The sequence below is a fragment of the Netta rufina genome, assembly GCF_964035555.1.
Source record: "Netta rufina genome assembly, chromosome: 12".
Classification (NCBI taxonomy): domain Eukaryota; kingdom Metazoa; phylum Chordata; class Aves; order Anseriformes; family Anatidae; genus Netta; species Netta rufina.
The window spans coordinates 800,549-872,637 of NC_140135.1; the positions used below are offsets into that span (position 1 = coordinate 800,549).

Consider the following 72,089-nt stretch of genomic DNA (forward strand, 5'->3'; position numbering starts at 1 on the left):
CTGGTGGAGGTTTGGCAGCCCTGAAGTCTTCTCTCTTTCTCTTTCATGCCTGGGAAGGGATAGAGGAATGGCTCTCAGTGTGGTCAATGCTTCGTGAGTATGCCAGTGATGGGGAATCCGGAGCTCTGAAGAGACCAGGGCAGCAGAGCTGATTTATGAACAAGGCCAGGCCTGAACGCAGTAATACCCTGCCTCTGGCAGCCTATGCCAGAGGCTCAGACACCATAACAAACCTCCTGGGCCTCAGGTTTGTCTCCCACCCTGAGATCCCCCAGTGCTGCAGGGGTCTTCAGCCTGCTCCTGCCACACCGGGCCTCCCCTTGCAAGCTCCTCAGCTGGGATGGCAGCCCACAGAGGTGCAGGCTGTGCCTCACAGGCTGGTTTAGGTTACATCTATTGATCACCTAGTTGTGGTTAGGTGAGATCCATACTGTGTCCTGCTGGGATCATAAATGCCGGGGCTTTCTCTCCATACATAGCAATGGCCAGTCCTTCAGGCCATGGTCCGTACCATGAGCATATCTCAATTCATGTACTAAGTGCAATTTCTTTACAAAGTTTACCAGGGATTCAGCAAAAGCATCTATTATTTAATTTATTTTTTGTTTAAGGCTAAGATGAAGAGATTTACTTTTTATCAGGCAGGGAAGTGAAGCATGTTTCTAAAGCAACTGCAAGCAACTCATTGCATCCTCCTACTCGTCTAACATTTCTTCCTACTCCTCTAGCTTTCACTGCCAAGACTGCTTAAGACTTCACTGTGGTTAGCACATCCTGGACTTTGCAGCAGGGAAGCTCAGATGCAGCTGGTACCCTGGAACATTTAGAGCATACACATGAGGGGGCAGACTTCTGGTGCTTTGGCAAATCCAGGTCCAACATCTACCTCTCACAGAGATCTCACGGATCTCAGCATCTCACATCTGTCTTCTTTATGCCTTCTTCAGGCTGACAGTAAAACTCACAGATATAAGCCAGGAAAAATATGAATCAACATTTATTGACGATATGTACAGAACAGGTACAACACTTACAATCTTACAATTGGTCACTTTTAAGAGGGGGAAGGAGTATCAGGAGCAGGCAGTGCACAGTCCCACAGCATGTGATTCACACTGAAACATCGTAGGAGGACTCACCGAGAAGGATACTTCCCATGCTTTAAGGCCTAATTTTGATCTTTTTCCACTTATGGGGGATGAACACATATATTTATGAGAACCAGGCTCAGGTTCCCTGGGCATGATCCAGATTTTTTTTTCTTGCTGTCTCAAAATCTTTCAGAACCACCTTCAGTTTTTGCCCACAAAAAAAAGTAATTTTCTTACAGATTATAGCCCTGATTTCAGAATAATTTTGCCACTGAATATGTATGTCTGTTTTATTATCTATTTTATGATAAGACATACTTCTTGTATATAGCAGGCATCCTGAACATCAACTACAGTAGCTTGAGAAGCACTTAGCTTTACACTTAATTTCCAGTAGCTATCAATATCCTCTTCTAACAATGTCAGAAGCCCATGAGTCTGTGCATTTTCCTTACAGTCTGTTCCTACCAAGGGGACACAGCAGGGGCTGGTGCTCCAGAGAGGACAGGCAGACCCTTGCTGCCCGCAGCATGCAGCACGCTGCACAAGTAGCAGACAGGGTATCCAGCATAAGGCAGCTAGATTGATTTCCCCCTTGCTCATTGTGCTAATTTAAGCAGTGACTTACTGAACTTCTGGTGGTAGAGTCCCAACGCATCAGACAAACAAGACATAAAACAAAACATAAACTAATCATTCTGTGCGTGCATTCATTTTTAGTGTCATAACAAATGTACTCATGAGGAACACATCTATGCTGGCATCACTTTCGCTCACTGCCAGGGACGCACACCCCTGCAGGTACTAGCACGTACCATGCTGGTTAGAGACCTGAAAACTAAAACCAATGTATTTACAGTAACTTGACTGAATACATTATTCTAAATGTTATCAGAACAGGATAGCCCATAACTGAAAGATAAAGCAGTTACTAAACTACGTAATTGACTCAGTTGAATGGCCAGAAGGAAAACAAACTCAGACAAAAGAACAAAATCCAAAAGTAGAACAGAATTTTAAAAGATGGCCTAATTTTATGCTATGGTTCAATACACACCAACGAGTAAAATTAAATTAAAGCACTGCTACCCATACTGTATACACCATTTCACTGAAATTACACATTGATAGCTACATTATCTACACTAAGTGCAGAGAGGCACTGGACATCATGCTACAACAAAATGTCAAAACTGGTATAAATAAGGTTTTACAAATATTAGTGACTCACTTAACTCTATTCTACCTGCAGTTCCTATTAAGATAATACCTGGTAAAACTGATTTAAAATACAAGAAAGAGATTAAAATACAAGGGTACATCAACACACTTCCTACATGTATATCTACCAGAAATTTAGTCTCCAAAACCTCAGCAGAATAACACACACCACAGATTTCTGAATAGGTGAAGAGATGCCCAGTTATCAGTCACACTGGGATAGCAATATTTGCTGTTCAATATTTTCTTCATTTTTAATCATGATCAAGGAACTTGTTGACCATAAGGGAACCTTTCTGTGATGTAAGTGTTATTAATATTTATATTAAGTCATGTTTATTCCTCTCCAAACAGTACTTTGTTCATTAAATAAAATTATTATAGCCATGGCCTTAATGCCAACAGGTATTTGCTTAATGGGAACAGACGACCATAAAAGAGAAGCAACCTTTACTTGTCCTGGTCAAAAAAATAGTCTTTGATCTCTTTAAAATACATAAGAATGCAGGAGGTATTTGTACAGATGCTATCCAATTGCAGTGGTCCCGTGGTGGTTCTGTTGGTCCCCTTTCAAGAAGGCAAAGCTTGGTGGCCAAGTCGTGAAGTCTTTCTGCAGGCTAAACTCAAGTACATTACATTATAGCAAGATGGACTAGGTAACTGACAACCTATCTTTTGCCTACCCAGATCTCCAATTTTCTTTCATCAGCAGTCTGAGTGAGTCAATTACACATGATCAGGTCCTAAGAAAGAACTGCAAGATTTGGCAAAGGTAATACCAGGAAAAATGACAAAAATGAGGGGCAATTGCCCAAGACAGTCAATCTAGAAGATTGTTCAGGTTATTATAACATTGTTCTATAATGAACTGCAGCATTTAAGGACATCTTGAAATTCCTATTTGCTTCTTGCGTTTTGTGCTTTGTTTATAATTCATCACTAAACATAACACAGAAACATTTCATTGATCCTAAATGCTATGAGAAAACTGGTTTTGTTCTAAGGTACAGATCACCTTTAAAGGCCTATCCCCCTATCTTATATGGTCAAATAGAAAATATTATATGAAAATATGAGTGTCTGTAAATTACAGATACTAGGCAATTTAGTTCAGTCTAAACTGTAGTTTCCAGAGAATAAGTACAACCCCCTAAAACCTATATTAATAACTACATCAGGATTGAGCATATCATATTTATATTAATTTATGTGCAGTGTTTTCTCATGCATTCTACAAGCTACAGCTCACACTGGACCATGGGAAATGGGATATATTTAAGAAGGGCACAGGGTATGTTGGATGGAAGTGTAAGCAATTGCTTTTAAGAAGGAAGGACAACCTGTAACACACAAGGACTCACAAGCCCATACAAAACAGCAAAATGGACATGCGATAATCTACAATACTGACAGCAAAACCAATTTGTAAACACAGTTTGCATACAGTCTTTGAAAAACTGTAGAAAAGAAATAGAAAAGAACGATACAAAAATCCGTGCAAACTCTTCTATTTATGTACAAAACACTGTACAGGTACCAGACAACCCAGGTTGTGTGATGCTGCCTATGGCACTTTCCCTTCGCGTAAAAGTGTATGCCACAGAGCATCATTAAAAACAATTGTGGGGATCCTGAATTTTGAAAAATCAAACTAGAAGGATTTGACACTCCAGCATCAATCAGCATTGGCTCTGCAGCAGAACACAGACATAAAAGGGGATCAAAGGTTGGGTGAGAAATCTCACTGGTCTTTATGCCTTCCCAAATCCTGCCTTAGCTTAGTTATTTCCATCCTGGACCAGCAGAGACCCATTCGATGGCTCACTCATATGCTCTAGGTTTTTTTCAAAAAAAAAAAAAAAACTAGCTGCAAAAGCACAACCACCTTATCCATGAGGATTTGTATCAGCTTGGTAGTGGGAAGCCACCAGGCTTCCCCAAAACATGGAAGAAGTCTCTGGGATGGTGGGCAACACAACCCCATGGTTACAATGGCAACACAACCCCATGGTTGCCATGGCAAGACTGTAATGGTCCCTATAGCAATGTGGCCTTGTGTTGCCATAGCAACAATAGCGTGTTAACATGGGGTGGTGACACCATAGTGCCATAGGAAACACAAAGCCATGTTACTATAGGAAGTGTAAGATTGTTGCCATGGCAACCATGGGGTGTTTCCATAAACACCATGGGGGTGAGTTGCAATGGCAACCATTGTGTTGTGTTGCCATGGAAACCATAGGGGTTGTGTTGCCATGGTAACCATGGGTTTGTGTTGCCATGGCAAACATGGGGTTGTGTTGCCATGGCAACCATGAGCTTGTGTTGCCATGGTAACCATGGGGTTGTGTTGCCATGGCAACCATGGGGTTGTGTTGCCGTGGTAACCATGGGGTTGTGTTGCCATGGCAACCATGGGGTGCTGCAATGCGGTGGTGACACCGTACTGCCATAGGCAACACAAGGCCATGTTACTATAGGAAGTGTAATATTGTTGCCATGGCAATGATATGGTTCTGTTGCCATGGTAACCATAGGGTTGTGTTGCCATGGCGACGATAGGGTGTTGCCATGGGATGGTGACACCGTGGTTCAATAGGCAATACAAGGCCACATTGCTACAGGGAACATTATGGTGTTGCCATGGCCGCCATGGGATATTGTTGCCATGATAATCATGGGGTTGTGTTGTCATGGCAACCATTTGCATGTGTTGCCATGAAAACAATGGGGTTATGTTGCCATGGCAACCATGGGGTTGCGTTGCCATGGTAAGGATGGGGTTGTGTTGCCAGGGCAACCAGGGCGTTGGGGTGCCATGGTAACTATGGAGTTGTGTTGCCATGGTGACCATGGGGTTGTGTTGCCATGGCAACCATGGGGTGTTGCCATGGGGTGGTGACACCGTAGTGCCATAGGCAACACAAGGCCATGTTACTGTAGGAAGTGTAAGACTGTTGCCATGGTAACCGTGTGGTTGTGTTGCCATGGAAACATGGGATTTTGTTGCCATGGTAACCATGGGGTTGTGTTGCCATGGCAAACATGGGGTTTTGTTGCCATGGTTACCATGGGTTTGTGTTGCCATGGTAACCATGGTGTTGGTTTGCAATGTTAACCATAATGTTGTGGTTAGCATGGCAACCATGGGGATGGGTTGCCATGGCAACCATGGGGTTCGGTTGGCATGGCTACCATGGGATTGTGTTGCCATGGTAACCATGGGGTTGGGTTGCCATGGGAATTATAAGGTTGTGTTTCCATGGCAACCATGGGGTTTTGTTGCTATGGTAACCATGGGGTTGTGTTGCCATGGTAACCATGGGGTTGTGTTGCCATGGCAACCATGGGGTTGTGTTTTCATGGCAAGCATGGGGTTGTCTTGGCATGGTAACCATGGGATTGTGTTGCCATGGTAACCATGGTGTTGTGGTTGCCATGGCAACCATGGGGTTTTGTTGCCATGGTAAGCATGGGTTTGTGTTGCCATGGCAACCATGGGGTTGTGCTGGCATGGCAACCATGGGGTTGTGTTGCCATGGTAAACATGGGGTTGGTTTGCCATGATAACCATGCGGTTGTGTTGCCATGGTAACCATGGGGTTGGGTTACCATGGCAACCATGGCGTTTTCTTGCCAGGTAAATATGGTGTTGAGTTGCCATGGCAACCGTGGGGCTCTGTTGCCATGGAAACCATGGGGTTGTGTTGCCATGGTAACCATGGGGTTGTGTTGCCATGGTAACAATGGGGTTGGGTTGCAATGGTAACCAGGCGGTTCTGTTCCAATGGCAACCATGGGGTTGTGTTGCCATGGTAACAATGGGGTTGGGTTGCAATGGTAACCAGGCGGTTCTGTTCCAATGGCAACCATGGGGTTGTGTTGCCATGGTAACCATGGCGATGCGTTGCCATGGCAACTATGGGGTTCGGTTGCCATGGTAACCATGGGGTTGTGTTGCCATGGCAACAATTGGGTTCTGTCGCCATGGTAACCATGGTGTTGTGTTGCCATGGTAACCATGGGGCTGGGTTGCCATGGAAACTATGGGGTTCGGTTGCCATGGTAACCATGGGGTTGTGTTTCCATGGTAACAATTGGGTTCTGTTCCCATGGTAACCATGGGGTTGTGTTTCCATGGTAACAATTGGGTTCTGTTCCCATGGTAACCATGGGGTTGTGTTGCCATGGCAACCATGCGTTTTGTTGCCATGGCATCTATAGGGTTTAGTTGCCATGGGAACCATGGTGTTCTGTTGCCATGGTAACCGTGGGGTTGTGTTGCCATGGCAACCATGAGGTTCTGTTGCCATGGTAACCATGTGGTTGTTGTGCCATGGCAACCATGGGGTAGTGTTGCCATGGTAACCATGGTGTTGTGGTTAAAATGGTAAGCATGGTGTTGTGTTTCCATGGCAACCATGGAGTTGTGTTGCCATGGTAACCGTGGCGTTGTGTTGCCATGGTGTCGTGGTTCCGCTCAAGTGGGCAGCCGAGCTCCACCACAGCTGCTCTCTCACTCCCCCTCCTCAAAGAGGAATGGGGAGGAAATATGTGAAAAGGGCTCAAGGATTGAGATAAGGAAGAGAAAATCACGCAATAATTATTGTAACGGGCAAAACAGACTCGGCATAAGGAGATAGTAAGATTTATTGCCTACAACTAATAAGCGAGAGAAGTGAGAAAACAAAGGAAAAAAAAAAAAACAAAAGCACCTTCCCCCCATCCACCCTCTTCCACCTCCTCCCCCGAGCAGCGCAGGGGAACGGGGGAATGGGGGTTATGGTCAGTCTACAGCACTTCTTATCTGCCGCTCCTTCTTGGTCACTCTTGTCCCCTGTGCTGTGGGTCCCACCCACGGGATGCAGTCCTTGATGAACTGATCCGGCGTGGGCTTCCCACAGGCAGCAGCTCTTCCAGAACTGCTCCAGATATGGGTCCGTACCACGGGGTCCATCCCTCAGGAGAAAACTGCTCCAACCTGGCTCCCCTACGGGCAGCAGCTCCTGCCAGATCACCTGCTCCTGCGTGGGCTCCTCTCCACGGGCTACAGGTCCGGCCCGGAATCTGCTCCGGCAGGGGTCTTCCACAGGCGGCAGCCTCCGTCGGTGCAGGGCCACCTGCTCCACCATGGTCTCCTCCACGGGCTGCAGCATGGAACCATGCTCCACCGTGGTACTCCATGGGCTGCAGGGGGACATCCTGCTTCACCATGGTCCTCACCACAGGCCGCAGGGGACTTCTGCTCCGGTGCCTGGAGCACCTCTCCCCCTCCCTCTACACTGACCTTGGCACCTGCAAGGCTGTTTTCTCACTCCCTTGACTCTCCCAGCTGCTGTCTGGCGCAGCGTTTTTTCCCTGTCTTAAATATGCTCTCACAGAGGCGCAAACAACATCGCTTATTGGCTCAGATCTGGAAAACAATGGGGCCCTTCCCAAACATGGGGCAGCTTCTAGATCTTTCTCACAGAAACCACACCTATGGCTCCCTGCTACCAAAACGTTGCCACGTAAACCCACGACACATGGTAAACATGGGGTTGGGTTGCCATGGCAACCATGCGGTTGTGTTGCCATGGTAACCGTGGTTTTTTGTTGCTATGGTAACCATGGGGTTCTTTTGCCATGGCAAGCATGGCGATGTGTTGGAAAGGTAACCATGGGGATGGATAGCCATGGACACCATGGGGTTTTGTTGCCATTGCAACCATGGGGTTGTGTTGCCAAGGTAACCATGGGGTTGCGTTGTCATGGGAATTATAAGGTTATGTTTTCATGGCAACCATGGGGTTGTGTTACCATGGTAACCATGGAGATGGGTTGCCATGGCAACCAAGTGGTTTTGTTGCCAAGGCAACCATGGGTTTGTGTTGCCGTGGCAACCATGGGGTTGTGTTGCCATGGTAAGTATGGGGTTGGGTTGCCATGGAAACTATGGGGTTTAGTTGCCATGGCAACCATGGTGTTGAGTTGCCGTGGTAACCACGCGGTTGGGTTGCAGTGGTAACCATGCAGTTGTGTTGCCATGGTAACTATGTGGTTGTGTTGCCATGGCAACCACGGGGTTTTGTTGCCATGGTAACCATGGGGTTGGGTTGCCAAGGCAACCATGGGGATGTGTTGCCATGGTAACCATGGGGTTGTGTTGCCATCGTAAACACGGGGTTGTGTTGCCATGATAACCATGCGGTTGTGTTGCCATGGTAACCATGGGGTTGTGTTGCCACGGTAACCATGGGGTTGTGTTGCCATGGCAACCATGGGCTTGTTTTGCCATGGTAACCGTGCGGTTGTGTTGCCATGGTAACCACTGGGATGGGTTGCCATGGCAACCACGGTGTTTTGTTGCCATGGCAAACATGAGGTTGTGTTGCCATGGTGACCATGGGGTTGTGTTGCCTTGGTAAGCATTTTGTTGTGTTGCCATGGTAATGTGGGCTTGGGTTGCCATGGCATCCATGGGCTTTTGTTGCCATGGCAAACATGGGGTTGTGTTCTATGGTAACCATTGGGTTGTGTTCCCATGGGAACCATGCGGTTGTGTTGCCATGGTAACCGTGGGATTGTGTTGCCATGGTAACCATGTGGTTTTGTTAACATGGCAACCATGGGGTTGTGTTACCATGGTAACCATGGGGTTGTGTTACCATGGAAAGCATCGGGTTGTGTTGCCGTGGTATCCATGGGGTTGAGTTTCCATGGTAAACATGCGGTTGTGTTGCCATGGTAACCATGGGATTCTGTTGCCATGGTAACCATGTGCTTGTGTTGCCGTGGAAACCAAGGCGTTTTGTTGCCATGGCAACCATGGGGATGTGTTCCATGGTAACAATGCTGTGGTGCTGCCATGGTAACCATGGGGTTGTGTTGCTATGGTAACCATGGGGTTCTTTTGCAATGGCAACCATGTTTTTTTTTTGCCATGGCAACCATGGTTTTTGGTTCCACGGCAACCATGGTTTTGTGTTGCCATGGCAACCATGGGGTTGAGTTGCCATGGTAACCATGCGGTTGTGTGTCCATGGTAACCATGGCATTGTGTTCCCATTGCAACCATGGGGTTCTGTTTCCATGGTAACCATGGGGTTGTGTTTCCATGGCAACCATGTGGTTGTGTGGCCATGGTAACGATGGGGTTGTGTTGCCATGGCAATCATGGTGTTGTGGTTAAAATGGTAAGCATGGTGTTGTGTTTCCATGGCAACAATGGGGTTCTGTTGCTATGGTAACCATTGGGTTGGGTTGCTTTGGTAACCATGCGGTTGTGTTGCCATGGTAACCATGGGGTTCCGTTGCCATGGTATCCATGTGCTTGGATTGCCGTGGAAACCATGGCGTTTTTTTGCCATGGTAACCATGGGGATGTGTTCCATGGTAACAATGCGATGGTGCTGCCTTGGTAACCATGGGGTTGTGTTGTCATGGGAATTATAAGGTTGTGTTTCCATGGCAACCATGGGGTTGTGTTACCACTGTAACCATGGTGTTCTTTTGCAATGGCAACCATGGTTTTTTTTTGCCATGGCAACCATGGTTTTGGGTTCCACGGCAACCATGGTGTTGTGTTTCCATGGCAACCATGGTGTTGTGTTGCCGTGGCAACCATGGGGTTGTGTTGCCATGGCAAACATGTTTTTTTTTTTTACCATGGCAATTATGGGGTTCTGTTCCATTGTAATCATGTTTTTTTTTTTTTACATGGAAACCATGGGGTTGTGTTGCCATAGAAACCATCGCGTTTTGTTGCCATGGCAACCGTGGTGTTGTGTTGCCATGGCAAACATGGAATTGTGTTTCCATGGCAACCATGGGGTTGTGTTGCCACGGTAACCATGGGGTTGTGTTGCCATGGCAACCATGGGGTTGTGTTGCCATGGTAACGATGGGGTTGTGTTGCCTTGGTAAGCATGGTGTTGTGGTTAAAATGGTAAGCATGGTGTTGTGGTTCCATGGCAACCATGGGGTTCTGTTTCCATGGTAACCATGGGGTTTTGTTACCATGGCAACCATGGTTTTGTATTGCCATGGCAACCATGGGATTGTGTTTCCATGGCAACCGTGGGGTTGTGTCTCCGTGGTAACCATGGGGTTGTGTTTCCATGGCAACCATGTGGTTGTGTTGCCATGGTAACGATGAGGTTGTGTTGCCATGGTAATCATGGTGTTGTGGTTAAAATGGTAAGCATGGTGTTGTGTTTCCATGGAAACAATGGGGTTGTTTAGCCATGGCAACCGTGGCGTTGTGTTGCCACGTGAACCATGCGGTTGTGTTGCTATGGTAAACATGCGTTTGTGTTGCCATGGTAAAAATGGGATTCTGTTGCCATGGTAACCATGTGCTTGTGTTGCCGTGGAAACCATGGCGTTTTGTTGCCATGGCAACCGTGGGGATGTGTTCCATGGTAACAATGCTGTGGTGCTGCCATGGTAACCATGGGGTTGTGTTGCTATGGTAACTATGGGGTTCTGTTGCAATGGCAACCATGTTTTTTTTTTGCCATGGCAACCATGGTTTTTGGTTCCACGGCAACCATGGTTTTGTGTTGCCATGGTAACCATGGGGTTGAGTTGCCATGGTAACCATGCGGTTGTGTGTCCATGGTAACCATGGCATTGTGTTCCCATTGCAACCATGGGGTTCTGTTTCCATGGTAACCATGGGGTTGGGTTGCCATGGCAAATATGGCGTTGTGTTGCAATGGTAACGTTTGGGTTGTGTTTCCATGGCAACCATGTGGTTGTGTTGCCATGGTAACCATGGGGTTGTGTTGCCATGGGAATCATGGTGTTGTGGTTAAAATGGTAAGCATGGCATTTTGTTGCCGTAACACCAATGGGGTTGTGTTGCCATGGCAACCATGGGGTTCTGTTGCAAAGGCAACCTTGGGGTTTTTTGCCATGGCAACCGTGATTTTGTGTTCCACGGCAACCATGGTGTTGTGTTTCCATGGCAACCATAGGGTTGAGTCTCCATGGTAACCATGGGGTTGGGTTGCCATGGCAAATATGGCGTTGTGTTGCAATGGTAACGATGGGGTTGTGTTGCTATGGTAAACATGGGGTTGGGTTGCTTTGGTAACCATGCAGTTGTGTAGCCATGGTAATCTTTGGGTTGGGTTGCCATGGCAATCATGGCATTGTGTTACCATCTGAACCATGCGGTTGTGTTGCTATGGTAACCATAGGTTGTGTTCACATGGTAACCATGTGCTTGGGTTGCCATGGCAACCATGGCGTTTTGTTGCCATGGCAACCATGGGGATGTGTTCCATGGTAACAATGCTGTGGTGCCTCCATGGTAACCATGGGGTTGTGTTGCTACGGTAACTATGCGGTTGTGTTGCCATGGTAACCATGGGGTTTTGTTGCCATGGTAACCATGTGATTGGATTGCCATGAAAACCATGGAGTTTTGTTGTCATGGCAACCATGAGTTTGTGTTGCCATGGTAACCATGGCATTGTGTTGCCATGGTAACGATGGGGTTGTGTTGCTATGGTAACCATGGGGTTGGGTTGCCATGGTAACCATGGGGTTGGGTTGCCATGGAAACCATGTGGTTTTGTTTCCATGGCAATCATGGGGTTGTGTTACCACGGTAACCATGGGGTTCTTTTGCAATGGCAACCATGGTTTTTTTTTGCCATGGAAACCATGATTTTGTGTTCCACGGCAACCATGGTGTTGTGTTGCCATGGCAACCATGGGGTTGTGTTGCCATGGGAACCATGGGGCTGTGTTGCCATTGTAACCATGCAGTTGTGTTTCCATGGTAACCATGGCGTTGTGTTACCATTGCAACCATGGGGTTGTGTTGCTATGGTAACTATGGGGTTGGGTTGCCATGGCAAACGTTTTTTTTTTGCCATGGCAACTATGGGGTTGTGTTCCATGGTAAAGATGGGTTTGTTTTCCCATGGCAACCGTAGCGTTGTGTTTCCGTGGCTACAATGGGGTTCTGTTGCCATGGTAAACATGGGGTTGGGTTGCCATGGTAACCATGGGGTTGGGTTGCCATGGCAACCATAGGGTTTTGTTGCCATGGTAACCATGGGGTTTTGTTACCATGGCAACCATGGGGTTCTGTTGCCATAGCAACCATCGCGTTTTGTTGCCACGGCAACCGTGGTGTTGTGTTGCCATGGCAAACATGGAATTGTGTTTCCATGGCAACCATGGGGTTGTGTTGCCATGGTAACCATGGGGTTGTGTTGCCATGGTAACAATGGGGTTTTGTTGCCATGGTAACCATGTGCTTGGATTGCCATGACAACCATGGCGTTTTGTCATGGCAACCATGAGTTTGTGTTGCCATGGTAACCATGGCGTTGTGTTGCCATGGTAACGATGGGGTTGTGTTGCTATGGTAACCATGGGGTTGGGTTGCCATGGCAAACATGGGGTTTTGTTCCCATGGCAACCATGGTGTTGTGTTCCATGGTAACCATGGGTTTGTTTTCCCATGGCAACATTGGGGTTGTGTTTCCATAGCAACCATGTGGTTTTGTTACCATGGCAACCATGGGGTTGGGTTGCCATGGCAATCATGACGTTGTGTTGCCGTGGCAACAATGGGGTTCTGTTGCCATGGTAACCATGGGGTTGGGTTTCCATGGTAACCGTGGGATTGGGTTGCCATGGAAACCATGTGGTTTTGTTACCATGGCAATCATGGGGTTGTGTTACCACGGTAACCATGGGGTTCTGTTGAAATGGCAACCATGGTTTTTTTTTGCCATGGCAACCATGATTTTGTGTTCCACGGCAAGCATGGGGTTGTTTTTCCATGGTAACCATGGTTTTGTGTTGCCATGGTAACCATGGGGTTGTGTTGCCATGGTAACCATGGGGTTGAGTTGCCATGGTAACCATGTGGTTTTGTGCCATTGGTAACCATGGCATTTTGTTGCCATGGCAACCATGGGGTTCTGTTTCCTTGGTAACCATAGGGTTGGGTTGCCATGCCAAATATGGCCTTGTGTTGCCATGGTAACGATGGGGTTGTGTTGCTATGGTAACCCTGGGGTTGGGTTGCCATGGGAAATATGGGTTTTGTTTCCATGGAAACCATGTGGTTGTGTTCCATTGTAACCATGTGGTTTTGTTACCATGGTAACTGTGGAATTGGGTTGCCATGGCAACCATAGGGTTTTGTTGCCATGGTAACCATGGCGTTTTGTTGCCATGGCAACCATGGGGTTGTGTTGCCATGGTAACCATTGGTTTCTGTTGCAATGGCAACCATGGGGTTTCTTTGCCATGGAAACCATGGTTTTGTGTTCCATGGCATCCATGGTGTTGTGTTGCCATGGCAACCATGGGGTTGTGTTTCCCTGGGAACCATGGTGTTGTATTGCCATGGAAACCATAGGGTTGGGTTGCCATGGTAATCATTGGTTTTGGTTACCATGGCAACCATGGTGTTTGGTTGCCATGGTAACCATGCGGTAATGTTTCTATGGTAACCATGCGGTTGTGTTGCCATGGGAACCATGGGGTTCTGTTGCCATGATAACTATGTGCTTGGTTTGCCATGGTAACCATGGCGTTTTGTTGCCATGGCAACTGTGGGATTATTCTGGGTTGTGCCTGCGTGCACAAAAGGAGGGGTGTGGGGTGCCTGCGAGCACAGTGGGAGGGGTCCTGGGTTCCTGGGTGGGACGTTTTAACACTATATAAAATACTGTCACGCAGCAATAAATTGGCTTACGGCACAGAATGCTGGTCGTTATGTCCGTTTGTCCCGGGGCTTTCGGTCGGGTTATCCTACAGCAACCATGGGGTTGTGTTGCCATGGTAACCATGGCGTTGTGTTGGCATGGTAACGATGGGGTTGTGTTGCTATGGTAAAAATGGCGTTGGATTGCCATGGCAAACATGGGGTTTCATTGCCATGGGAACCATGGGGTTGTGTTGCCATAGCAACCATGTGGTTTTGTTACCATGGCAACAATGGGGTTTTGTTGCCATGGTAACAATGGGGTTGTGCTGCCATGGCAACCATTGGGTTCTGTTGCCATGGTAACCTTTGGGTTGTGTTTCCATGGTAACCATGGTGTTCTGTTGCCATGGTAACCATGGGGTTCTGTTGCCATGATAACCATGGGCTTGGGTTGCCATGGTAACCATGCAATTGTGTTGCCATGGCAACCATGGTGTTGTGTTCCATGGTAACCATTGGTTTGTTTTCCCATGGCAACCATGTTTTTTTTTTTCCATAGCAACCATGTGGTTTTGTTACTATGGTAAACATGGGGTTGGGTTGCCCTGGCAACCATGGCGTTGTGTTGCCGTGGCTACAATGGGGTTCTGTTGCCATGGTAACCATGGGGTTGTGTTGCCATGATAACCATGGGGTTGTGTTGCCATAGCAACCATCGCGTTTTGTTGCCATGGCAACCATGGTGTTGTGTTGCTATGGCAAATATGTGGTTGTGTTTCCATGGCAACCATGGGGTTGTGTTGCCATGGTAACCATGGGGTTGTGCTGCCATGGTAACCATGCGGTTGTGTTGCCATGGTAACCATGGGGTTCAGTTTCCATGGTAACCATGCGGTTGTGTTGCCATGGTAACCATGGGGTTGAGTTGCCATGGTAACCATGCAGTTGTGTTGCCATGGTAACGATGGGGTTTTTTTGCCCATGGTAACCATGGTGTTGTGGTTAAAATGGTAAACATTGTGTTGTGTTTCCATGGCAACCATGTGGTTCTGTTTCCATGATAACCATGGGGTTTTGTTACCATGGCAACCATGGGGTTGTGTTACCATGGTAACCACGGGGTTCTGTGGAATGGCAACCATGGTTTTTTTTTGCCATGGCAACCATGATTCTGTTTTCCGCTGCAAGCATGGTGTTGTGTTGCCATGGCAACCCTGGGGTTGTGTTTCCATGGCAACCATGGGGTTGTGTCTCCATGGTAACCATGGGGTTGTGTTGCCATGGCAACCATGCGGTTGTCTTTCCATGGTAACCATGGGGTTGAGTTGCCATGGTAACCATGGGGTTGTGTGTCCATGGTAACCATGGCGTTGTGTTGCCATTTCAACCATGGTGTTCTGTTTCCATTGTAAACATGGGGTTTGGTTACCATGGCAAATATGGCGTTGTGTTGCCATGCTAACGATGGGGTTGTGTTGCTATGGTAACCATGGCGTTGTGTTGCCATTGCAAGCATGGGGTTCTGTTTCCATTGTAACCATGGGGTTCGGTTGCCATGGCAACCATGGCGTTGTGTTACCGTGGCAACAATGGGGTTGTGTTGCCATGGCAACCATGGGGTTGGGTTGCCATGGCAACCGTGGGGTAGTGTTGCCATGGCAACCATGGGGTTCTGTTGCCATGGCAACCGTGGGGTTTTGTTGCCATGGCCACCATGGCGTTTTGTTGCCATGGTAACCATGGGGCTGGGTTGCCATGGAAACTATGGGGTTTAGTTGCCATGGCAACCATGGGGTTGTGTTTCCATGGTAACCATGGTGTTGGGTTTCCTTGGTAACCATGCGGTTGTGTTGCCATGGTAACCTTGGGGTTGTGTTGCCATGGTAACAATGGGGTACTGTTCCCATGGTAACTATCGGGTTGTGTGGCATGGCAACCATGCGTTTTGTTGCCATGGTAACTATTTGATTTAGTTGCCATGGCAACCATGGTGTTCTGTGTCCATGGTAACCATGGGGATGTGTTGCCATGGTAACCATGCGGTTGTGATGCCCTGGTAGCAATGCGGTTCTAATGCCATGGAAACCATGTATTTTTTTGCCACTGTAACCATGGGGTTGTGTTGCCATGTCAACAATGGGGTTCTGTTGCTATGGTAACCATGGGGTATGGTTGCCATGGCAACCATTGGGGTGTGTGGCCATGGTAACCATGGGTTTTGGTTGCTATGGTCACGATGGGGTTCTTTTGCCATGGGAAGCATGGCGATGTGTTAGAAAGGTAACCATGGGGATGGGTAGCCATGGGCACCATGGGGTTTTGTTGCCTTTGCAACCATGGGGTAGTGTTGCCATAGGAACCATGGGGTTGTGATGCCATGGTAACCATGGGGTTGTGTTACCATGGTAACCATGGAGATGGGTTGCCATGGCAACCATGTTGTTTTGTTGGCCTGGTGACCACGAGGTAGTGTTGCCATGGTAACCATGGGGTTGTGGTTAAAATGGTAAGCATGGTGTTGTGTTTCCATGGCAACAATGGGGTTCTGTTGCCATGGTAACCATCCGGTTGTGTTGTCATGGCAACCTTGGCGTTTTGTTGCCATGGCAACCATGGGGTTGTGTTGCCATGGTAACCATGGGGTTCTGTTGCAATGGCAACCATGGGGTTTCTTTGCCATAGCAACCATGGTTTTGTGTTCCATGGCATCCATGGTGTTGTGTTGCCATGGCAACCATGGGGTTGTGTTTCCATGGAAACCATGGGGTTGTGTTGCCATGGAAACCATGGGGTTGGGTTGCCATGGTAACCATGCGGTTCTGTTGCTCTGGTAAGCATGCGGTTGTGTTGCCATGGTAACCATGGGGTTCTGTTTCCATGGAAACCATGGGGTTGAGTTTCTGTGGTAACCATGGCATTGTGTTGGCATGGTAACGATGGGGTTGTGTTGCTATGGTAACAATGGCGTTGGGTTGCCATGGCAAACATGGGGTTTCTTTGCCATGGCAACCATGGGGTTGTGTACCATGCTAAGCACGGGTTTGTTTTCCTATGGCAACCATGGTATTTTGTTGCCATACCAACCATGTGGTTTTGTTACCATGTGAAACATGGTGTTGTGTTGCAATGGTAACAATGGGGTTGTGTTGCCATGGAAACCATGGGGTTGTGCTGCCATAACAACCATGGGGTTCTGTTGCCATGGTAACCATGGGCTTGGGTTGCCATGGTAACCATGCGGTTCTGTTGCCATGGTAACCATGGGGTTGTGTTGCCATGGTAACCATGGGGTTGTGTTTCCATGGAAACCACGCGGTTGTGTTGCCATGGTAACCATGGGGTTGTGTTTCCATGGCAACCATGGCGTTGTGTTGCCATGGTAACCATGGGGTTGGTTTGCCATGGAACCATGGCGTATTTTTGGCAGTTAAATATGGTGCTGAGTTGCCATGGTAACCATGGGGTTGTGTTGCCATGGTAACCATGGCGTTGTGTTGGCATGGTCATGATGGGGTTGTGTTGGTATTGCAACCATGGCGTTGAGTTTCCATGGCAAACATGGGGTTTTGTTGCCATGGCAACCATGGGGTTGTGTTCCATGCTAAGCATGGGTTTGTTTTCCCATGGAATCATGGTGTTGTGTTGCCATGGTAACCATGGGGTTGTGTTTTCATGGCAACCATGGGCTTGGGTTGCTCGGGTAACCATGCGGTTGTGTTGCCATGGCAACCATGGCGTTCTGTTGCCACGGTAACCATGGGGTTGTGTTGCCATGGTAACCATGGGGTTGTGTTGCCATAGCAACCATCGCGTTGCGTTGCCATGGCAAGCATGGTGTCATGTTGCCATGGCAAACACGGGGTTTTGTTTCCATGGCAACCATGGGGTTGTGTTTCCATGGTAACCATGCCGTTGTGTTTCCATGGTAACCATGGCGTTCTTTTTGAAATGGCAACCATGGGGTTGTGTTGCCATGGTAACCATGGGGTTGTGTTTCCATGGCAACCATGGGGTTGTATTGCCATGGTAACCATGGGGTTGTGTTGCCATGGTAACAATGTGGTTGGGTTTCCACGGTAACCATTTGGTTGTGCTGGCATGGTAAGCATGGGGTTGTGTTGCCATGGTAACCATGGCGTTGTGTTCGCATGGTAATGATGGGGTTGGGCTGCCTTGGCAACCATGGGGTTCTTTTGCCATGGCAACCATGCGTTTTGTTGCCATGGTAACCATGCGTATGTTTTGCCATGGTAACCACGGGGTTGTGTTGCAATGGCAACCATGGGGTGCTGTACCGATGGCAACCATGGGGTTGTGTTGCCATGGAAACCAAGGAGTTGTGTTGCCATGGTAAACATGGGGTTGTGTTGCCATGGTAACAAATTGGTTGTGTTGCCATGGCAACCATGTGGTTGTGTTGCCATGGCAACCGTGGGGTTGTGTTGCCATGGTAACCATGGTGTTTTGCTGCCATGGTAACCATGGGGTTTTGTTGCCATGGCAACAATGGTGTTGTTTTGCCATAGCAACTATCGCGTTTTGTTGCCATGCAACCGTGGGGTTGTGTTCCCATGGTATCCGTTGTGTTGTGTTGCCATGGCAAGCATGGGGTTGTATTACCATGGTAACCATGGGCTTGGCTTGCTATGGCAATCATGGGGTTGTGTGGCCATGGCAACCATGGGGTTGTGTTACCATGGTAACCATGGGCTTGGGTTGCCATGGCAATCATGGGGTTCTGTTGCCATGGTAACCATGCGGTTGGGTTGCCATGGCAACCATGGGGTTTTGTTGCCATGGTAACCATGGTGTTGTGTTGCCATGGCAAACATGGGGTTTTGTTGCCATGGCAAAAATGGGGATTGGTTGCCATGGCAACCATGGGGTTTTGTTACCATGGTAACCATGGGGTTGTGTTGCCATTGTAACCATGGGGTTGTATTGCCATGGCAACCATGGTGTTTTGTTTCCATGGTAACCATGTTTTTTTTTTGCCATGGGAACCATGGAGTTGGGTTGCCATGGTGTAGTGGGTTTACGTGGCAAGGTTTTGGTATCAGGGAGCCTTAGGGGTGTTTTCTTTTAGAAAGATCTAGAAGCTGCCCCATGTTTGGGAAGGGCCCCATTGTTTTCCAGATCTGAGCCAACAAGCGATGTTGTTTGCGCCTCTGTGAGAGCATATATAAGACAGGGAAAAAAACGCTGCGTCAGACAGCAGCTGGGAGAGTCAAGGGAGTGAGAAAACAGCCTTGCAGGTGCCAAGGTCAGTGTAGGGGGAGGGGGAGAGGTGCTCCAGGCGCCGGAGCAGAAGTCCCCTGCAGCCTGTGGTGAGGACCATGGTGAAGCAGGATGTCCCCCTGCAGCCCATGGAGTACCATGGTGGAGCAGGGTTCCACGCTGCAGCCCGTGGAGGAGACCACGGTGGAGCAGGTGGCCCTGCACCGACGGAGGCTGCCGCCTGTGGAAGACCCCTGCCGGAGCAGATTCCGGGCCAGACCTGTAGCCCGTGGAGAGGAGCCCATGCAGGAGCAGGTGACCTGGCAGGAGCTGCTGCCTGTAGGGGAGCCAGGTTGGAGCAGTTTTCTCCTGAGGGATGGACCCCATGGTACGGACCCATATCTGGAGCAGTTCTGGAAGAGCTGCTGCCTGTGGGAAGCCCACGTCGGATCAGTTCATCAAGGACTGCATCCCGTGGGTGGGACCCCACAGCACAGGGGACGAGAGTGACCGAGAAGGAGCGGCAGAGAAGAAGTGCTGTAGACTGACCATAACCCCCATTCCCCCGTTCCCCTGTGCCGCTCGGGGGGAGGAGGTGGAAGAGGGTGGATGGGGGGGAAGGTGCTTTTGGTTTCTTTCCTTTGTTTCTCACTGCTCTAGCTTGTTAGTAATGAGCAATAAAGCTTACTATCTCCTTATACCGAGTCTGTTTTGCCCGTTACAATAATTATTGCGTGATTTTCTCGTCCTTATCTCAACCCTTGAGCCCTTTTCACATATTTTCTCCCCATTCCTCTTTGAGGAGGGGGAGTGAAAGAGCGGCTGTGCTGGAGCTCAGCTACCCACTCGAGCGGAACCACGACACATGGTAAGCATGGTGATGGTTTTTCATGGCAACCATGGGGATTTTTTGCCATGGAAAACCATGGGGTAGTGTTGCCATGGTAACCATGGGTTTTTGTTGCCATGGCAACCATGGGGTTGTGTTGCCATGGTAACCATGGTATTGTGTTCCCATGGCAACCATGGGGTGGTGTTGCCATGGTAACCATGGGGTTGGGTTGCCATGGCAACCATGGCATTGTGTTGCAATGGCAACCATGGGGTTTTGTTCCCATGGTAACCATGGGGTTCTGTTGCAATGGCAACCATGGCATTGTGTTGCCATGGCAACTATGGGGTTGTTTTGACATGGCAAACATGGAGTTGTGCCCATCGTGCCCATGGGGTCTGTTGCCATGGCAACCATGTTTGTGTGTTGCCGTGGCAACCCTGCATTTGTGTTGCCATGGCAACCATGTTTTTGTGTTGCCATGGCAATTATTGGGTTGTGTTGCCATGGCAACCGTGGGGTGTTGCCATGGGGTGGTGACACCGTAGCGCCATAGGGAACACAAGGCCATGTTACAATAGGAAGTGTAGGATTGTTGCCATGGCAACCATGGTATTGCATTGCCATGGCAACCATGGGGTTGTGTTTCCCTGGTAACCATGGGGTTGTGTTGCCATGGCAACCATGGGGTGTAGCCATGGGGTGGTGACACCGTAGTGCCATAGGCAACACAAGGCCATGTTACTATAGGAAGTGTAGGATTGTTGCCATGGCAACCATGGGGTAGTGTTGCCATGGTAACCATGGATTTGTGTTGCCATGGCAACCATGGGGTTCTGTTCCCATGGTAACGTTTTGGTTCTGTTGCTATAGCAACCATGATTTTGTGTTGCCATTTTAACCATGGGGTGTTGCCATGGGGTGGTGACACCGTGGTGCTGTAGGCAATACAGGGCCACATTTCTATAGGGACCATTACAGTGTTGCCCTGGTGTCACTTTAAGGGGTGTAGCTGATTAACCATTATGGGCCCGGTTGGATTCAGAGTACTGAACCAGTCGGACATTCACCAAAAACGCATTAACCATCTGAGGGTCTGGTTGGATTCAGAACACTGAACTATCACGGATAACCACCCTCACCCTAGTTGCACTTAATGAGAGTTATCAAAATGCAATCAAGTATGGCTTTTTACAGCAACAGATAATCAGGTTCTTTTGGATTGCCGGCAATAGTGACTGTCTGCAAAAGCAAGCTAGTATGCATAAAATACACAGGTGTTTTAGGTGTTACAGATGTTACAGGTGTTACAGATGTTATATATGTTACAGGTATTACAGGTGTGCAGCCTAGAAATAAACACGTTAAAAGGATCAAAGACTCTATAGAGATTTATAAGCAAGTATTCAGATCTCACCCAAAGGCGTCCCAATGGGGGGGGAAGAGAGGTTCAGCCTGTCGACTGATCCCAGGAGTCAGGAGGTCCTAAGGATGTTGTATTTCCTCGGGATGGTATTTCCCCTGACGGTGGTATCTTCCCTAACATCCCCTTTCTCTTGGGCCAATTTATATTATTTTCTATCTTTTAGGTGGAGCTTGAGTGGCTCTAGTCAAGCATATCTTAGTTATGATTGGTGTAAAGTTTTCCCGTCTCCGTTTAAAGTAATAGGCTCCGAGAAATTCAGGGTGCATGCTCAGTGAGGGGTGGTCGCACCTTGGAGGCGGGTAGCTTTTGGGATGGCGGTGTGTTTTGGTATTATAATGATATTATAATGAGCAAAAAGTACACTAGGGTACAGCACTTGTCAAAACATGACAGCTCTTTGGCTCGGGGTGGCAAAAAGTGCAGCTTTGTGCACAAGAACAATCGAGGCCCCACCTGATTACAGAGCCTAGCCGTGGTGTCTCTACTCCACTCTACGTTCCGTGCTGTTCCTTAGGGCTAGCACACCAAGTTTCCCCAGCGCGATAGCATCTAAGGTTGGGAGCCTAGGGAACGCTCAGGTAATGCAGTTATGCCCTACCCTGAAAGCCTCTTCAATGCTGTACCTTTTCCTTAAAACTGTGAATGTTAGTTTTATTTTCCTAGTTACTTCAGGCATTTACACCACATAATCCACCCCGTGACTATAGTCACTCAAGCTTCACGATGGTTGGAATATGTCAGGGATCTCACATACATTCTCAGGATAAGGTTTATCGAGTGTATGTCCATTGTATAGGGATGCTAAATGTTTCATCATAAACCAGAGTTTAACATACAAACTAATTGTCAGTATGAAACATAACACAGTTAGTATTAGCAGAACGACAACAGGGTGAAGCATCTTGTTGAAGATTGCCTTGGCGACCATCCAAACAAAGTGTCCCACCAACGGTGTCTCTCATCTCTCTTTACTCTTTCCATCACTCGATGTATTTCTTGTGCATCATGATGGACAGTAATCAGAGTCTTTTGTCCATTTTCTCGGACTTGTGTCATCAGCTGCTTCAGGTCCTCATGTACCAGCAATTTCTTCACCAAGGTGAGGTTCGTTCCAATAGGAGTAGGCAGCAGTTCATGAAGCAGAATATAATTAGATGCAATAAGTTGATAAGAAGTGACAGGAACTGAGTATTTAAAATCACATCCTAGAATTTTGGTAAAATTGCAAACACAACATTAGAGTGATTACTGGTACCTACCACTGCATTATCTACGACTATAGAATCACAATGAGTTCTCATGCAAACACAACCTTTCCCAATATATACAAGTACAGTTTCAAGGGTTTCATTAGGATGTATCTCAAAGTGGCAAATATTTTGCTCAGTGTCAAGACAAATGTCTTGAGATTCCAGCGTGTTACTTTCACAGATGAAACCTTTTTGTTCACGCACAATGCATGCATTTACATCAATTGTTTGCTACTTTATGCTCTTTAGGATAAAGTATAGTTCCATTATGATTGAGTCCTAATGCAATGATCGGATATACATTGTATACGGTGGCATTACTTATAGTAAGTATAAAGGCAACAATTTGATCATCTTCTGCATAATGGGTAAAGTTGACCAATTGCCACCATGCTTGAAATTCTTTTTCAAATTCTGAAGCATTATCCCAAATCAATTTTTGAATTTCAGTGGGCAAAGTTCCTCCTTCTCCCTCTCTAATAATAGCTGCTGCTACAGACTGTATCCATAACTGCACTTGGATACAGCTCAAGGCAAGGGAGGTATTGCCTTGGCTTTTTCCAAGGGCATGTACAATTAATTGATGATATAGAAGCCATTGATTTGCTCCTAAAGACAATAATGATGATTTTTATTGGTTGTTCCAGTTTCTGTAGTCAGAAACTAAACCTAACCCTAACCCTCAGACCCTAACCCTAACCGAAACCCGAACCCGAAACCTTACCCTAACCCGAACCCTAACCCTAACCCTAACAGCTGCCCGCAGATCTAACCCTAACCCTAACCCTAACGGCTGCCCGCGGATCTAACCTTAACCCTCTATCTAACCCTAACCCGAACCCTAACCCTACCCCTAACCCTACCCCTAACCCAACCTTAACCCTAACCCTAACTCTAACCTAACCCTAAACGTAAACCTAACCCTAATTTGAAACCTAACCCTAACCCAAACCTAACCCTACCACATATTTAAACCTGAACCTAACCTTAACCCTAACCCTACCGCCTGCCTGCGGATCTAACCCTAACCCTCTAACCCTAACCCCAACCCTACCCCTAACCCAACCTTAACCCTAACCCTAACCCCAACCCTAACCCAACCCTAACCCGAACCCTAACCCAACCTTAACCCTAACCCAACCTTAACCATAACCCTAACCCTAACCCGAAACCCCTAACCCTAACCCAACCTTAACCCTAACCCAACCTTAACCATAACCCTAACCCTAACCCGAAACCCCTAACCCTAACCCAACCTTAACCCTAACACTAACCCTGACCCTAACCTAAACCCTAATCCTAACCTAACCCTTACCCTAACCCCAACCCCAACCTAACCCTAACCCAAACCCTAACTCCAACCCCAACCCTAAACCTAACCCAAACCCAACCTTAACCATAACCCTAACCCTAACCCAGCCTTAATCCTAACCCTAACCCAACCTTAACCCTAACACCTAACCCTAAACCTAACCCAACCTTAACCCTAACACATATTTAACCCTAACCCTAACGGCTGCCTGCGGATCTAACCCTAACCCTCTAACCCTAACCCGAACCCTAACCCTAACCCGAACCCTAACCCTAACCCAACCTTAATCCGAACCCTAACCCTAACCTAAACCCTAATCCTAACCTAACCCTTACCCTAACACTAACCCTAACCCGAATCCAACCTTAACCCTAACCTAACCCTAACCCTAACCCATCTTTAACCCTAAACCTAACCTTAACCCTAACACTAATGGCTGCCTGCAGATCTAACTCTAACCCTCACCCGAACCCTAACCCAGCCCTAACCCAAACCCAACCTTAACCCTAACCCTAAAACTAACCCTAACCCTAACCCAACCCTAACCGTAACCCAACCTTAACCCTAACTCTAACCCTAACGGCTGCCCGCGGATCTAACCCTAACCCTAACCCAACCCTAACCGTAACCCAACCTTAACCCTAACTCTAACCCTAACGGCTGCCCGCGGATCTAACCCTAACCCTAACCCTAACCCAACCCTAACCGTAACCCAACCTTAACCCTAACTCTAACCCTAACGGCTGCCCGCGGATCTAACCCTAACCCTAACCCAACCCTAACCGTAACCCAACCTTAACCCTAACTCTAACCCTAACGGCTGCCCGCGGATCTAACCCTAACCCTAACCCAACCCTAACCGTAACCCAACCTTAACCCTAACTCTAACCCCAACGGCTGCCCGCGGATCTAACCCTAACCCTAACCCAACCCTAACCGTAACCCAACCTTAACCCTAACTCTAACCCTAACGGCTGCCCGCGGATCTAACCCTAACCCTAACCCTAACCCAACCCTAACCGTAACCCAACCTTAACCCTAACTCTAACCCTAACGGCTGCCCGCGGATCTAACCCTAACCCTAACCCAACCCTAACCCAACCCTAACCGTAACCCAACCTTAACCCTAACCCTAACCCTAACCCAACCCTAACCGTAACCCAACCTTAACCCTAACCCTAACCCTAACCCAACCCTAACCGTAACCCAACCTTAACCCTAACCCTAACCCAACCCTAACCGTAACCCAACCTTAACCCTAACTCTAACCCTAACGGCTGCCCGCGGATCTAACCCTAACCTAACCCGAACCCTAAACCTAAGACCCTAACCCTCAACCTTAACCCTATCCTTAACCCGAACCCTTAGCCTAACAGCTGCCCGCGGATCGAACCCTATCCCTCTAACCCCAAGGGACCTAACCCCAAGGGACCTAACCCCAAGGGACCTAACCCCAAGGGACCTAACCCCAAGGGACCTAACCCCAAGGGACCTAACCCCAAGGGACCTAACCCCAAGGGACCTAACCCCAAGGGACCTAACCCCAAGGGACCTAACCCCAAGGGACCTAACCCCAAGGGACCTAACCCTTACTCAACCCCAAATCCTAACCCCTACCCCAAACTCTAACCCTAACCCTACTTCCCTAGAACTACATCTCCCGGTATGCTCTGGGCAACAAACATGGCGTCCCAGAAGCCCAGTGCCGGGAAACTACGCCCACCAGCATTCCCCTGGCAGCTGGCTTGACCAATCACAGGCCGACTGTTCGAGAAATACATTTACCAGCACTCACTGTAACCCCAGCACTTTACGCCCTTTCAAAAAAGGCTCAAGCCCTAACACTAAAAAATTTTGAAACTCCTACAGGCCTAACCCAAACTATTTACCACACTAAACCCCTGAAGTCCTATGCCTAAAAGCCCTAACCCAAACACTTAAGACGCTCAAAACCCAAACCCAAAACATTAGGATTCTCAAAGTCCTAAACAACAAAATTAGAACACTTGAAGCCCTAACCCCAAAATTAAGATGCTCAAAACCCAAAGCCAACCCAAAACAGTAGGATGCTCAAAACCCTAACTCAAAACATTAGGACGCTCAAAACACAAACCAAAACCCAAAACTTTAGGACGCTCTAAGCATAAACTTAAAAAAAATTAAGACACACAAAACTCTAACCCAAAAATTAGGATGATTAAAACCCAAAGCCCTAACACAAAACATTAGGATGCTCAACACCATAACCCAAAAAATTAGGACGCTCAAAACCCTATCCCTGGAGAACCTAAACTGAAAAAAAAAATAAATAAAAAAAATCTTAAAACACTAACCCTAAGTAACTGACCAAAAATAAAACCCTAGGACCCTAACCCTAAAAAACATAGCAACACTCCATCCCCAAAAAAAAAAAAAAAAAAAAACTCTAAAACCCTAACACGCTAACCCTGAAACCCTTAAAACCCTGTTAAAACTCCAACCCAGCTATACACCAGTTACTTCCCTTAAGGGATATAGAGGAGCTCTCTCAGATACGGCAGTCCTACTTCTCGTGCATGCAGCCAGAGGTCAGTCTCATTCTGGTGCTGATGGTATTGAAAGCAGGGGCAACGGTGGTACTGGTGGCGATACCACAGCCACCGGAGATGGATTGTTAGGATATGGAGATAGTAGGTTATCCAACGGCTCCCATTTATTGTCTTTTTCTTTTTCCTGTTCTTCTTCTTCTTCAAATTTCTTATCTGCTTTTAGTGTAAATATTGAGGCTGGAAAAGGACATGAAGTCCTCCTGATCCATAATCCTGCATAATCACTGTCTTCCTGGCAAAAAGGTTCCTTCGAATTAACATGTGTATTTAAGGCCTGACAAATACAGTCTTCAAAGGATCCAAAAGCAGGCTGAAAGACATGTGGTCTTAAAGGCTCCTTTGGCCATTCTATCACACAATACTGGACCATTTTTTATTTACTTTTTCCTTTTCTGGGGTCCCTATCATTCCAATTTCTAACCGTTATTCCTAATGGACTTTCTGGTGGTATGACTGGTAATTTGCTCCCTTTCTTCTGGTCCCTGGTCTTCGATTTTGTCTGACCCATCTAGGAATGTTACTGTGGCAATTCCCACAGCCCTTGGTTACCTTAATAAGAGTGTCTTACAGAGGATTTAAGATCTATCACCCACCCACAAATCCTATAGGAATCCCTTCGGTCCTTCACCGGCCAAGTCCCTTGCGGGAGATTGGAACCACGGTTAGAAGACCTCCACAATCGCTTCGGAACTAAATTCCGTCTCAGTCACACTCTTACACACACACAGGCAACCGAAACCCACCCAACAGAACAGTATACGCTTTAAACGCTTACGACTCCGTTGTCTTCATTCAGATCTTCACACGCAGAATTACAGGCAAAATATAGTGCTGCAGCCAGCAAGGGAGCTGAAAAAAAAAAAAAAAAAATCAAAACCTTTGCTTACCTTTATTCAGGTTCAAGATGCCATTAGTCCCGACCTGACTTGAACAGCAGCCACCAAATGGTGGGGCGCCTCTCCTAGATCAAATAAGAATTCAGGAACCAAAGCCCTCCCGGACAAAACCCCAGTTTGTCATACATGACTGGGTCCCAAATTGGATTGCAATTAAATTTTACAATTTATTAAATGAATAGAGGTAAACGAGCAGTTGTGCGCAAACAGATATACTGTGACAGCTGCCCTTCAGCACGTGCCCAGAGGCAGACCAGATGTCTTTGCCAAAACAGTCCGGACAATGTATTAGTACACCCATGCACTGCCACATTAGCTATCATCACTAACTGCCAGGCAGGACAGCTCCAGACCAAACACATACACACACAGGCACGCCACAAACACTACAAACAAAACACACAACACAAGGCGCAAGAAAAAGTGACCCCCAGAAGGAAGCCCTACGGCAACAGCAAGTCAGAACAGGTGCTCTGCAGCAGACCCTAAGAGAGACTCAAATGTCACGACACATGACTGGAAGCAACTGCCAGAACTGGGATGATGGAGGCTGTACAAAGCCTGCATTCAAGACAAGAGACCAGAAGGATGGGGACTGAAAACCCTGTAAGAAGACACTTAGGAATTCAGTTCCCAAGCAAGAGCTCCTGATGCAACCCAGATGACTTCTGCAAGAGTGAGGATGGAAACAGATGCGATCTCAAACAGAATATGATGCACAAGACCTGAAACAGACCTGCTCTTTAAGCAGCGACTGCAAGACAAGTGCTCATATCAGAGTCATGATGACAAAACAAGCATTGAGGCCCTTCTGCACAGCTACCAAGTCGCCTGTCTAGTCAGTCCAGTCTAAAAAGCCACGAGGATATCAAGACCCGAGAAGCACAGAACAGACACTGCAGAAGCAACACTACAAGACAGACGAACAGAAGGAAACTGTCCTGCCTGGCGCACGCACTCAAGCTACAAAATAATCCCACTTCTTCTATTAGCCTGATGACCCAGCCACAAGCAGCCTGAACGTGACCCAGCCTGAACCACCCTCACAGTGGCACCAAGTCTATTCAGCCAGCTGGCTCCATGCTGCTCTGGCTCCCAACTCCCATTAGTCACCCCAGATATGCAAAGACCAGGTGCCCCCCAGCTTAGCTCTCAGGTTGCTGCATGGTAAATTCCCTCCACCTCAAGAAATGCACAGGCATCGATTGTCATCTTAGTCAATTTCCAGGCTCATCATCAGCTGCAAAAACAGAGTACCAGCATTCACTAGGACGCCAGCCATGATGCCCACCTGCTCCACAATGCTGACTAGTACTAATGCAACATACAATTGTGCTCACCTGTTCCTCTCCGAATCCAAGCTCCAACAATGCAGCCAGTATCATCCAAATCACCTAGGAAAACAAAGGGATTAAATGATCATTGCATTCACAACAAATCACCCAATGGTGGTTTTTTGTTGTTGTTGTTTGTGTGTGTGTTTCTTGTTTCTTTTTTCTTTTTTTTTTTTTTGAAATCTGCTTTAGCTCAAAAGCATGCAGACTGCAAACAAGAGAACTGGGGTGTTTCTAGAAGGAACAATCCCCATGCTTTTGCTGCAGCTTTGAATATTAATAAGACAATACGGCCCAGCAAGTAACTGGAAATTGCTTAACTGGAAATAGCTCAAACATTTTTTTTACGTAGAAAGAAAAATCTAGGTGCAGAACAGATTATACGCCAAAACAAACACCAAACAATCTTCCCTTCGCTTCAGATAAGGGATGACCAGGCTGACAACACAAACCTTCACTCAGAGCTTCGTGACATAAGAATTTCCCTTCCCTGTCCACGACTGCACAGAGCACCTACAAAGACAGGAGAAAAGCACACTCTGAGGCACCTCACAGCCACAGCATACCTGCTTGTGGTGGTTTTACGATGCTGGGCAGTTAAACCCCACAACCGCTCTCTCACTCCCCCTCTTTTAGATGAGGAGGGACAGAAGTAAAGCAAAGAACAACTCACAGGTTAAGATAAGGATAATTGAATTAAAGGGAAATAATAATAATAATTAAATAAAGATTATTATGAACTAAACAATTTAACTAAAGAGAAATAAAAAGGGAAAGGGGAAAAGGGAGGGGGACAGGGAAAGAATAAAAAGAAGGGAGAAAAACAAACAAATAAAATAAATGAAGGCTATATGGAAGTGCAGAGGAAAGAAATTACTCTCTGCTTCCCACAAATGAGTGATGATTGATCACGTCCTTGAAGCAGGGCCTCAACGCACGTAGCCGGTGTTCGAGAGGAACGACGTTTTCCCAACAAGAGCCCACCCCTCCCCTCTTCTTCCTGTCTCCACTTTTATTGCTGAGTCTGACATCACATGGTATGGAATATCCCTTTGATTGGTTTAGGTCAGCTGCCCTAGCAATGTTTCTCTCCTCACTTTTTGCCCACTCCTAGGAGGGTTAGAGAAGGGTTAAAGGCCCGATGCTGTGCCACTGCTGCTCAGCAGTAGACACAACACTGGTGTGATAACACTGCTGTTCCAGCTACAACTGCAGAGTACAGCACTGTATGGGCTGCTGCCAGGAAAGTTAACATTCCAGCCAGACTCAGTACACTGCTACAATACCTCTCTCTTCCCAGCTCCTTTACTTCTGCTGCTCTCCAGCTCTAACTGAGATTCTTTGCTCACAGCGCCACAGCAAACTCTGCCTGGGCCACACAACACACACTACACAAGCTGGAACATTCCCACCCAACAATCAGTCGCATTGCACAAGAAGGATGCTGCATATTCCTAGAAACCAAACCTACCAGTCCTGAGCAGCTCCCCACCTCCTCCTGCCAACCACGCTCAGCACACACACTATTTGCCCCTCAAAAAAAAAAAAAAAACACACAAAAAAACAACTGAGCTCCACAAATGCCAAAAAGACGTGCATGCACAGCAGCCCCGGCAGGGGTAATCACGGACTTACCCTTTGCAGATGAAAAAGGTGACTCTGATACAACACAGCTCAGTCCCTTGGTAATGCTGCACCTACATGGTCAAGCATCTTGTAGCATGTAATCAAGCTGGTTTTAGTCCTCTGGAGAGTTACACAAGTGGGTTGATTCATCTAGAGATTGAAATACAGATCAAAAACAGAAGAGTATCCCAACCATCCCAAAAAAAAAGTGAGTAAGCAGCCTCTACTAAATTAAGTGAATTCCAAGCACTTAAAATCCAGAAATCCATAGACTCCAGCCTGCCTAGAGAACCCTGCGACTGACTGAAGGAAAAACAAAACACTTACCCCAAAGAGCGGCCCAGGCAGAAGGAGCTCTCTAATGTCATGCCTGGGGCTCATATACCATTTGGCCCCGCCCAAATACCCAAACCCAATCACCTGGAAAAGGGGAGGGACAAAGCACAAGGAAGTAGGAGCAGAGCAGTAGCAGCAGCAGCTAGTTTCCTTTTTTTTTTTTTTTTTTTAAATCTGCTTTACCTGAACAACATGCAGAGGACAGACAAGAGACCTGGGGTGTTTCTAGAAGTAACAATCCCCATGCTTTTGCTACAGCTTTTAATATCGAAAGGACAACACGACCAGTCAAGTAACTGGAACTTTTTCAAATGGAATTACGTCAAACATGTTCATCATCACTTGCAAAAACAGAGAACCAGCATTCACTAGCATGCCAGCCCTGATACCCGCCTCCTGCACAACGCTTGCTGCTTCTGATACAACATACAGTTGTGCAATACCTCTCTGTTCCCACCTTTTTTTAATCTCACCTGCTCAGTAGCTCCACCTAAGAAATGTGCCCGGGCGGTGCCGCGCCGCACTTAAATGTGCCCGAACAGACTTACTCTTTAGAGATCAAGAAGGTGACCCTGCTCACTCTCTAGGCTCTACTGCACTTATGCGGTCAAGAAACTGTACCCTACTTTTTCCCAAAAACAACGTACCTGGCAACCCCTTAATTCTTCTAATATGTGAATACTTCTAATATGTGAATTCCAAGCACTTTAAGCCTAGAGGGCTGCAAGGTCTAACGACTTGACAGACAGCAAAACCACAGGCAAAAGCTTCAAAAATATAACAAACTGTTCCTAAACCTGAAACAGACTACCCCTTACATGCCCACTGCTGCCATTTTCAGATACATGCTCACACAGGGAGCTTCAATGATACATTTCTCCTAAACCCTGCTCCATCACTTTGCCACCAAGGTTGTGACTTTGATAATATTTGACACAGAGGCAAAGACTCAAAAAAAGCCCCATAATCCTGCAAAAATCGTAAGGGACCCAGAACCACAAAGCAAACACACAAGGTAACATCACTATACTATCTGTAAACATGCTATAATAACTACTATACTACTATAATAACTACCTGAGGAAGAGCTGCGTGCAATACAGGCACCTACTACTAGATTGCTTTACAATGACAGATCCTACTAGTTACCACCTCAAAAAGATAGGCGTACCGGTTTCTACTTGAAAATGCATCAGTCCATAGACTCTGACCCACCTAAAGAACCCTGCAAACAACTGAAGGAAAAACACAGCACTTACCCAAGAGTGCAGCTCAGGCAGAAGGAGCTCTCTGATGGGATACCTGCAACTCAGTTACCATTAGGTAACACCTGGAACCTGAAGCCAATCACCTGGGAAAGTGCAGGGGGAAAGCACAAAAAAAAAAAAAAAAAAAGCAGAAAGAGGAGGAGCAGCAGCTGTGGTCTTATTAACTTCTTTATATGGCTTAGCTCAACAGCATGCAGAGTGCAGACAGGAGAACTGGGGTGTTTCTACAAGCAACAATCCCCATGCTTTCACTGCAGCTTTGAATATTGAAAGGACAATACAACCAAGCAAGTAACTGATTATTTTTTTTTCCAGCTGGAATTAGCTCAAACTTTTATTTACATTGAAAGAAAAATCTAGGAGCAGAACAGATTATACACCAACAAAATCAATTCCATTCCACTCACAGGAAAAATCACTTACTTCACTTTCTGAAAACCAAAAGGCTATGCTGATGGGTCAAAACACACTACAGAACACTGGGTCCAGGCCCTCCGCTGCACCCCCTTAAAACCCATCGCTACACTCACCAAGGTGCAACCCCAACCCAAACACAGACGCAGCGTTTCAGCTTCAACACAGTTTTGGGAACTGCTAGAAAGCAGGCTTCATCCTCAGCAAGGTGTGCTCAGGCTACACAGGACAGGGCTTCGGGCACCTCTTTGCCTACCAAAGAAGACCGCCATCAGGAACTGCCACGCCAGACAACCTTTTTCCTACACAACACCTTTCTCAGGAACCACGCAGCATTCAAGCTACCTGCTTTCCTCCTATTCTAAAGGCTATCTCAGCCCACCTTGTCTGTGGCACCTGATAAACAGGAGAGAAAGCAACCGCAGCAGCAAAAGCCACAGCACACTTAGGACAATTACTCTCATGCCCTCCTGTACCTCAGCCACTTGCCTGCCCCCCATGTGAAAAAGAGAAAGCCACCGCAGCGCTTCAAAACCATCCCTGCACGTGCCGCTCCTTGTTGCTCTCTTGCCCTATCTGAAATCCTCAACCACTTCTGTGGAGAGCCTGCCATGGCACCCACAAAGCAAGACGGACACCTTTCATAGTCACCTTGTGCTACTTGGCCATTCTGCTCCAACCCAGCTCATGACCAGCCCCTATTCTTACACAGCTCTTCAGAGTGCAGTTTGCTCCTTTGAGCCTGGAGACACCTGTGAAAGAAAAAGAAAAGCATAGGCCGAGGCAGCATCCAAAGCCACAGCACAGCTAGAACAGTTACTCTCATCTGCTCCCTTACCTCCGCCCATTTACCTGCCCCTGAGGCAGATTTTTGCATCTACCCTCTTCAAACAGCTACACCACCTCTAAAAGACAAAGAGGGGATGCATAGAGTAACAGTGAGACCTGCAACTCAACAACTGCTACATCTGTTCCTCAATCACCTTGCCAAAGGCAGCTCTGGCTGTGACGTCCCAGGTTGTACACTGTGTTTCAGCTTTATCAAATGAAAACAGTCACAGGATAGTCATTCAGCTGCCAGCATTAGTACCCATCCCTCAACAACACAAGGGACCCCGTTTACAACATTATCATTTCAAAACAGTGGACAACTTGCCTCAGCACCTTAGAAATAGACCAAACCAGTCACTGAGCTGCCAAATGAGAGCTTGACAAATCCGGAAGGCGATCTTTCCTTTGGCTGACTCCTCCTGAGGTTTATCTAAGGCTTGCCAAAAAAAAAAAAAAAAAAGAAAAAAAACAGTCCACATCTGAAAGCTTTGACAATTCAACAACAAACCTCTCCTCCAGCACTATTCGAGCAGCTGCTCGCAAGCAGCTCAGCTCTCCCCCATCCACATCTGCCAAACACCACAGAGATGACTGTGCCAGCTGCCCTTCAGTACGTGCCCAGAGGCAGACCAGATATCTTTGCCAAAACAGTCCGGACAATGTATTAGTACACCCATGGACTACCACATCAGCTGTCATCACATCTTAGTTAATTGCCAGGGTCATCATCAGCTGCAAAAACAGAGTACCAGCATTCACTAGGACGCCAGCCATGATGCCCACCTGCTCCACAATGCTGACTAGTACTAATGCAACATACAATTGTGCTCACCTGTTCCTCTCCGAATCCAAGCTCCAACAATGCAGCCAGTATCATCCACATCACCTGGGAAAACAAAGGGATTAAATAATCATTGCATTCACAACAAATCACCCAATGGTGTTTTTTTTGTTGTTGTTGTTTGTGTGTGTGTGTTTCTTGTTTCTTGTTTTTTTTTTTTGAAATCTCTTTTAGCATGCAGACTGCAGACAAGAGAACTGGGGTGTTTCTAGAAGGAACAATCCCCATGTAACTGCTGCAGCTTTTAATATTGAAAGGACAATATGACCCAGCAAGTAACTGGAACTTTCTTAACTGGAAATAGCTCAAACATTTTTTTACGTAGAAAGAAAAATCTAGGAGCAGAACAGATTATATGCCCAAACAATCTTCCCTTCGCTTCCGATAAGGGATGACCAGGCTGACAACACTAACCTTCCCGCAAGTGCTTTGTGACATGAGGATTTCCCTTCCCTCTCCACTACTACACTAAGCGCTTACAAAGAAAAGAGAAAAGCACACTCAGGCACCTCATAGCCACAGCGTACCTGCTGCAATACCTCTCTCTTCCCAGCTCTGGTACTTCAGCTGCTCTCCAGCTCTAACTGAGATTCCTCGCTCACAGCGCCACAGCAAACTCTGCCCAGGCCACACAACACACACTACACAAGCTACATTGCTTAAGACACACAAGCTAGAACGTTCCCACCCAACAATCAGTCGCATTGCACAAGAAGGATGCTGCATATTCCTAGAAACCAAACCTACCAGTCCTGAGCAGCTCCCCACCTCCTCCTGCCAACCACGCTCAGCATACACACTATTTGCCCCTCAAAAAAAAAAAAAAAAAACACAAAAAAAACAACTGAGCTCCACAAATGCCAAAAAGACATGCACACATAGCAGCCCTGGCAGGGGTAATCACAGACATACCCTTTGCAGATGAAAAAGGTGACTCTGATACAACCCTGCTCAGTTTCTTGGTAATGCTGTATCTACGCTGTCAAGCCATGTGTACCATGCAATCAAGCTGGTTTTAGTCCTCTGGAGAGTTACACAAGTGCGTTGATTCATCTAGAGATTAAAATAAAGCTCAAACACAGAAGAGTATCCCACCATCCCAAAAAACAGTGAGCCAGCAACCTCTACTAAATATCCCTCTATTAAGTGAATTCCAAGCACTTAAAATCCAGGAATCCATAGACTCCAGCCTGCCTAAACAACGCTGCAACTGACTGAAGGAAAAACAAAGCACTTACCCCAAAAAGCAGCCCAGCCAGAAGGAGCTCTCTGATGCCATGCCTGGGGCTCATATACCATTTGGCCCCACCCAGCACCCAAACCAAATCACGTGGTAAAGGGGAGGGGCAAATCACAAGAAAGTAGGAAGAGAGCAGGCACAACAGCAGCTGTGATGTTTTATTTGTTTCTTTCTTTTTTTGTTTGTTTCTTTTTTAAAATCTGCTTTATCTCAAAAGCATGCAGAGAGCAGACAAGAGACCTGGGGTGTTTCTAGAAGCAACAGTCCCCATGTTTTTACTGCAGCTTTTAATGTTGAACTGACAATATTACCAAGCAAGTAACTGAAACTTCTTCAGCTGGAATTAGTTTAAACGGGCTCACCATCATCTGCAAACACAGAGAACCAGCATTCACTAACCCTAGCCCCTAACCCCAACCCTAGTTCCTGAGAACTACATTTCCCAGTATGCTCTGGGCACCAAACATGGCCTCCCGGAAGTCCGGAGTCCCAGAACTTCATTTCCCGGTATGCTCTGGGCACCCAGCATGACCTCCTGGAAGCCTGGTGCCGGAAAACTACACCTACTAGCATTTCCTGGAGAGGTGGCATGGCCAATCAGAGAACCCTAGCCCTTACTGCCCTTACACAAAAAAGCCACAAGCCCTAACCCTAAAAATCATCGAAACCCCTACAGACCTAACCCAAACTATTTACCACACTAAACCTAAAACCCCTAATCCAATAAATTAAGACGGTCAAATCCCAAACCCACAAAATTAAGACGCTCAAATCCCAAATCCAAAAAAATAGGACGCTCAAAATCCAAACCCAAAAAATAAGGATGCTCCAAACCCTAACCCAAAACATTAGGACACTCAAAACCCAAACCCAACCCAAAATATTAAGATGCTCAAAACCCTAACCAAAAAAATTAGGACACTCAAAAACCTAATCCTGGAGAACCTAACCTGAAAAAAAAAATTAAGATCTTAAAACCCTAACCCTAAGTAACTGACCAAAAATAAAACCCTAAGACCCTAACCCTAAAAAACATAACACTACAACACAAAAAAAACTCTAAAACCCTAACACGCTAACCCTGAAACCCTTAAAACCCTAACCCCCAAATTCCTAAAATCCTGTTAAAACTCCAACCCTAAAAACCTCAAAATCCTAAACATAAACCCTGAGAATGCTTACCCTGAAACCCAACCCTAGTGCCCTATTCCTGAAACCTTAAAACTGTGAATCAATCTTTGGAAAATAATATAGGCTCAGGAGAGGATCTCAGTACAGTAGCATTTTCATTTGAGATTACAATGGTGGGGGTCCCACAAGCAGGAGGGTGCCTACTAATTCCATACAGTTTATATACTTTTTTTTTTTCTCCCAAGGACCAGGACCCTCCTGTTTCCCACTGTGCGATCCAGGTTCATGCTCTATCTGGTGCTTCACAGAAAATACACAGCTGCTGGCCTGTTACAAGTCACATTTCTTTTGAGGATTTTATTCTTTGATGTGGTAATGTTTCTTACACCGTGATTTCCACCTAATGGCGGTGAGGATTCTGGTGGTCTACATTTCACAAGGTTGTCTGTTGTAATAAATGACTAAGTCCCAAATAGGATTACAATCAAAGTTTACAATTTATTAAATGAATAGAGGTAAGCAAACAGCACTGGGTGCGCCGGGAGTCTCTGCTCCACCAAGACACACACAAGTTACATCAGGCATCTAGTTTTTATGCTCCTAGGCTAATACATATTCGTTACTACTTCTACAAAAGGCAGGGTTATTATAATTAATTCCTGGAATCCAAACCCTCCCACTGGTGCATGCTTTATCAGTCTCTGGTGGTCACTCTGGGGGTCTCTCGTACTGAAGGCTCATAGTCTTCCTCCCAGGCTTTTCTCTTGTCCATCTCCTTTGTCCATCTTGGCTGGATGTCAGAGACTTGCATAGTGCCCCATGCAATAGTCATAACAGTTAGCAGTTATTCTGAAACCCCTTTGTTCTCTTATCCCCTGTTGACCCGAATTGCTGGACCATTCCTTTGCAAGATGAGAAGAGGTAAAGAGAGCAGGAGGAACAGCAGCCCTGTTTTTGGTCTGGCTTAGTTCAACAGGGTGCAGCACACGCAACCAGGCTGTTTCTCTTCAAAGACTTGCCTTAGCATTGGTGAAGGAAACTGACCGGGCTGACAACCCTCTCACCTATTTGCACCACTCTACAACATGGGGACTTCACCTCTCCAAGGCTGCACGACGGAAGGGTGGAAACAAGAAAAAAAGCACATCCTGAGGCACCTCATAACCACAGCCTACCTACTGCAATACTTTTATCTCTCTTCCCAGCTGCTTTACCTCTGCTGCTCTCCATCTCCAAACCACATTCTTTTTAACTGCCATGCAGAGTGGAAGTCCTCTGGGCACCATAGAGCAGCACCATATTTTTATTTTTTTTATTAGTATTTTTTAATTTCAAAACAGCAGTCCGCTTCCCTCTGGAGATGGACAGTTGGTCCAGCCAGTCACCGAGTTGCCAACACAGAGCTTCACGGTTCCAGAAGGCGCTCTTTCCTTTGACCGATTCCTTATAAATGTTATCTACCACTGGCAAAAGCAATAAACAGACTGCAAACATGCACTGCCATGTTTGACAAACTTTATGTTTTTAATTTTATTATTTCAAAAGAGCAGTCCACTTGCCTCTACACCTGTGAAGTAGATCAAACCAGTCACTAAGTTGCCGAACAAGAACTTGATGGTTTCAGAAAGCTGTTTCCTTTGACCGGTTCCTCCTAATGTTTACCTACTGCTGGAAAAAAAGCAAAAAGACTCTGTGCCAGCTGACTTCGAGTACTCGCCCAGAGCTTGAGTATTCGCCCACAGACAGACCAGATGTCTTTTCCAAACCAGTCAGGACAATGTATTATTGCACTGATGGAACACCACTTTAGCTACCACCACAAATTGCCAGGCAGGACAGCTCCAGGCCAAACATACACATAGAGAGGCACGCTACAAACATCACGAATGAAACATGGGAAAAGAATTACTTATGCTATAAGAATTACTCACCTGAAGAAGAGCTGCATGCAATAAAAGCACCTACTACCATATAGATTAGTTTACTTTAAATGATCCTACTAGATGTCACCTTAAATAGATGTACTTATCTCTTTTAACTTGGAAACACATCAACCTGTAGACTTTGACCCACCACCAGGCAGGGACTAGGAATACTAAGTAGAGGAGAAAACGAGTGTTGTGAGCCTGAAGGGTGTACAACCATAGTAAAGACGGCTCCTGAGAGGATGGGGAAACAAAGGGAAAGCCGCTTACCTCTGAGAAGTCGTCCTTGATCTTTGTGCCACGGACATTTGTCTTGAATGCTCGGCGCACGAGTTTAGGGGTCCCCGTCCACTAAAGGCTTACCTCGGGGAAGTCCTACATTGCTCCACCTGCATTACTGGTTTTTTCTGCCAGCAGGCAGTGGCAGAAAATCCTGAGAAATGGCAGACACATCTTCCCAAACCATTTTCTCAATAACGGAAGCAGTGCGAACCGCGCCGAAAACCGCAACTGAAAACAGCAGAAAAACACATCCCACTTTGTCTCAGGTAGGAAATAACTGCCCTGAGCAACATGCCCTTCCCAGGGTGAACCCAATGTACCCAAGGCCTTAGGGGGAAGGCAGAAAAGGAACCCAAGACTCTTAGTACGTCTCCTGAGAATCGTAATTTCCATTTACTCCATGTCTTCTGGTCTCACAGGATGAGGCAGAGATATAACTAATTCCTTCTCCATCTCTCTGCAAAGAGCTTTTCTCATATCTGTGACAAAGAAGAAAAATGTTATGATCGTGGGAGTCATTCCACAAAGCCACACGCGGTGAATTCACTATTACAGATAAGATCATTTTTACTCAAAAACACCTCAGCCGCAACATTACCACTGCAAACATAGCACTGCACAAAAATTCAACTCAAGATATAGGAAAAGGCGAGCTAAGAAGACGAATGAAGTTGACCAAAAGCATCTGCAACAACCATCTGGTAGATGGTTGTCCACAGCCATCGGATTTCATGGTCGTCTTTCCTGACGAATGAATCCTGGAAGAACAGAAAAGATACACAACATGTCCACAACAACTTCTGAGGAGACTACTGAACAGAAAAAAAAAAAAAAATAGAAACAGCAAGCAGATAGTACGTCAGTTTTGTTAACAGAGTAACATTAACATACTAGAAATTTCCATGTTCTATGTAGCCCCAAGGCGGTGCTGGGTACATCCACTGATATTAATGGGGTGGCACAATGTCAGAGATAGTTAATAGACAAGGTACACCCAAGGTGCACCCAGTTTGGATCAGCTTGCATATGAGTCTGCTGATACATCAGTACTGTTCTTCCAGAAGAAGACAGTTATTCATTCCTCGGTGGAGCTGAGGCTCTGTAAGGCTTTGCTTTTTTTCCTTCCCTCACTCCCCCTCTATTTCCAAGCTTAAACTTACACCCAGCAGCAACCTGCACCTCCCGGCGCGCGCAGCCCAGCCCCAGCCTGGGGAAGGACCAGCCGCGCAGGCCGGAGCCCGCATGGCTGCCTGGTACCGCAGAACTACAGCTCCCAGCATGCCTCGGGGCAGAGCAGTCCACCCAACCCAGAGGGGCGTTGGCCAACTGCACACAACCGCACCTCCTCCTGCTGCCCTCTCTGCCCCCCACACCTCCCGCCGCCGCCGCCTCCCTCTCCCCCAGCTCCCCGAAGCCCCACGCAGTGCAGACCCCGCTGCACGCCCAGTCCGATCCAACACCACCCCAACCGAGCACAAGGGCCATTTCAGCAGAAGCCGCTGACCGTGTGGTGCCCCGGCGCCCGCCACCTCATCTCCTCCCAGCCTGCTCCGCTCGGGGACAGCACCAACCACCAACCCTGTTGTGGCACAGCAAATCAGTGGTGCGGGCTGGGCCGAGCCGAACCCAGCAGCTTCCGCCCATAGTGCCGGCAAGCCCTGCATGCCACTTCAGCCCTGGGCTCCTCTGAGCCAATCACAGAGCGGCTTCCCACTGGGAAGGCCTGAGGACCACAACTCCCAGCATGCTGCGGGGCAAGACACTCCCAGCCACCCGCCACTGCGGACACCCCGGAGCCAGGCCGGCAGCACCATCGCGCGGTCCCCGCCACCCCCGCCTGTGCTTGCCTTGCCCCGGCCTCCCCAACGCCCTCCCCTGCCCTGGGGATCCAGCCGGTAACCCCCAGTCCCCCCACACACTTGCGCCACCACAAGCAGCCCCGGCCACACTCGCCCACTGCTGCGCTCCGCCTGCACAGAGTAGCCCCCCCCCCGGGCCCGGGGAGCAAAGACAGCACAGGGCTGCCCCCCCGGTCCTACAATAGGCAGCCCCCCACCCCACCCGGCAGGGCTGCCCCCGCACTCTGAGGGGCCAGCAGCCGACAGACATGGGGACGACCCTCCCCCCAGCCCCTACCCCTTTGCACCCACCCAGCTGCGGAACCTAGACCCATGGACACACAGCGACTCCCCTTCCCCTGGCAGGCAATGCATCAAGTGGCGTCCTTCTGTCCGTCCATCAGTCCCTGCTTGGGAAATGGATGACAGAAGTGGGCTTCTTACTATCGCTGCTGCTTTGGGTAGTCGTGCAGTAATTGCCTTAACCGTTTCCTCATTAATGGAAATGATTAACCCAACCAAAGTTAGAACAAACGATGGGGACTCTCCCCTCTGAAGACAGGCCAAGAGAGCTGGACTTGTTCACCATGGAGAAGAAAAAGCTCCAGGGAGAGTCGATTGCTGCCTTTCAGTGCCTAAAGGCAAGTTATAAAAAAAGTTGGAGAGCAACTTTTTGCTCAGACAGATAATGACAGGGCAAGGGAGTTTTTAAACTAAAAGAGGGGAGTTAGATTAGATGTCACGAGAACAGGGGAAAGGATAGAGGAAGACAGACACAGAGAAGGGCAGAGGAATCAAAAAAGATCGAGACGAGTGGGACAGAGGAAGGAATAACAGCGGTAGCTGGACAGAAGAATCGCAGGGAATGCTAGTGCAGGCGTACAAACCTGGGTGCAGTGCTTTTGTCATTGATGGGCAGTACCAGTTGTGGTTGCACTGCTGTGCAGGTTCAGCGCAAGCAGTTGTCACAAAGTCTCAGGAGAGCATCGAAGCACAAGAGGAGTGTGGGGCACAATGGGTTTCTCAGGGTTCCAGAGTAGAGTACAATGGTCCGAAATGGGTGAGTGAGGGTTACATGGCTACCCAGCAGACAACCAGATGCCCAGACAAGCCCTGCGTGCCACTATGTCAGTTCCTGAGGACCACACACATGCCAGCAGTCAACAAAGCGTGCAGAGGCAAGTTAGCAGCAAGAAACGGATGCACAGGAGAGGATGTCCCTGTGCAGGCTGCACCCATCCCTCTCCCTGCTCTTCCAGCATTTGCAGCGTGGCACCATTCCACTCCCTCCCCATCCACCTTGACACTCCAACCACCTTAACCTATGGAGGGCTGCACTGAGCCCCCGGCTGCAGCATGCACATGTGAGTTCATTTCTTCCAGTTGTGGTGGTTTTACTCAGGTGGGCAGCCGAGCTCCACCACACCCTCTCCTCTACCTGGCCAGAGGCAGGGCCCCACTAATCCTGGTCGGAGTATCTATCAATTATTTCTTCCAAACGTGAAGCAGAAATCTCTTCATCAGGGTCAGGAGTAATACTATTCCTTCTACTGCCTCTGGGGGACTGTTCAACAGAAACTGGGGCAGCAATCTTCCTAGGGGCCCTCTTTGTTGCTGTTGTATCTTTCCGTAGCTCACGTACCCGAGCAGCTAGGGCCGAGGTCGGTTCACCATCCCACTTCCTCATATCTTCCCCGTGGTCACGTAAATAAAACCACAAGGTACCTCGCAGTGTGCGTCCCGGATTCTCCCTTGTTTGAGCTGGGGACTGCTGGCGCTTGATGGCCGAAAGATTTTTCCGTTTAGGTGAGGAGGAAGCTATGTGTTCATCTAACCGTTGGGACAGTTTCTCCACAGCTGAAATGCAGCCCCGTACTGGGGGAGAGAGATTTTCTTCATATTTATGAAGCTGGTTGGACACGGTATCCACAGTTGGCCCCATCCCCTCGTCCCAACCCATGACTGCCAGTGTGCTGGCATGTGTTGGGGGTGCAGCTCGTACAAATTTCCGCCACATGGACGCTGTGCATTGCACTTCATCGGGGTCTTTAGGTGTCTGGGCGTTGTTTAAATCACTATAAAGCATCTCCAGCACAGCTAATTCCCGCAGTTGCTGGAGGCCCTTATCCATAGTGGTCCATTTGTTTACTTGGTAGACAATATCCTCTTTGTGGGGATACCTTTCTTTCACTGCTGTTAGGATTCGCCTCCAGAGGCTGATAACTTGTGCCTCTCTTCCAATTACTCTATCAATGAGTCTTTCTCTAGAAAGGGATCCCAGCTGCTTGGCTTCGTTGCCTTCTAGCTGTTGGGTATTGGCCCCACTATCCCAGCATCGAAGCAGCCAAGTGAGGATGTGCTCACCTGGATGGCGACTGAAGTCTTTCCGTATTTCTTGCAGCTCACTCAAGGATAGAGACCGAGTAGTTTCTGATTCATCTATGATTTCAGTCTCTTCTTTGCGATGTTGCCGTGATAACGCTGCTTTAGAGCCACTTGCCTTTTCCTCTTCTCCCTCATCCATAGAAGGAGCTTCTTCCCTTACCAAACGACCTGATCTCCGTTTCCACTGTTTCGTCTTTACTACAGGGGCGACTGATACCATAGATGGTCGGTCCTCTAGGGTGGTCACAGTGTGTGCTGTCTCATTATCAAATTCAGGAACCTCCCTATCCCCTTGAGGGTGCTGGGCAATGTTAATTGACATCTGATAGGCGTAAGCCAGACCCCAGCAGAGTGCAGCCAGCTGGTGGAGTTCTCTAGTATTGCCAGGGTCAGGGCATACGTCTTTCAAACATTCCACCAGTTTTCTTGGATTTTGTACTTGTTCAGGGGTGAAATTTAGAACCATTGGAGGAGAAAACCGTGATAGGTACCTGCCCAAATCCCCCCACACACCTTGCCACCCACAACTTTGTCTGGGGACAGGTCCTTGAATAATATTCTTAATAAATTGCTTTACTTTGGGGAAGATGACAAACACTAGACCTAGTGATAGGAGGATAATATCTGACCAGGGGTATCCAAGATACTGAAAGGCTGCTGTAATTAGCCCACAGGGAGAAAAGTAGAACGCACTGTAATTCCTAATATTTTCAATAAGATAATCTCCAGGAGACCAGGAGGATAACAATGCCGGGTCTGAATACCAAACAAAACTGAAGGCCAGTATGTTACAGCACAACATGATAAAAAAAACAAGCACAGACTTCAACACTTTCTCCGATCGGATGTAAAGGAAAAAAGAAAACAGAGAGTGGGCTATATACAACATATCCACACAGAAAAGTATTACCAGAAAACCGAGCATTATGACTACCAATATGTTAGTTGTAAATACTTCAATCAATGCTATTGTTATCTCAACCCTCGAGCCCCACGTTGGGCGCCAAAAAGGACTGTGGTGGTTTTACTCAGGTGGGCAGCCGAGCTCCACCACAACCGCTCTCTCACTCCCCCTCTCCTCAAAGAGGAAGGGGGAGAAAATACAACACAGAGAACTCGAGGTTTGAGATAAGAAAGGTTTAATTAAAGGGAAAGGGAATGGGAGGAAAAAAACAGAGACAAAAGAAGCAATCAGTCCGCGCGGAAGCACAGAGAGAGGAAAAATTATTCTCTACTTCCCATCAGCGAGCGGTGTTCGGCCACGTCCTGGGAAGCAGGGCCCCAAACGCGTAGTGGTTGTTCAGGAGGAACAGCCCCCTCCCCCACGAGAGCCCCCCCTTTTATTGCGGAGTGTGACATCAGGTGTTATGGAATATCCCTTTGGTTGGTTTAGGTCAGCTGCCCCAGCAGTGTCCCCTCCCCATCGCTTGCCCACCCCCAGTCTGCTGGCTCTTGGGGGCTTGGAAGGAGTCCTGATGCTGTGCCAGCACTACGCAGCAATAGACACAACACTGGAGTGATATCAGTGCTGTTCCAGCTACGAGTGCAGAGCACAGCACTGTGTGGGCTGCTGCAGGGAAAAGGTGACTCCAGCTCAGACAGACCCAACACACCAGTACGCAAAAGAAAGCATTTATTCAGGGCTTATTTTAAACTTCAAAGTAAAGGGATTACATTTCATATAAAACCCACGAGAAATAAATGTCTGGTAGACATAGGTAACAAACTTCACACTGTACGCAGTTGCGCTATTTATCTACAGTTGTCAAAAATACAGAGAATTTAGATAAAAAGGTTGCTTGGTCAAAACATTAATGAAATACGCGTTCCAAATGCATAGGAATCACAGAGTGATCAAACAAAGACAGTAAGTGTCTTAAAGCTTTAGAGCTTTCAAGAGCTGCCATGATCACATGACCAAAGAAAAGCTACCAAGTTTGTTCACCAAGACAGATGTTCAAAGACAGGGAAAAAAACTTACACTCTACCACCAGGCATCTTTGCTGGCGGGGAGCAAGGGGAGGAAAAGAATGCAGCAGATGTTTAAATTTCTCCTTATGGTATCTGTACGTTTTGAAGAAACCCCTCTGGCAAAAGCAAGGTCAGTTTGCAGATACTATCTAAGGAAACAGCAACAGACAGCAGCAAATAATGTGTGTCGCGGATAGGATCACTTCATATTCATTGTACTGCACAGTGACCAAGAACAATGCTCCCGGAGATGAAAAACAAATCTCTCCCTGCAGGAAGCACCCTGAAGCCTGAACGTCTTCAATAAACATTTTACCCCTGCATTTTCTCAAAAAGTACTCAGTTGGTGTTTCCCTGAGAGAGAGGTAGGCTCTCATGAGGACACTTCATGCTCCCATGCTCTGAGAAGTCAGAAACAACATGATTGTCCCCTCTCACTAACCATTTTGTACTGAAGAGTCCTTCAATTTCCACTGGTCCTTGTGCATGGATACGAGAAGTACTAATACCAACTTCAGCACTGTAGAAAACACACAACGTAAAGGTAGTTGATCCTCGGAAGATATTCAACTTTGTACTATATAGCTCTACATCTTTATGCAGAAGCAGCCATTCAGCGTGACCTCCCTTCCTTCGCTCCTCCCCAAGTGTCAGAAGTGATTTTTATCTGTTCTGATTAGAGGAAATTAACTATTATAAGTTGCAGTGTTTATACTTCTGTCTGTTACAGCTCCACTTTTAGAGAGAAAAGTGAGCCAGAAAGGTACACATGTCTTACATATATCATGCATTCGTTTGAGAGTTTACCCTTTCAACTGTAAGAACTAAATTAGTCAAGATCGCAATCTTACGTCCTTTTTTCCCCCCTCTTTTTAAAGAGACCTCTGCATGATCTTATAAAACCCTAATTACAATTTTTTAGCACACAGAGCACTGTGTGTTTGAGCCTGCTACAGAGATTTCTAGTAGTTTCTCCCTCAGGAATTAATGTTTCCCTTGTCTTCTGCAATTCCTAGTATGTGCACCTGTTTACTTACGTAACTGATACTCAGTTTTGTTCCAGTCTTTCTTCCTCCCACACTGCCGAGTGAGCAAACGGCTTTGTGGTGCTTAGCTGCCTGCACACCACAGGCACTTATTGAGTCCAAATCTATATCCATCAGAGAATCGGGTACTGGCATTCCAGAAAACACAAGCACTGTCCACGTGCTGGAGGAAGAACTCCGCTGTTTTCTCTGAAAAAGAGGCAGAGCAGAAAATAGGATACAGTACATACAGCATGATCATGCAGGCCAATAGGCACAGCCTCATACCCTGAACAGATACAATAGCAGAACTTTCACCTGCAACATTATCAGACAGCATTTAACAGCCTGGATTAAAACATGTTCACGCACACCTTCTTCAGAGTACATTTAGCACATAGACACAGCTGTAAATATTACAAGGAGCTTGCAAAGACAAGAAGAAAGTGAAAAGATGTCTAATTCTTACTACAGTCTAGACCTCGCGAACAGGGATAGTCGTATGACTGGGGAGAAGTGACAGCAGCCCCAAGCTACAGAAGCTCACAGCACCAAAGGAGCAAGAAACTGGGAACTGAGATACACGCAGCTTTTATGCTACAGATGTGGAACTGGGAAATAAAGGACTGGGAGAGATGGGGAAATACTATTGTGGTCCTTGTTTGCAGGACTTAAAAGTGACATGGGATGACAAAGCGTATATAGTCTGATCTTTCCCACAACCCATATTCCCTCTATAGAAACTCACCTCTTCCTCCTTCAGAGGCCTAAAGACATCTCCAGGACTCAGGAGACGTCTCTGCAAAACTGTCTGATGTGGTAAATCTGCACAACACAAGAACACAAAGCAGTCTGCCTGACAAGCGCATGTGTTGACTTGCCGTTGGCCATGGCTCAAACACAGGCTTTCACCTCCTGGAATAAGGGCACACAACATGTTTTCCTTCAATTAAACACAACTATAGATAGATGTATCTCCTAGGGTTCCAGTTGATTATGCTTACTATGGAACCAAGATAAGAGAAACTATTGCAATGCAAGTCATTATGCTAATAACAAGATCCCACAGTGAAACCAAAGCAGAAGCTTAAGGGAACAGATTGGTCACAAACCATTCTCTGTGACGGTAACGTCCATGTGAGAACTTCCGTACTTGTGGATATGTTCAACAGCCTCTTGTACACTGTCCGCAACCTCAATGCAGCACTCCAGATCCCCATATTCAGCGCGGAGAGATTTCACTTCTGAGGGGCTGAACGTCGAATAAGCGGCAAACTTTGGGCCAGCATGAATCTTCACCTGCAATACCAAAAGTATTTTGTGCTGTAGATTTTACCGATGCTTAACTAACAGGCGAAAAGTGCAGCTTGTTGTTCTGGGTATAGCTAGGACGGAGTTTCTTTCTTTCATAGCAGTCCCTATACTGCCACCCTTTGGATTTGTGCCTTAAACAAACCACTGCTTTGGCCGTTGCTAAACAGTTTTCACACAGTTTCAAGGCTTTCTCTTTTTTTTTTTTTTTCCCACAGTGAGAAGGCCGAGGGTCTGCTAAAAGTTAGGAGAGGACATAATCACAACTGATTCAAACTTAACCAAAGGGATAGTCTATGCCATAAAAAAATATAGCCTCAGTTTTCAGAGACAGCAGATCGGTGAACTAGCAATAAGGCACAATAGCTGAAATACTACGTTGGCTATCTATCATGACATGCTCCTAGTTCAGGGTTCATTTTAAATTATTTAAAGCAATTATGTCATTTCAAGAAAGACATCTGGTTAGGAAACAGTACAATACTAGTAGCGGGAAAACAGCTACGTGCTGCACCTAGCCCTCATACCTATGTTTTTAGAAAGTATGTGGTCTGTAAACAGTTGTAGCAAGCAACTTATTTCCGGGTTTGCACGTCTCCCCTGCAGAAGACTTTACCTGTTTTTACCCTTTTGTTTTGTAACCTGACACCAGCCCTCTCCAAAGCGTACATGTATGTTTCAGACACAAAAGAGTTACTGGGCCCAAAGCAAGGCAAGGACTCACAGTTATTCTACAATCCTGATAAAGAAGATTTAAGGCACCATCAATCTCTGAGTTTGATCGTAGCAGCTAAAACACCTAAACAATGAGAGGGAGGAGAGGAGGGGCAGGTGCAGATCTCTTCTCTCAGGTGACAGTGACAGGACCTGCGGGAATGGCATAGAGCTGTGACAGGGGAGGGTCAGGCTGGATATTAGCGAAAGGTACTGCACCAAGAGGTGGCTGGGCACTGGAACAGGCTCCCGGGACAGCGGTCACAGCACTGAGCCTGCTGGAGTTCAAGGAGTGTTTGGGCAACGTTCCAAGATGTACGGTCTGATTTCTGGGTGGTCCTGTGTGGAGCAAGGGGTTGAACTTAGTAATCCTCCTGGGTCCCTTGCAACTCAGGGTAATCTATGATACTTCAGACTTGCTGATTAGAATCCCTACCTTTGAAGGCCTTTCAGGAAAGGTGCCTGTAAGATGGCATTTTCTTCTGCAACTATACATTTTGTTGATAATGAAACCCTGACCAGTATTTGCGTGTTTCCTGTTCTCAAGTCAGATTAGACAGCAGTAACATCAAGTCCTCCCCACTGTATTAAGAGGCAGGAGCTGGTGGGTGTTTGTCAAGTCCAGCAGTTCTCACACAAAATCCATAAATTTACCCTCCCCCTCCCTCCCCCCCAAAAAAAAAAAAAAAAGAAAACACAAACAAGTGAGGACTTGCTCCTGATTAGCTATCTGGGCCAGCTTCTCTTAATAGGACTTCTTTAACGTCATCAAAAGATGATGTGTCTATTTCACCATGTCTTCCTACTCAACTCTTTCTAACTCAAGGATGTTTACCCAACACCCCCTCCTGCTATCTGCTTGCTAAATCCTCCCCCTTATCAAGGCCATTAAATTTTACAACCTTTTCTCCCCAGCAGATTCTCCAAATTCCTCAAAGACAATGAACAAACCCCCACTAATTTATCACAATCCCCCCTTTTTCTTTTTCTAACATATTTTGTTCATTGAATTTTTGCAGTATTTGCTTGCTGAGCATCAAAGTTTCTGCGTCGTCCTTCTCCTGCTCAAGAGATTCATACTTAGCACGCACGAGCATAAGATGAGCTGCCTCTAATCAGCTTTTCACAATTGTGATTACTCGATTGAATATACATGGTCCAAAAGTCAGTGCTAATGTAAGTAACAACAAGAGCCCTGCTATGGTTGATAGCAGGGTAGTAAGCCAAGGTGAGTAATTAAACCAGGATTCATACCAATTCTGACGAGCCTCATTTTCCCTTTTGCGTTTTTCTAATCCTTCCCGCAATTTAGTCATTGTATCTCTTACCACCCCAGTATGATCTGCATATACACAACATTCTTCACGCAGGGCTGCACACAGTCCTCCTTGTTGTAAGAAAATCAAATCCAACCCTCTACGGTTTTGGAGTACCACTTCGGATAATGACCTAACCGATTTTTCCAGAGCTGTTATTGATTGCTCTATACGGACCAGATCCTCATCTACGGCAATGCATAGAGAAGTAAATTCCTGGCTTTGTTTTATCAGGGAAGCAATTCCAGTTCCTGCACCTGCAGCCCTTAGAGCCATTAGTGTAGCTAAGGTGACAGCCGTAATAGGTTCCCTTCTTTGTAAATGATATTCTGCTACAGTATGTTGGGTGTACATATACTCTTCAGTGTGGTATAGAATCCTTGGTATAATGACCACCTGTATACAAAAATCATGAGATGTGCTAAACAATTTTAAAGATAGGCAAGGAGTGACTCCCAACGATGAACACACCCACCTAGTGTTATTTGCAGGAATTAACCATTTGTGTGTTTGGTCCATTTTTTTCAGTGGCATGGCACAGATCATTTTTATCTCTTGAAACTGTGCCAATACATCTACCTTTTCCCGTAACTTGAGACAAAGTTATCCCAATTTCCTGACCCCAACGGCAATTGGAAGGATTTGACTCATTTGAATATTCAGACCTCCCCATATCTCCTATAGCTTCATAATACAGGGGCTTAACACTTACACATAGCCAGCACCCTTCAGTTATCTCAGGATTAGTTTGATTTAGTACCTGGGAACTAGCATTTATAACTTTCCACATACTACTCTCAGGTACAACCCCTTTCTTTTCTCACAATGCTTGGAAGCAGTGTGGGAAAGGATAACTGTCAACTTATTAGAAAACACTGTAGTAGGTTGGGCAGTCCCAGGTATCTTTACAGTCTGGACAACCAAACCTTCCCCTGGTAACTCTTTATTGGGCCCGACTAGCTTGGAAGTCTCGGGTTTTTCCTTCTTTATTAGTATGAGTCCTCCCCTATCTGTTCCGTGTTCGTAAAATCTGACATTTTTCCTAGTACCCAGCTAGTATTGTCTGAGTTTGTTATATTTATATATAGAACCTTGCAAATTTCTTTATTTCCGTGGAAGGTTCCTGTATACCCTATACCATGCCCTCGCCACCTGTAACGGGGATCCAATTGTTGGTTACAACCTTGCAGCCCACATCCCACTTGTAAGAATTTATCCCGACCAGCCCCGAGTGTCCAGTCTGTAGCAATGATGTAACGCCCCCGGTATGCACAATAATACACGTTCAGGCATTTACAGTACCCCCTTCCCAGGTTAGAACTTGGGCAGAAATAAAATCCCATATATTCCCGGCATCGGGGCCTCAAGATCAGCTGACATAGTGTAGAAGTAAAGCTTGCCCCCCCCGATGTTATCTGGGTTGCAATAACCTGTTGATCTTCGAATCGACTTAAAGTCCATTAAAAAGGTTGGTGGGGGTGGTGTTGAGTCGCTATGCAGGATGAAATTACTGCAAGAACCCCCAAATACCGATAGGAATGGCTGAGGCCCATTTCTTTCCCCACTTATTCACTCCTCTGCCTCACTTGTCAGTTGGGTTGCAGCCAAATACGAGGTTTTAGTTCTTCTCGGCAGCAGTAGTGTTCTTCAGGGGAGAGCCTCTACCTTAACCCACGGTACCTATCGAGTTTGTCACAATGTGAGCTTCAGGTCTTTGTTTCCTGGAACGATCTCCCACTTCTTGTCACAGATGGGTCCTTTAACATGGCTGGCATGTGTCCATCCTTTCTCCGCAGTCCGGACGGCTGTTTCTGTAGTAAGCAAAACAACATAGGGGCCTTCCCCATCGTGGTGTTAAAAAAGTCTCTTTCCAAGTCTTAATTAGAATTGAGGGTGATCAAGTGGCAATTCTAAGTCATAGGGCATACCATATAGCATTTCAAAAGGAGAAATTCCTACATCAGTTCTAGGCTGCGTCCATACGTTTAACAGTGCAAGGGGTAAGCATTTTACCCAAGAAGCCTTAATTTCCAGCATAAGTTTTGTTAGTTGTTTCTTAATTTCACCATTCATTCGCTCTACCTTTCCAGAAGAGGAGGGGTGCCAGGGGCTGTGAAAATCCCACTCAATCTCTAAGGTGATATAGTATAAACTCACTTTAGGATAGAATAAAACTTGTGGAATGATATTGTATAAACTTACTTTAGGATAGAATAGAACTTGTGATTAAAAGTTAGCAAGGACAAAGTAAACAACATCTTGTTATCTGTAGACCTTCTGTTACGTTTAAGCATTTTGTTATTTGAAAACACCCCATTATCCGTTAACACTCAGTCAGGCTGAGACTTGAGATAACTTGAGTCAACTGTCTGTTATGTCTTGTTAACTGAGACATCCTGTTATCTGCCGACCCTCAGTTAAACCGAAAGACAACTCAGCATTTTTACAGCCTCGAAAACAACTGATTAAGAAAGTGCATTATGAGGAAGACCTATGGCCTTCCTCCCAAAGACCACTGCCCACATCCTGGAGACCCTGGCCCACAATTCTTGGAAGGCTTTGCGCAAGGACTGATAAGCTAATTAGCATATGAAGTGAGGGTAGGCGGGGTTAGGTAATGAATATGTATAGGTGCTAATTGAATATTCATTGTTTTGCTGTATAAATACGAGATAGTTTGTCACTTCGAACATGCACGATAGGCGGAAGGATCCCCTGTGCATCCAGTGCTGCAATAAAGAATATACCACTTAAGGAAATTCGGCTTTGATCTTTAAATCAAAGGCCTGCTTTAATCCTTGCAGTAAAGCTTTACAACCATTCAGTCACGTGGTCAATTAGGACAAACAAGTAACTCAGTAAAGTCTACCTGTATACTTTGGAAAGGTCAAAGCCCTGGCTCCCGTCCCCCTCTAGATAGGTTACAGAAGACCTTTTTATTTACCCTTTGACATATAGTACATCCTCTGCATGCGTGCTTCCCTAAAGTATATATTCCTACACAGACATGCTTTCTTAGAACATCACACATTGCTTGCGCCTCCCAATGACTCTTCTGATGTAAAACAGTTAATATTTGCCTCATTATCACTTTATCCAGCATTTCTCTCCCATCAGGGAGTATCGATTTTCCTTAAAATGATCCACATATTTGTAACATTAATACCTCCTTGGGAGGTTGTAATTGCTCCAAAATCTTTTTTAGAATTTACCCAAATAGATAGGTGTCCCTGTAAACCCCTAAGGTAAAATTGTCCACCTATATTGTTGCTTCCGCCCCCATTTCAGGGTCTTTCCAGTCAGAGATGAATATACGTTTGCTCTCAGGGCCAGAGAGCACTCCATTAATAACACTGTTATTCCAGTCCAACAATTTACTAGTTGAATGCCCAATTTAATCATCAAATCCCTTCCCAACAAGTTAGTTTCCGCCTTGGATACATACAATAATTGCCCAGTGATCATTTTATCCCCTGGTCTCAGCTTGGTATCTCCCAAAAGTGGCACTGTTATCCCAGTACCTTCTACCCCCATCACATTTAGGGTTTCATTAGTTAATTTAATCCCTGAAGCTTTACAAGTCAGTAATGACTTAGCTGCCCCAGTGTATTGGGTTTGCTGGCAAGGTTCGGGGGGGGGGTGAGGGGTGTGGGAGTGGGAAACTGCAGTAGCAGCCCCCATGAGAAAAACCCAGAAACCTCCCCGTGGTAGATAAGGGATGATTTCATCCGGCCCCAAAGGGGCCCACTGCTGCCCAGAGCCAAGCCATGAGCAACACAGTCCGTGCCTCTGTGAGAGCACATCCACGAAAACAAACAAACAAAGAAACAAACAAAAACCTGCTGCTCAACAGCAGTTGGGAGAGCGAGAAACCCCCCCCCACAGACACCAAAGTCAGTGCAGAAGGAGTGGGAGGAGGCGCTCCAGGCGCTGGAGCCGAAGCTCCCGTGCGGCCGCTGGAGAGGCTCCTGGTGGAGCAGGCTGTTCCCCCCTCCCCGATGCTTGGGAAACTGACCAAACACCACAGCAAATATGCAAATATACCAAAACTTCTAGACTGTTACTTAGATAATGCCTACATCACCTTTCCCTGCTCATTCAATTTCAAACAGCTCTGTTAAATATTACATGCCACATATTTAACACCTTCAGCAACCCTTTTAACACTTCCTTTATCTTTCTCCAGCCCGTACTTTTCTAATACCAGCACCAAAGGCTCATTCTGAGTCCAACTTAATTCCATACCTTTTCCCTCCAAGATACTGAAACAACATATCAATTAATATACCATATTTCATCCCGTTTTCCTTCTTTCCACAAAAACAACATTAACTGTAATATGGTGTTATAATTAATAGTTCCATTTAGGGGCCACTCCACTCCATCCTCTAGTTTATAAAGTGGCCACCATTGATTACAATATTTGATAAGAGTTCTTTTATTTTCTGTACTGATTCAAAGATCGAAGCCGAAATTCCTTTAAGTGGTATATTCTTTATTGCAGCGCTGGATGCACGGGGGATCTCTCCACCTATCGTGCATACCCAAAGCAAAAAGCAGTCTTGAATTTATACAATCAATCTATCAATATTCTACAAGCACCTATACATATGCATTACCTATCCCCGCCTTCCCTCGCTTCTTATGCTAATTAGCCTTTTGGCACCTTGCGCCTGCGTAGAGCCTTCCAAGAATTGTGGGCAGGGGTCTTTGGGACGTGGGCAGGGGTCTCTGGGAGGAAGACCCCGAGTCTTCCTCACAGTGTACTTTTCACCTTTGGTCAGGAATCTGCTGAATTGGCATGTTTCTTAATTGCGAGAGCTGGTTGTTGCCAATTCTTCCGTTTGTTGTATCTTTATAATGAATTCCAATGTCCAGTTTTGAGATTTATAGTCCTTACGTTTGTTTCTCTGTCCGTCTGCCGCTTCCTTATCATGAGTTTCAGTGTCTTGTTTCGAGATATACAGTCCATGTCTGGGGATTGTCCTTGCCTCCCCAATGCCTCCCCAATACCTCCTTAATCAATCCCCCCTTTTCTTTTCCCATGCAAATTCTTTTGCATCAGATACTTTCATTATTTACAGTAACACAACAAAGCAGGCATCTAAACAACATGCACACAAATATTCCTAACACTACTAATGCGATTAGAGCAATGAATACTTGTTTCAACCATTGAAAATTGGGCAACCAAGAGGTTAACTTATTCCATATTTCACTAAAACTCCACGAAAGATCATCTTTACTGATCTCATGTAGGACCCTTGTCTGCTCCCATATTTCTTCCAGGTCGGTAGAGATCCTTCCACTCTGATCTACATACACACAACAACTTGTGTTTATTACTGTACAGACTCCCCCTTGAGCGGCCAGTAACAAGTCTAGGGCCATCTGATTTTGTAATACTACCTGTGATAAACTAGATATCTCTTCTTGTTGAGCCTTTATAGCATCCAGAGTTTTGTTTTCTAACTTCTCTATAATTGCAGTGCCTTTTCCAATTCACTCACTCCTAACCATGGGATAAACCATCGAACAAAACTATGAAAAGCGGTGTGTCTCTCTATCAATGGATTGTCAATTTTTCGTCTGATTCTCCGGATATGATTTCTCAAGTAACCTCGAGGCACTACATCATGTACTGTCATATTGGGGACTACCGCTCCAAGAGTGCAAGTTCCCTTCCAATTCTCAGGCAAGACCTTACGGGCTGTATCATTGCATAGCCAATACCACCCTTTTCCTTCTGGAACTGTCCAGCTGGTTGAATTTGCCCAGCCGCTAGTCGTACTAATATCAATTGTTCAATTACAAGATGTCTGATTTCCCACATAAGTAGTATCCGTATTTATACAATGCTGTTTTCCTATACCCTTAGGCGGGTTACACCTTTGTACACATACATAATAGGATTCTAACAGCACGAAGCTACTCACTTCTAGTTCCAAAACTTCTTAATATTTTCGACCCCAAGATGTGTTTTCCCACAAATTAGTCCAAGATAAGTTTGCAGGCAAGGGAATCCCGATTAACGATACACCCTTATTCCCACGCTGTGGCAGATGGGTGCATACCCAACAGTTCGTCTTATTAGTTACTTGAGAAATTGTTTGTATTAAGGTCAGGTGTAAATTCTCATCCCAAGTTGCCCACCCCGAATCCGAGAACCGCACCCCTGCAATCATTAGGATCTGGAAAACTGTAATTTCGTTGGTCCAATTGGAGTGGTGGTCTATATCCTCGCCGGGACCTTCTTCACCCTTGAATTGTGGATCCAAGCTGCTTGCTTCTTAATCTTCATGGCGGTGTGTGTTGTCAGTAATACTTGGTATGGTCCCATCCACTTTCCTTCCATTTTTCCTGTAGGGGTTGTCCTGAAAAAGTCTTTATATATATATAATTCCCGAGCTTAAAGGGGTGGATTGGTTGATCCAACCCTCTAGTCCTGGTCCCTAAAACAAATTTATGTACTTTATTTAATTGTTTCTAAAGTTCAGTTATATAAGCATATAAATATTCTGATCCTAACTGCGTTAGGTCCTCTCCACTAAATAGAAATTGCTATGGCCTTCCATATAAGATTTTGAAGGGACTTAAATTCCCTTTTATTCTAGGTTTAACTCTAATTCCAAGTAATGCTAAAGGGAGGGATTGAGGCCATGACAAATTAGCCTCTTGTCCGATTTTAGCTATTTGTTGTTTAATTAAATGGTTCATTTTTTCTACCTGTCCACTTGCCTGTGGTCTATAAGGAGTATGCAGTTGCCAATCTAGCTTTAGAATCTTACTTATCTGTTCTACCACTTGTGCACAAAAATGTGAAACTCTATCAGAAGACATTGCTACTAGAATCCCAAAGCATGGTATTATTTCATTTAACAAGACTTGAACCACTTCTCTTGCTTGGTTTGTTCGACAGGGAAAGGCTTCAGGCCTTCCTGAAAACGTGTCAGTCAGAACCAGTAAATAATGATACCCCCCTTTTCTAGGGAGTTCTGAAAAATCAATTTGCCACTGTTGCCCCGAATAATTTCCTTTATCGATTATTCCAAATTTTATTCTATTCTTGGTATTGGGGTTATTGTGTAAGCAAATGCTACATTGTTGAGTTACTTGTTTTATCATATCGTCCCACTAATGTCTGACTCAGGCTCTTATGCAGTGTGCCAGCTCCCCAATGCGTTTTATTGTGTTCTGTAAGAACTATGGGCCATGTCAAACTAGAGGGTATTACTATGTGGTTATCTTTTAAATATACTCATCCATCTGGTTTCATTTTACCTTTCAAATCTTCAATTAATTTTAAGTCTTCTTTTGTATAATTTGGATATAGTTTGGATTTTACCGTCTGGTATCAAAGACAATGCTTTCACCTCAGTTATTTCAGCTGCCTGCTTAGCCTCTGCCAATCGATTTCCAATTTCAAAATCGGTGTTCCCCTTTTGGTGTCCCTGACAATGCATGATAGCTACCTTTTCTGGTTGTTTTACAGCCTCTAACAATTTTAAAATTTCTTCAGCATACTTTGTGTTTTCACTGAGCGGTCAGCAATCCATGTTCTTTCCAAATTGCTCCATGAGCATGTACCACGCCGAATGTATATTTAGAATCTGTCCAAATATTTACCCTTTTTCCCGCTGCCAGTTCCAATGCTCCCGTGAGAGCAACTATCTCCGCCTTTTGAGCTGATGTTCCAGGGGGTAAAGGCTTAGACTCGATTACCTGCTGAGTAGTTGTTATAGCATATCCAGCTTTACGTTGTCTTTGCATAACAAAACTGCTCCCATCCGTGAACCAAGTTTCTTCCGCATCTTCCATGGGCTCCTCCTTAAGGTCTGGTCGGCTGGAATACACAGTCTCTATAGTTTCTAAACAATCGTGAATCACAGGCTGTGCCGGAGCATCACTAAGAAAAGAGGCTAGATTCACAATATTAGTTATCACAATTTCCACGTTGTCCTGTTCTACCAATATTGCTTGATATTTCAAAATCATCAATTCTTGTTTAAGTTGTTTAAAGACTTTTTGTGCTTCTCCAGTCCAGACTAACTTTGACTGGTTAATCTTTATCAATTCACATAGAGGCTTTACCAATAGTCCATAATTATAAATCCAAAGGCGACACCAACCTGTCATTCCTGAAAAGGTTTGTAGCTCCTTTACCATTTGAGGTTCTGGAGTCCGGCAAATGACTTCCTTATGTTCAGTTCCTAGTTCTCGTTGTCCTTCCGAAATTTCAAATCCCAGATAGGTCACACTTTGTTGAGCCAGCTGGACTTTCTGTCAAGAGACTTGATACCCATTTAAACCCAGAAAATTAAGACGACTTATAGTCCATTGAATACAACTCCCTTTAGTCTCAGTAGCTATTAAGAGATCATGTACATATTGTAACAAAGCACCTTCAGTGTCCGGAGGCATCCATGTTTCGAGTTTCCTTGCTAATTGGTTTCCAAAAATAGTGGGGCTATTCTTGAATCCTTGAGGTAGTAATGTCTACGTAAGCTGCGTCTTTCTGCCTGAATCGGGATTTTCCCATTCAAAGGCGAATAGGTTTTGGCTTTCTGTGGCTAAGCCTAGGCAGAAGAAGGCGTCTTTTAAATCCAGCACAGTAAACCAGACTTGACTATTCTTTAATTTAGTCAGCAAAGTATAAGGGTTTGCCACTACTGGATGGATATCCTCAGTGATTTTATTTATGGCCCTCAAATCCTGAACTAGCCTATAGCTTTTTCATCTGCCTTTTTAATTGGCAATATGGGTGTATTGTATTCTGATTCGCATTCAATCAATAATCCATACTGTAAAAATTTATTAATTATCTCTTTAATTCCTTTCCTATCTTCTATCCTCAAAGGATATTACTTAACCTTAACGGGTTTCTGTCCTGGCTTTAATTTAATAATTATTAAGGTCACATTTTTAGCTCTTTCAGGGGTTTCAGTAGCCCAAACTCCTGGACATACTTGATCTGTGATCTCTAAAGGTATTTCACTTTTAGGGTCAGTTTGTATTAGTGCCAAGCTTAACACATTTGTTAGTTGTTCTTCTCCTATTCTTAATTCCATTTTCCCTTTTTCAAAGACAATTTCTGCTCCTACTTGCTCTAATAAATCTCTACCTAAGAGTGCCCATGAGGAGCTAGGCATAGATAAAAATCTGTGTATGCCCCATTGTTTCCCTAACTTGTACTTCAAAGGTTCACAAAAATAAGCCTTTTCGGTTACACCTTGTCCTGGTTTCAGTTAGAACAGAGTTAATTTTCTTCCTAGTAGCTGGTAGAATGCTATGTTTTGGCTTAGGATGAGAAGAGTGCTGATAACACCCTGATGTTTTCAGAGCAGTGCTTATACCAAGCCAAGGACATCTCAGCTTCTTGCTCTGTCCTGCCAACAGGCAGGCTGGGGGTGCAGTAAGAGCTGGCAAGGGACAGACCCAGGACAGGTGACCCAAACTAGCAAAAGGGGTACTCCATGCCATCTGACGTCAGGCTAAACAATACATAGGGGTGGCTAGCCGGGGGCCGGACTGCTCGGGGTTAGGCTGGGCAGCGGGTGGTGAGCAATTGCATTGTGCATCACTTGTTTGTACACATTATTAGTAGTAGTACTATTATCATCATCATCATCATCATCATCATCATATTATTATTATTATTATTATTATTATTATTATTATTATTATTATTATTATTATTATTATTATTATTATTATTATTTTGTCTTATTAAACTGTCTTTATCTCAACTCACAGGCTTCACTTTCCATTTCTCTCCCCTGTCCCAGAGAGGGAGGGGGAGGGTGAGCAAACGGCTGTGTGGTGTTTAGCTGCCGGCCGGGTTAAACCACGACACATCTTTTACCCTAACATAATAATTCTGTGAAGGCATTAATGCTTGATTTAGAACTGAATACATTGCCCCATATCAATAAGAAATTTCACTTCCATTCCTCCCCTAGCTTCATTATAACCAGTGGAGGATCCGCTAGGGTAGATTCCCCAAGTCCCCATTATTCCTGTTGAAATCAGGGGTCGATTACCCTAGGAAAAGGCTAGTCAATTTGTCCTCCGAAGCCAGGTCCAAACCGTTTTGTTTTATTTATTTATTTATTTATTTATTTATTTTCATTACATTTCAGAGTTGGTCCAAAAATTCCATAGGGGTTTCTTTTAGACCTTGTTGGAAGCATATTCTCAATTCCCAATTCATCCAGGTTTTAGTATTTACTTAACCGTTCATAATTTTTGGGATGATTAGGGTCTTAGTGGGGGTCGGTCAGGGGAATGCAATTGTCCACAGTTCCCTGAGCGGTCCCATCGGCAATCTGAGCTCACACATGAACTCAGGTTGTTTTAAGAGTTAACTGGTTTTCTGTTTCTGTGACAACTCTCTCGGACCCATCACGGTCCCTTTGCCCCAAAGGGCTAACACCCGTGATTTTAAGATCTCTGCCTCGGGCAGAGGCAGAACTATTAACATTCCTACATCCTCTTTCCCTGCTCATTCAACTTCAAACACCTTTAACACTTTCAACAACCCTTTTAACACTTCCTTTATCTTTCTCCAGCCTGTACTTCTCTAATGCCATCATCAAAGGCTCAGTCAGGGGCCAACTTAATTCCGTACCTTTTCCCACCAAGATGCTGAAACATCAGTATACAACATTTCATCCTGTTCTGCTTCTCAAAAAAACAACATTAACTGTAGCAAAATATTATAGTTTAAAGTTCCATTTAGGGGCCACTTTTCTCCACATTCCAGCTTATAAAGCGGCCACCACTGATTACGATATTTTATCAATGTTTTCCTGTTTTCACTTCCACCGGCAGATCCTCCAATATCCTTCCAGTGACTTAAAACACATCCTAACACACTTTTCTTTAAAATTTCACTGCTTGTTTGCCCCCCCAGTTTCCAGTTTACACTTTCAGAATACACATGTTACTTGCAAAAGCGTATCACAAAATGTATCACTCACAAAAATACGGGCACGCATTATCTTTCAGTAGCGATGTCACAAAACTATTACTATTACCAGGAATATTGCCAAAATCACAATAACAATAGTCAGAGTCAAATTCCACATGCGGTAAGTCAGAAAACCGAACTGTGTAACACCGTAACGATATCTTTCTTATAACAATGCCACGAACCTACTATTACCACCAGGAAAATAGCCAAAATCGCAGTAACAATAACCAGAGTTAAATACCATACTCCATGAGTCAGAAAACCGAAATAGACAACACAATTCCAGATGGACCTTAAAGCGAGCTCTTTCCTTAAGGTCCCCAAATATACTTATGGTGCTTACCACAAAGTATATACCAAACACTGCCTCGCAGAAGATCACCTTCTGACTTACAGACAGTTCCAGATACAGATGGACCCCAAGGTCCCCAGATATACTTGTGGTACTAACCACAAAGTATATACCAAATACTGTCCTGCAGAAGTCACCTTCCGACTTACTGGACAGTCCCAGATGACCGGTCTACCAGAAAACCAAACCAGAATAAAGAATATACTCACTTACAATGATGGGGTCCTTGTCTGCCTCCGCAGTGATCCGGTGAGTCGAGGAGTCCCTCCGGGAAATCCCGGGGGTACCCTAGGGAGTCCTGTTCCCAGCGGGTCCTGCGGTCCGGCAGAGAGGTTGTCCCATCTGGGTCGCCAGATTGATTCAAAGATCGAAGCCGAAATTCCTTTAAGTGGTATATTCTTTATTGCAGCGCTGGATGCACGGGGGATCTCTCCACCTATCGTGCATACCCAAAGCAAAAAGCAGTCTTAAATTTATACAATCAATCTATCAATATTCTACAAGCACCTATACATATGCATTACCTATCCCCGCCTTCCCTCGCTTCTTATGCTAATTAGCCTTTTGGCACCTTGCGCCTGCGTAGAGCCTTCCAAGAATTGTGGGCAGGGGTCTTTGGGACGTGGGCAGGGGTCTCTGGGAGGAAGACCCCGAGTCTTCCTCACAGTGTACTTTTCACCTTTGGTCAGGAATCTGCTGAATTGGCATGTTTCTTAATTGCGAGAGCTGGTTGTTGCCAATTCTTCCGTTTGTTGTATCTTTATAATGAATTCCAATGTCCAGTTTTGAGATTTATAGTCCTTACGTTTGTTTCTCTGTCCGTCTGCCGCTTCCTTATCATGAGTTTCAGTGTCTTGTTTCGAGATATACAGTCCATGTCTGGGGATTGTCCTTGCCTCCCCAATGCCTCCCCAATACCTCCTTAATCAGTACCCTCTCACCCCACTATATCCCTCCAATGTGTTAGTATACACCCTAGGGTGCTTTTCCTCGGGATTTCTTTGCTTTGAACTTTTCCTATTGTAATCTACAGTGGTTAATATTCCACTGTTTTCCTAGAAGCTCTTTACTAGTCAATCCCAATCCCTCCAAAATCCACAATATATAGATACACAAATAAAATCAAACCACTGTAAATTAACTGCCTGTTGACAATTACACTGAGGACATTTAAACCTGATGAGCCGATGATATGCCTAGGCAAATTTTGTTCCCTTAGACATACACCTAAATGGCAGTTCTTATATTTACATATTTACATATTAACATATGAATAAAAGAATACTTTAACAAAAATGCCCAGGCTTTTATATATACAATATACAATGTACAGTTATTATTCCAGTTAGAATTACTCCTCAGCAGCTGCAAACACTATGCCAGTTGCCATTAAAGCTCGCTTACCCTCCTCCTGTCCTTTTCTTAAAATCTCGGACATCCCCAGAGTTAATGGGGATGGCCACATATTCCATTCCTGGCTGGGGTCCCCCCATCGCTATTTCTCGTGGGGGATATAATCCCTCCCTTAAAGCAGATTTTCTGATTTCTTGCCCTGCTTCTGGTTACCGGCCCCTGTGTTTCATGATCCGATTCCAATTCTCCTGGATTAGCTAATTCGGGGAGTCCATTAAGGACGGGAGCCATTGGTGCAGGCGGTGGAATATAGAGCGGGGGCGGTGTCGGGACTTCTAAATCCTTTCTCTTTTTATCCCGCCCTCCTTTTTCTTTTAGAGGATATAGATGTGTCCTCGTATCTGAATTTATCCAGAGGTGCGCATACTCACTTTCTTCCAGACTAAAGGGTTCCTTTGAGTTTACATAAATATTTAGGCCTGACAAACCCAATCTTCAAAAGACCCAAATACAGGCCAGTAAAGGTGGTCTCCTCGAATCTGTTTACCACCCCAAACTTCAACACAATAATGTATCATTTTTACTTTATTCCTTCACCGCCTAAAAGGGGAATCCTCCCAATTTTTAATCATTAATCCCGGGGTAACCTAACATCAGACGTTACCCCGCCCATGGGACCAGAAGGCTTACTCTTCTTCTGTCCCACCTTCCGGAACACCTTCACACACACACGCACGAATCGCTTCCCCCTTTTTGTGGACCAGTCCCTCGCGGGATGTGGGAACCGCATTACTGAGGGGTCCACACTCGATTCGTCCGCAATTGGACGTCTCGTTTGTTGTGTTCCGGGATACCCAACCCCAACCGAACGGATCACCGGCCTATACTTACCCACCCTGTGGGTCTTCATTTGGTCTTCGTGCACAAAGGTTGCCTGGGGTTTACCGGTTTTATTTGCTTGTGTCTAATTTTGGGTTCATCAGTGAAGGATTTGAATGAAAGTAGTCCTAGAGAAGGCCACTAAAATCAGCAGGGCGCCCCCTCCGAAGGTCTTTCAATCAGATTGCCTTCATCCGAGTCACGGCACCAAATTGTTATAAATTAGACCACACAATTTACTGGTCTATTGAAATTATTTTATTAATCAAGTAAGCAGACACAAACAAAACAGCGCTGGGCGGCTGGGGAGTCTCTGCTCCGCAACAGCACGCAACTTCCCTTTCCAGTGTTGCTGTTTTATAGCAGTTGAATTCCAGCTTATCAGGATTTGTTGAACTGGCTGAGGCTGCGCAGTCTATTGTTGAGAGGGGGGTCGTTATTCCTCTGCTTCGTGTTCAGGTGGGGGAAGTGAAGCGGCAAAAAGGATGTCTTGTGGTAAGGAATTTCACAGAGTCTGGTTTAACTCAAGGATGTTTACCCAACATCCCCTCCTGCTATCTGCTTGCTAAATCCTCCCCCTTATCAAGGCCATTAATTTTTACAACCTTTTCTCCCCAGCAGATTCTCCAAATTCCTCAAAGACAATGAACAAACCCCCACTAATTTATCACAACGATGAAGGATTTGATTGCTATATGCAGCCGTTAGGGTTGTATTGTATTCTCAACAACCCTGTATTCTCAACATGGCCGCCCAGTAAGCGGCTTCTCGAGAACTACACCTCCCTCAATGTTCTGGGAAGCCAACATGGCTTCCTGGAAACCCGGTGCCAAAAAACTACATTTCCCAGCGTTCCCTGGAAAATTGAACCTCACAGCTTGCTGTAGGACGCCATTTTTTGCCCTCCTATGCCCTCCCTTTTTTTGGGGGGGTGGGGGGAGGAGGGGGTTCCCATGCAGTTCTGGGGGTTTCCCCTCAATTTTGGTGTATCACCTCTACATTTCAGGGTTCTTCCCCACAATTTGGGGGTTCCTTCCCCTAATTTGGGGCTTCACACCCCCAGTTTTGGGATTTCCCTCCAATTTGGGGGATTCTCCCCCAATTTCAGGGGTTCCCCCCCCACAATTTTTGGGTCCCCCACCATCCTTTTCTTGCCTTTCCCCTTAATATCAAGGTTTGTCCTTCCCCCCCTAATATTAGGCCTAACCCTAACCCCTATTAACACAAACCTCTAACCCTAAACCTAACTGTTGCCAAGCTTTTAAGCAGTGCAAAGATTCAAAAAACAACCAACCAACCTCTCTCCATCACAAAGTTTCTGGTTTGCTATTGTAGCGCACAATTACACAGTAGTGTCCACCGCATCAGCACTGCCCTACTTTGGAGCCAGAATACCCTTGTGTTTCTGTCATAAGGCTTCTGTGGTCCATTTCATTGTGCTAACACCATGCCACTATTTTCAATTAGAGCTGCTTTTGAATGTCTTGTTATCTTTGATGACTCTCATGCCAACAAATATTGTGCAGTAAACATGCTTTCTCAATGTCACATTATCTCCTTAGCGAAACTATACTGTCAGCATCCATTTTTTATCTTTTTTCTTACTGATAGCCATTTTCAGTTTCTTTAGTAAAATGAAAAGATAACACCCCATATCACAGACTCCATGGTCCCGAACTTTGGAGCATAAGAGCTTGTAAAAAAAAAATGCATTTCCTTTTGTTATAAGTTGTCCCTTAATTAATTTTCAGAGAGCATTGCATTAATAATAGAAAGAAATTTATTGAGTAAGCAACAGCAAGCAAAACAGCGCTGGGCAGCCGGGGAGTCTCGGCTCCGCCAACGGTGCGCACCTCACCCCCGCCAGGGTCCCTTTTTATATCTTGGTAATTCTGGGATTACGCAGCACATCCTGGTATATTCCACGACTGCGCGCACTGTTGCTAGGGGGTCGTCTCTGTCCCTCTGGTGGTCATGAAGATGAAGGCCGTAGTCTTCCTTGGCGTTGTGGTTCAACTTCTTTTTTTATTTGGTCATGTTGGCCCAGTGTGAGACAGGAAGGCAGGATGTTGATACACTAGTTTAGCAACTTATCAGGAGATGGTTACATGAGCTTTGCAGCAGTGTCTTTGAACAAAAGAGGCAACTGAGATGCAGAAGGAGAGAAGGGGAGGGGGTTCTCTTTTTTGTTACATTAAGCAAAAGAATTTTCATAGTGTCTAGCCAAGTATTATACATCTCCTTACTTCAGCAGGGAGCTCTCACAACTCCCGCTCCTCAAACAGAACTCCTTGTTTTTATAATACAAAAGACAATGAACAAACATTTATTGTGTATTACACTTTCACTTTATTTAAAAAAAAAGAAAAAAGAAAAAAAAAAAAGATTGTTAAAATAATGTTGATTAAGGTGACATTTGGGAGGCAAGGGTAATAGGCATTGGAGAGGCAAGGACAATCCCCAGACAAGGACTGTGTATCTCGAAACAAGACACTGGAACTCATGATAAGGAAGTGGCAGACGGACAGAGGAACAAATGTAAGGACTATAAATCTTGAAACTGGACATTGGAATTCATTATAAAGATACAACAAACGGAAGAATTAGCAACAACCAGCTCTTGCAATTAAGAAACCTGCCAACTCAGCAGATTCCTGACCAAAGGTGAAAAGTACACTGTGAGGAAGACTCGGGGTCTTCCTCCCAAAGACCCCTGCCCACAATTCTTGGGAGGCTCTACGCGGACGCAAGGTGCCAAAAGGCTAATTAACATGAGAAGTGAGGGAAGGCGGGGATAGGTAATGAATATGTATAGGCGCTTGTAGAATATTGATAGATTGATTGTATAAATTCAAGACTGCTTTCCGCTTTGGGTATGCACGATAGGTGGAGAGATCCCCCGTGCATCCAGCGCTGCAATAAAGAATATACCACTTCAAGGAATTTTGGCTTTGATCTTTGAATCAATGTGTAGGAGTTCATTTGACTACCTCCTGCACTCCCTTCATCTTTTCCTGAATGAGAGATGACCTCTGAAAAGGAGCATTTCCTTCAGTTTGTTTTGCTTTTATGACAAACGTTTGAACAGTGAGAACCTTGATCATTTCTAGACACGTGTTTCTATAACAGGTTTTTCCCTGATGGGCAAAGTGACTTCCCAAGAATTACATGCCCCGGCATGCTCTGGGCACCCAAGATGGTGTCCCGGACATGGAATGCCCGAGAACTACATCTCCCGGTATGCTCGGGGCACCCAACATGGCCGCCCGAAAGCCCATGCTGGAGAACTGCATCTCCCGACATGCTCTAGGCACCCAATACTCCATGGTTTGGGGCAATTCTGGACATGAAGACAAACTAGGAGAAGCACTTTTTGAGAGCAGTCCTGCAGAGAAGGGCTTGGGGGTTCTGGTGAATGAAAAGCTTGAAATGAACCAAGAGTGCATGCTTGCAGGCCAGAATGCCAACTGAATCCTGGGCTGCATCAACAGAGGAATGGCCAGCAGGTTAAGGGAGGGGATTGTCTCCCTCTATTCTGCCCTTCTAAGGCCCCACTTGAAGTCGTGTGTCCAGGTCTGGGCCCCCCAGAACAAGAAGGATGTTTATCTTTTAAGAGCGGGTCCAGAGGGGGGCTACAAAAGTGCTCAAGGGGATGGAACACTTCTCCTATGAAGAAAGGCTAAGAGAGCTGGGGCTTTTCAACCTACAGAAGAGAAGGCTCCGGGGTGACCCCACTGCAACCTTGCAGTACTTAAAGGGGACGTAAAAAAAAAAGATGGGGAACAACTATTCTTAATCAGATAAAGACAGGATAAGGGGGAATGGCTTTAAACTAAAAGAGGTGAGATTTAGATTAGAGGTTAGGAGGAAATACTTCACTTGGAGGGTGGCGAGGCACTGTAACAGGTTGCCCAGAGAAGTTGTGAATGCCTCATCCTTGGTTCAAGACCAGATTGGACAAGGCCCTGAGCAACCTGATCTAGTGAGTGGTGTCCCTGCCTATGGCAGGGTGGTTGGAACTGGATGATCTTTGAGGTCCCTTCCAACCCAAGCCATTCTATGATTTCATTCTGTCATTCTGTTGATTACTATGTTGGACACTTCATATTTTGAGCTTCCTTTTTTTTTATAAGCTATGTAGGCTTTGGCTGCAGCTCCATAGTGATCACTGCAGTCTTTCTTCAGGGTATAGATAATTCCCCTTCTTTCTTAATAACTGTAATAGCAATTCCAAGCTGTAAACTACTTTGTCATCCTAAGTTGTCCTTTCTTCTTAGGCTTTAGGTTATATATTAGTGACAAAAGCTTAATTTAATTAAAATACCTGTTTGTATTAGGCGCTGAAATTGAAAACCACTGTGAAAGGGGATACATCACCTACCCTGGCAACCACCAGCTTCTGTAAAAAGGAGGTGAGTGAACCCATTTGTGTAAGGAGAGTTCAAAAAAAAAAAAAAAAAAAAAAACACTAAATTCAATTGAGCATGGCACTGTATATCAGTTGTATATATTGTTTATTTACTTTTCTGATTAGATACTATAGCAGCAAAGTTGTAACATATAGTGTGTTAAAGTGATTCTTCAGCCCATAGCAAATGAATAAAGGATGAGCCTGAAGGTAGTAGTACTTCTCATGCTAATGCAAGTCTGGATATTTTTATATCTGAGCATATTTCATGAAAAAAAAAAACAATCATCAACAACAACAACAACAACAACAACATAATATTTTCCATAACCAATCATCTTTTGATTATTTTAACATCTTTATCAAGTTTAAAGCAAAATTTAGTTGTGTTTTTATTTCCTGTAACTACATTTTTTTTACAAGGCATAGGAGTGAAGAAAGTAAATTACACTTTTCTAGGTGCATCTTATATATAGAAGCTTCAGAAGTGCTTGTAGAATTTCAGACTGCAGCTTAATACTTAATATTAGAGAAGAGAGGGGGGAGGAGACAGAACTTAGGAGGTAAGTACAGAGAACACATGACAAAAGAACAATTTGGGGGAAAGGTAGTTTTAGCGGTACCATGTCTAAATATCACAAATGAACCATGAAATGAAATCAAACTGTATATGCATGGTGGTGCGTATATTTTAAGTCTGTATTTTAATTGTTTAATAAGAAATTTCCAGGGTTGCACTGAATATCAGCTGCTTGGATTTTAATTCCAGTGTTCCAAGAGTGTATCATACTTATTAGTCTCCAAATCCAATTGTTAGGGAGAGTATTTCTCTGCAAGAAAATTAATTAGATTTTGTTATTTCAAATTCAAAAAATATACTTTTAAGAAATGTACCCTGCCAAAAGTATTTATGTGTTCTTACATGTCACTGTCTTATCTCATTTGTGTCTATATGGTCAGTATTTCTTAGTATAATTAATATGTATCCCTTATGTTACATCATAGCCTTGGGAGTCCCAATCTTTCTGCAGTAATTTTCCTCATGAAGTTGTCTGCGCAGATTCCTGGGGCCAATCCTTGCTGGTTTCTACAGACGCTGGTATCTTGTTAATTGATGGTTAGTAAATGATGCTGTGTTCTTGTGTCAATTATTTATGTATCTGACCATTTTCTTCATAATAAATGTTCATAAGCTCTATTTAGGTAATTGGTAAGTCCTCACCTGCAAGGAGAGTACCAATCCAAGTGAATCTATAACATTTATGTAATCTAGCTGCAGATTTTTTCTCTGCATCAGAATTCTTATTTGGAGCCATTTTTTGTGCAGATTTCTGAATGTTTTGTTATTTCAGATGCTGTTATCTTGGCCATCTGAAAAGATTTATGAAGTCAAACCCAAACTCAAGGAGCGTCCGGATTTTTTAGCCCTTGATGATACTAATGAACATGAAGCACAAGGCTTATGTGGTGATGAAAGCCTGTTTCTTCCATAGCAGTGCTTTTACTAGTTTGACCTCTTATCTTCTGTGTGCCACGTAAGACCATTGGGACTAAGGGAATGAAGTTAGTTATCAGTGAAAATTTTCAGACTTTCAAAAGAAAGGTCCCTTTCAGGCTTCAGTTGCATAATTTCATCCATGGCAATGATAAAACACTCCTATAAGGAAGTACTGGTTATGATGCTGCAGCATACATATGAGCTTTGTGCAGAATGTTTCATTTTCATGAGAAAAAACAAGACTTATTTTATTAGAAAGAAATAGTTCAGAACCATTGACTACCAAATTTTAGCAGAATTTTAAAGAAATACGTGTGTTTTCTTTTTTAGATTGTCAGCCATCAGTTCAAGTATTTGATAAAACTCTCCAAATAAAGCAGATGCATGTGTTGGAAGCTCTGGATCTTTTGATTGCCCAAACAGACAAAGGTAGGAGAGGTCCTTGTTATTTGGTTCTTACTTGAATGTCTGTATAACTGTTTATTTGGCAGACATATCAGTAGAAGGGAATGCCCTAGGTGCTTTTCTTTAAGAGTTGTTTTTGTTTTTTAACTTGGAAGCATGCTGTAGAATTTTAATTCCCACAGCACTAGATTTATATAATCACCTTTTGTCACATCACATAGCTATTCTTAATTATTGTAATTAGGTTTTTGAGCTCTGAGTTTATTGTTCTCCTTTTCAGATCTTTCCACTACTTTCCCTTTGCTGATTTCCCCTGGGCTGCTTACGTACATGCCCTATGGCTTTAGGGTTTGTAAGTGTCTTGAGGTAATCATGTTTTTATCACTGGCAAGTGCATTAGATGCCTCATTTAGAATAAGGGAGTGCATACAACAAGTACTGTTTGTTGTTTGTTTGCTTGTTTTACTAAAAGGTGTGGAAAAAAATCTCTAGATGCTCAGAATCATGCTTCAGAGTAAACCTGAAACTGGCCATATTGAATCATCAAATGGTTTTGGTTGGAAACAACTTTTCAAGACCTTTTAGTCCGACCTCCCTGCCATGGTCAGGTACATCTTTCAGTAGATGAGGTTGCCCAAAGCCTCATCCAGCCTGACCTTGAACACTTCAGGAGATGGGACATCCACATCTTCTCTGGGCAGCCTGTTCCAGTGCCTCACCACTCTCATAGATTAGATATAAGGAATAAATTATTCGCTAAATCTACCATCTTTCTGTTTGAAACTATTACGCCTTGTGCTGTCACTACGTGCCCTTGTAAAATGTCTCTCTCTCTCTTTCTTATAAGCCTCCTTTAAGTATTGAAAGGCCACAATAACATCTCCTCAGAGCCTTCTTTTATCCAGGTTAAAAGAACACAGCTTTCTCAGCCTTTCTTGTAGGTGTTCCAGCTCTCTTATCATTTTTGTGACCCTTCTCTGGATCAACTTTAACAGGTCCATGTTCCATGTCCTTCTTGTGCTGGGGGCACCTGAGCTGAACACAGTACTCCAGGTTGTATCTTACAGGGGCAGTGTGGAGTGGGGGAGTATCACTTCCCTCGACCTTCTAGGCCACACTTCTTTTTGTGCAGCACAGGATATGATTAACTTTCTGGGCTGAAGGTAGACATTACTGGCTCATGTCAGATTTGTCATCCACCAGTATATAGTTGGTCTCCAGCTACTCTTAGAACTCAACACTCTGGAAATCTCCCTAGCTGAATAATGTATTTGTTCAGTTGTACAAAAACGTGGAGGAAATTACTTATGCTGTCACTGTTCTACCAAATGTGTTACTGGTTTTTGTTCTGTGATGTGTAACCACATTCTAGTTCTATAGATTATATTCTCCTGAATATTCTGGTATAAAAAAAATAAAAAATAAAAAAATAAAACTTAAAACCCGTCTGTCCAAACAACTTTTTTTTTTTTTTTTAACCCTCATTTCAAAAGGATTAAATGTCCCTAAAATATGCACTCTCTTAAAAAAAATGACACCAAAGAAAAGCTTGGATGATAGTTTCATGAGCAGCCACAGATGTAACACCACAGTGGGGTTATTTGGGACATTTGCAAAACAACTAGTATCCTGAAAGAGGAACGCATTGAGGAATGCAATCTCTAGGATGCATCCTATAGGACACACCTGACAAAGAGACAGAGCTGAATTAATGAGTAGTAATGCTGTTCTTGAACATTTGATTTAGCTTATGTTTTCTAGCCTTCCTTTCAAAAGGGTGAATTTTGCTTGCCATTCTTCCTCCATGAACTCATTCATGGAAGCACGCATTCTTGTATGTACGTTCTTGAAAAGAGAGAGATTGCATATATTTCATTTTCCTTTAATCGGTGTTGACAGTAAGAATTTGCTGGTTGATCAGTGTTTCAAGTTGTGGTGGACTGAAGGAAACATTGCATCTTCTTTTCTCTTACACTTTCTATGGGAAAAGAAGGTCATAAAGGTTCCAGAAGCTGCCCTGATTCATGTTTATCTATTATCAGAATTGAAGGCAGCACATGTGATCTTGCTTTTGTATTTACTGTTGGATCCACACTGACTATACATGTATATTAAGAAAGCGTGCTTATGTTTCCAGCTATACCAGCTAGACTAGTAAGAGAGTATACTTTTGTCAGATAATCTTGTTTTACTTGCATTTTAAGAAACTTGGCTTTTAGTTAAGAAACTACTCTTAACAATAGCTTATTTCCAACTGCAAATAGTAGTGTATCATTTATTTATTTATTTATTTTAAATTTCGGTGTTGTGTATTCCACTCATGTCTATCTTTGTGGAAAAAAACATTTAGCCGTGGTGGTGGATGCTGTGCTATTTTTGCAGTTGGAATATGCCTTGAACCTAACTTGCCTAACTTTGAAGAACTGATAAGCAAAACCAGTCCACATCCAAAAGGTTTTCAGACTCTGTTAAGGATCCAGGTATCAGCTGCTAGGCTGGATGGTTCCAGAATTTAAAGTTAACCCTTCTTCTCTTGCCTTTAGTTTGTCTTATTTTCACCGTCTTCTAGCAGTGTAGGTTTCACTGATTTGAGGCTCCTATTATTTATTGCCGCAGCACCATCTGATGGGAAACTCTGCTAGTGAACTGAAAGGGTTGTTTACTGGAACTGTAGAGTCTAGATAGAGTTCACAAGCAGTCTTCCTGTCACATTGCTGCTTACACTCAGAGAAGCAAAATTGTTTAACTTTGCTTTTATGGCAATGCTGTCTGTTAGGTGATTCATCTCTTTGGAAGTATTAATTTCAAACCACCACTGTCTTTTTCTAATTTGCTGTTCCCTAACTTTCTCCATCTTCAGGAAAAGATTCTCGTCTCCTTGTCTTCAGATTGAGTGCTGTCCAAAAAGATATAGAAACAAAGCAGATGTTAAGAAGCAA

At 45.2% G+C, this 72,089-nt stretch overlaps 2 long non-coding RNA genes and 1 pseudogene across 12 annotated transcripts in view; 1 reads left to right on the forward strand and 2 right to left on the reverse strand.

Moving 5' to 3' along the window:
- Positions 1–21,310: 21,310 nt before the first annotated feature.
- Positions 21,311–35,449, reverse strand: LOC311213803. 3 transcript variants are annotated; one of them, XR_014618798.1, is made up of 11 exons: positions 35,384–35,449; positions 35,058–35,198; positions 34,137–34,190; positions 33,630–33,740; positions 33,125–33,225; positions 32,051–32,142; positions 30,465–30,605; positions 29,282–29,342; positions 28,836–28,889; positions 27,375–27,448; positions 21,311–22,654 (listed from the first exon to the last, which is right to left on the reverse strand). It is a non-coding gene; the product is annotated as an uncharacterized lncRNA (long non-coding RNA). The 3 variants fall into 3 exon arrangements; XR_014618797.1 differs by lacking the exon at positions 32,051–32,142; XR_014618799.1 differs by lacking the exon at positions 35,058–35,198 and having other exon boundaries at positions 35,384–35,442.
- Positions 35,450–36,989: 1,540 nt separating this feature from the next.
- Positions 36,990–40,375, reverse strand: LOC311213905. Of its 8 annotated transcripts, none has more exons than XR_014618804.1 (5): positions 39,884–39,992; positions 39,400–39,481; positions 39,044–39,202; positions 37,731–38,951; positions 36,990–37,624 (listed from the first exon to the last, which is right to left on the reverse strand). It is a non-coding gene; the product is annotated as an uncharacterized lncRNA (long non-coding RNA). The 8 variants fall into 8 exon arrangements; XR_014618805.1 differs by having other exon boundaries at positions 39,322–39,481; XR_014618806.1 differs by having other exon boundaries at positions 37,731–38,611; positions 38,712–38,951; positions 39,044–39,481.
- Positions 40,376–66,097: 25,722 nt separating this feature from the next.
- LOC311213906 (GTPase-activating Rap/Ran-GAP domain-like protein 3) overlaps positions 66,098–72,089 on the forward strand; it is a 19,577-nt pseudogene continuing 13,585 nt past the window's right edge. Inside the window, exons 1-5 of the transcript in view lie at positions 66,098–66,250; positions 67,177–67,251; positions 68,253–68,364; positions 69,076–69,174; positions 72,011–72,089. The exon at positions 72,011–72,089 is cut by the window's right edge and continues 38 nt beyond it. The product of the transcript in view is annotated as a GTPase-activating Rap/Ran-GAP domain-like protein 3 (transcript). The remainder of the gene's footprint in view (positions 66,251–67,176; positions 67,252–68,252; positions 68,365–69,075; positions 69,175–72,010) is intronic.